General features: G+C 45.4%; 2 protein-coding genes, 3 non-coding genes and 1 pseudogene across 6 annotated transcripts in view; 2 read left to right on the forward strand and 4 right to left on the reverse strand.

Moving 5' to 3' along the window:
* The window catches only part of LOC114199792 (glutathione peroxidase 6-like), a 10,260-nt gene extending 946 nt beyond the window's left edge, over positions 1-9,314 (reverse strand). Inside the window, exons 1-4 of the mRNA XM_028091798.2 lie at positions 9,237-9,314; positions 5,966-6,119; positions 1,210-1,327; positions 636-735 (exon numbers count right to left, since the gene is read on the reverse strand). Of these exons, the coding sequence (XP_027947599.2) occupies positions 636-735; positions 1,210-1,327; positions 5,966-6,119; positions 9,237-9,314 (450 nt within the window). The remainder of the gene's footprint in view (positions 1-635; positions 736-1,209; positions 1,328-5,965; positions 6,120-9,236) is intronic.
* A 21,255-nt stretch (positions 9,315-30,569) lies between these two features.
* Positions 30,570-38,746, forward strand: LOC114199793 (epididymal secretory glutathione peroxidase). 2 transcript variants are annotated; one of them, XM_028091799.2, is made up of 5 exons: positions 30,570-30,656; positions 33,495-33,648; positions 36,629-36,746; positions 37,162-37,261; positions 38,540-38,746. In XM_028091799.2, the coding sequence occupies exons 1-5, from the start codon at positions 30,570-30,572 to the stop codon at positions 38,744-38,746; spliced, it is 666 nt and encodes a 221-aa protein (XP_027947600.2). The 2 variants fall into 2 exon arrangements, with proteins under 2 accessions (XP_027947600.2, XP_027947601.1); XM_028091800.1 differs by lacking the exons at positions 36,629-36,746; positions 38,540-38,746 and having other exon boundaries at positions 37,162-37,223.
* Positions 38,747-42,605: 3,859 nt separating this feature from the next.
* Positions 42,606-44,372, reverse strand: LOC114199782 (phosphoglycerate kinase 1 pseudogene; annotated as a pseudogene).
* Positions 44,373-46,855: 2,483 nt separating this feature from the next.
* Positions 46,856-46,948, forward strand: TRNAI-UAU (transfer RNA isoleucine (anticodon UAU)). Its single transcript is given in 2 exon segments — positions 46,856-46,893; positions 46,913-46,948. It is a non-coding gene; the product is annotated as a tRNA-Ile (tRNA).
* A 10,510-nt stretch (positions 46,949-57,458) lies between these two features.
* TRNAR-UCG (transfer RNA arginine (anticodon UCG)) lies at positions 57,459-57,531 on the reverse strand. The gene has a single exon. It is a non-coding gene; the product is annotated as a tRNA-Arg (tRNA).
* An 8,244-nt stretch (positions 57,532-65,775) lies between these two features.
* On the reverse strand, positions 65,776-65,849 carry TRNAT-UGU (transfer RNA threonine (anticodon UGU)). Its single transcript has one exon. It is a non-coding gene; the product is annotated as a tRNA-Thr (tRNA).
* Positions 65,850-71,183: the final 5,334 nt, after the last annotated feature.

The following is a 71,183-nucleotide window of genomic DNA, read 5'->3' on the forward strand; positions in this document are numbered from 1 at the left end:
TCACCATTTTTGGTACCACACAAATGGTAATTTGTATGATTTAACCAAATATGAATTTAGTATCAGAATAAATGATGGTCTTTTATATTCAATAAATTGAGCTTTGCAAAAAACTCTGCACATTGTGGGGTTTTTTTCAGTTTGCCATGGATGGATGAAAATTTCAACAAGGACCAGACTTGTTTGGCGGGCCAGCCTAAGAGGACTTCGGGTGGTTCTGTGGTCTTCCGTGGTTCTAACACTCAGTGGCTCCCCGGTCCATTACCACATCTCCATTCTGTACTCCACGTCTGTCTCCCCGATTGCATAGGGGTCCCCCAGGGAGGGGCTGGGCCCCTTAGTAGGTCTGGGCTCCCTGTGTGGCACAGCTTCTCGCACCTACGAGAGATTCTATGACTGATGGTCAATGAACCGATCATTGCCGTTCATTTGGGGGCATCGGTCCCCAGCACAGCTGCCACGCTCGGTGGCCTGTACTTGAAGCTCACGGCTCACAATGGATCTTCCCATGATTCCTGAACTTATCTGAGCATTTCTTTCCAAGGAGTCCAATCTCAATCCTAGAAATGAGCCCCATGCTTTCAGGGGACTCTCTACCTACTTGACCAATTCAAGGCAGGTGGGTGGTTACTCACCTTCAGGAAAGTAAAGACCTTCTGTTCTTTTTCTCCATTCACATCCCCTTTCTCAAAGAGCTGAAAATTGGGGACAAAGCCACCACCCGGACGCACATACCTGCAATGAACCAGAGTGTTCCCAAGAGGGTCCAAGTTAGGACAAGGAGTTTGGTAACGGCCACCACAACTCCACAAAAGGAAGTTAGAGATAAAGAGAGATGGTAGACAGGGAAGGTGAGGAAAGAAAGATGTCTGGGGGTCAGGACTTCATGCTTTAGGGAGCCAGTAGGCTGGAAGGCAGTATTTGAAGGTCGGGATTCCCGGTTCATTTCTATCTCCCACAGCCCCTCCTGTGCCCTGCACTGCTTTTCCCGTCCATATTCCCCTAGTGTCACCATCAAGAACTCGAGGCAGAGTGAACGCGTGGGCATCGCCAGCCACGCAAAAGCTTGCACGTGAAGCTTCACAAGGATGTTCCTGAACCCAATGATCCACCACCCGCCCCAGAAACTTCCAGAAGAAGAGGCCTCCAGGCAGAAGGAGGAAGGGAAGTCCTGACAGGGCCTGTGGAGGGTCCCGGGCCGGCACTCACTTGAGCCCAGAAAGGATCTCTGAGTTCTTTCCTGGTTCTTGTTTTCCAAACTGGTTGCAGGGAAAGCCCAGCACAACGACACCAGAAGGCTTCAGCTCGTCCTGCAGTGCATTCAGTTCTGCGGGGAGACAATGAGCAGCGTGGGCAGCCCGGCCTGGAGCAGCGGGGGACCTCGGCACGTGTCCATCTGTCACACGCGCACAGTGAGGACTGTAAGGGGAAGGTTGGAGATTACAGAGACTGGGGAGGCAGAGCACAAAGCTAGAACACAGGTTGCCAGAAACACACCCAGATAGCTGCCATCTTTCTTGTGTGGCGGTTCCCTACGCGGCCCCACTGCACCATCCAGGAGGGGCGCCCCTAGAGAGCACAGATGGGGTAGCCCGTGGGTGGGGCGGGAGGCCTGCTGGATTTTGAAGGGAATTAAAAGTTAAATGCCAGGTCAGCTTCCTTAGTGGGGATCGACCGACTGATCAAACATTTTTAAGAAGAAGGCGAACAAAATGGACCTGCTTCCCCTGCCCCTTTGTGCCCCACGATGACACACCTGACACCCCAGTCACCCCCCCCAGGAGCACTGTTTGGTCCCCTCACCTGGGCACTGTGGAGGGAAGCAGAAATCTGAGCCCGGCTCCGGACCATTCTCTACTCTCTTGTCAACTGCAGTGACCTAACCGATGCCATCTCCCCGGGACACTCACTGGGGCTCCAGGCTACAAACTCCAGACTGCTTTCTACTGATGTCAGGAGGGCTTCCAACTTGTTTGTCTAGACCCGTACCAGAGTTTCCAGCGTCAGCCACTCTCAGTCCCGACTAATTCAGTCCCAGGGCCCGTCGGCCCCAGACTCAGCTCCACCCGCTGCTGTCTCCCCTAAAGCCCTCGGCTTACATGACGGTGCCTTCCTGCCGCCATAGGTTTCTCAGCTACCATCCATACTCGCCTTCCTCGTCCGCCATCAAGAATACGTCCTTCCTAGGGCAGAAACACTCAGCGGACCCTGCTTCTAGTCCTCCCGCAAAGGCCTTCAACTCTGAATTTCCGCGTCTGGAGTAAAATCTGAATGAGACACTTTTTAAAATTCTCATGTTCTAATTTAGTAAGTTACGTCACAGCAACAGAGAGGAAAACTGTGGCTTCAAATAAATGAGGAAGCTCATGTATCGACAGAGAAGAATATCTGAGATATTGTATTATGTGAAAAAGCAAGGTGCAGAATCAGCTGTGTGTGTATTTGCATATATGAGAGAGAGATTTGCTTGCCTGTACATTAAAGATTTATGAAAATATACACCATAAACTGATAACCCTGGTTACCCAAAAAGAAGAAAGGTGGGAGATCTCACTCTTTTTTTTTTTTTCTCTTAAACATGGAGCCCAACACAGGGCTTGAATTCACGACCCTGAGATCAAGACCTGAGCTGAAACAAAGAGTCAGGCACTCAACCAACTGAGCCACCCAGGCGCCCCCTGGACGTTTTCACTCTTAAACTCTTTTGCATCTTTTAAATTTTCAATGTGAATATATTCCCTATTCAACACAAATTTAAATTAAAACTAAATTGAAACAGATTTAAAAGCAGATTCACATTCCACGGAACTGCTGTTTATATATCACAACTTTTTAAACTTACTATATTTTTCTTCAAATTTAACTTTTTTTTTTCTAAATGTTTTATTTATTTATTCATGAGAGTGAGACAGAGAGAGGCAGAGGGAGAAGCAGGCTCCCCACCGAGCAGGGAGCCTGATGTGGGAGTCAATCCCAGGACCCTGGGATCATGACCTGAGCTGAAGGCAGATGCTTAACCATCTGAGCCACCCAGGTGCCCCTCAAATTTAACTTTTTGAAGGGAGGAAAACCCCTACTTGCTAAATGATACTAAACTGTTGTTTAGGCTCTTATAATTGGATCCTGAGATTTTATATAAATTAAATAAAGATTTAGTCTGTAGCTTTTCAGGTTCTCCCTAGGGCTGATTATACATAAAAATAATAAATATAAAGTGACCCCAAAATTCTTTTAAATGTCACATCTTCCTATAATCTGCATTTCTGAAAATATCTTTTTATGCACAATTTCACCATTAAATTTAAAAAGTCTTTAGGTTCTCTTGGTGAATGTGAGCCATTTGTTTTTTGTTGTTCTTTGAAGGAGGGGCTATTTTTTTTTTAAAGATTTTATTTATTTGACAGAGAGAGACACAGCAAGAGAGGGAACACAAGCATGGAGCCCGATGCGGGGCTCGATCCCAGGATCCTGGGATCATGACCTGAGCCGAAGGCAGACGCTTAACAGCTGAGCCACCCAGGGGCCCCAGGAGGGGCTATTTCAATATAACTTTTCCCTAAATCAAGCACCCCCCCTCTGTATTAGTCCTTTTAGGTTGCTATAACAAATACAATAGACCAAGGGGCTTGTGAACAATAAGAACCCATTCCTCACAGTTCTGGAAGTCCAAGATCACGGTGTTAATATGGTGGGGTTCTAGCAAAGGCCCTCTACTAGGTTGCAGACTTCAGGCCTCTCCCATGGTGCAAGGGCTGAGGGGTTCTATGTGGTCTCTTTTTATAAAAGCCCTAATCCCACTCAGGGAGGTTCCACCCTCACGACCTCAACATCTCCTGAAGGCCCCACCTCCTGTTACCATCATATTGGGCATTGGGATTTCAGCATAGGAATTTTGGGGGGACACAAACATTCAGACCATAGCATCTGCTGACTGTTCCTTTTTTTTCTTTTTAGAGAGACAGTGTGAGTGGGGTGGGGAGGGGCAGAGGGAGAGAGAGAATCTTAATCAGGCTTTGCACTGGCTCAATCTCACGACCCTGAGATAAAAACCTGAGCTGAAATCAAGTCGCTTAACCGACTAAGCCACCCAGGAGCCCCTGAAAGTTAATTTTAAAATATCAAAATTTAGTGAGCCATGTATCTTAGAGGTAAGATTGCAATATATTTAAATTTAAGTGGTGTTAAAAAAAAAGAAAATTCTTGGATTTCTTATCACTGAAATCCCATTAAGACAAATTGATGGGGAAAAAAGACAAATTGATGGGACTTTATATTTTTGATCAGTTGACTAGACACCAATGTCAACATGTGGAAAATTTTTCTTAAAAACTGCTCATATGGGGCGCCTGGGTGGCTCAGTTGGTTAAGTGACTGCCTTCGGCTCAGGTCATGATCCTGGAGTCCCAGGATCGAGTCCCGCATCAGGCTCCCTGCTCAGTGGGGAGTCTGCTTCTCCCTCTGACCCTCTTCCCTCTCGTGCTCTCTCATTCTCTCTCTCTCAAATAAATAAATAAAATCTTTAAAAAAAAACTGCTCACATATTATTTTGACACATTTCTTTGTGGCATTTGGTACAATTAACCTTTTGCATTAATCTTGAAAAAAGCATTTTAAAAAAGCAGAAAAATTAAGTCTGTGGCATGTCAGAAACTGCATTTATCTCTATTACAATCCATCTGAAACTTTAAATAACCTTTTCTGGATCAACATGGAAACCAAATTCTTCCCCAGGAGTACACAAAGAAAATCCACTTCAGTCATCTAGAAGAAGGTCGGGCCACACTTGGAGATAGAGCATCTTTCCAAATAGCCATCACGCTAAAGATTACCCATGAGAAAGCTACATTTCCCTCTTCTCTGTCACGGTGGGGGGGGGGGGGGCTGCGGAATCCAAGAGCATTTTCCAAAAGATCCAAGATCTGTCCTCTCTGCTATTGTTCCCAGAAGTCACCAATGAGAAGGATAAAGGCAGCCCCTTGCAAGCTAGACTCTGGCCTGGGGTCATAGCTAGGGCTTTGTGTCCTCCTGTTAAACAATTTCACAGGGGCGCCTGGGTGGCTCAGTCAGTTAAGCGCCTTGCCGTCAGCTCAGGTCATGATCCTGAGCCATGATCCCACCATGGTCCCAGGGTCCTGGGATCTAGGCCCACATCGAGCTCCTTGCTTAGCAGGGAAGCCTGCTTCTCCCTCTCCCTCTGCCTCTCCCCCTGCTTGTGCTCGTGCTTTCTCTCTCTGACAAATAAATAAAATCTTAAAAAAAAAAAAAACAACGAATTTCACAGGACATCAATATCACACAACATCATGGTCACAGTGATCATGATAAGTCAAGACAAAAACAAGACCACTCCATAATCATATTTAACACAGACAAAACATGAACCTTGTCCAAATTGCAAAAATGGCCAAGCATCTCCCTGCCAATGTAAGTGACTTCTGCTTCTTTACCAGCTACAGTTTTAGAGCTGTATTCCTACGACCTTGTAGATATGATTTATTAAGACATATCTGAATCACAGTCACAGAATTCTCCCCATTTCCTGACAGCATCCAATTCAGTGCAAAGCTTCAGTTCCTCGAATCCTTCCCCAAAGCACCTAACACAAGCCCAGATTCTCAGATAAGTTCTTTCTAGCACTTTCTTAATGAGAAGCCCCATGGTTCCCTAGAGTATACGTTCTCCCTCAGGGCATCGAGCAACAAACCCCACTTGTTCAGTGATAGGTAGGTTCCTGGTGGTCTTTGATTAAATCTTTGGGAGAATCTTATTTCTCAAATCTGTAGATAACTCTCTTGTCCTCGGAAGGAGTACAGCAGTGACAGGATTTAGGGGGACAGACGCCCATGATCACCTATCCCCCCCTCACTCCGCTCCTCCCAATAATAAATTAGGAAAACTTCTGGAATTAGAATATGGCCACATCTGACAAAGCTAGTTCCAGAGGAATTGAAACCTGAGCTCTTACCGGGGTACTGAGCTGTCAGGCCACAGTAGGTAGCCACGTTGACAAAGAGGACGTGCTTGCCCGCGTACCGCTTGAACGGAATGTGCTCCTCTTCATTGAGGCTGAGGGCTCCATACTCATAGATGGTGCCCGTCACCCCCTTGTAGCAATCCATCTGGAATGTAACAAAACCACAATGATGTGATAATAAGATAAACAATAACCCCCAACACGCGTGGACTTTTGCAAAGCACTCAGAGATCTTTCATGTAATACCTCAAAATTCGAAGAACCAAAGAGACTTTTTCCAGTAATATTTTTAGTTATGGTGAGGCCACAACTACAATGTGTGTCTTATAAGTTAAAATCCTTTCTGTGTGGGGGACGCCTAGCTGGCTTAGTCAGTAGGGCGTGCGACTCTTGATCTTGGGGTTGTGAGTTCGAGCCCTATGTTGGGTGTAGAGATTACTTAAAAAATAAAATCTTAAAAAAAAAAAAAAAGCCTGTGGGGGGGGGGCGGACAAGCACTTTGTGATGTTCCCAGCTTTGGTCTCTCAATGGATATCGCCCCGCAAACTGGGATGTAGAATCCCAAGAAAACTGTAGACAGGAAGGGCTGGATCTTTCCGACTCCGAGGTCAGTTCTGCTCCAGTTTGAAGGGATCTGATACTCAAAAATGCAGCCTTTTATTCACAAGAGGGCTTTCTACGGCTGTAATTGCCCCCCAAGCAGGCAGTAGTGGCTGACATAGACCTGGACGCCCCCCATAGGTTGCCTTGTTTTTATTTCATAGAGGGGAGATGGTCTTACAAATGCTGGTCTTGGAGCATTTTATGTGCATCATCTTACACGTCCCAGGGAACCAAAAACAGAGCACTCAGAGCAGTTTGAAGACCTGAACAAGTATCACCAAGGCATATTAGAAATGCAAGTTCCTGAGACACTTCTCCAAAGAAGACATCCAGATGGCCAACAGACACATTAAAAGATGCCCCACACCATCAGGGAAATACAAATGAAAACCTCAATGAGATACCACCTCACACCAGGCAGAATGGCTAAAATTAACAAGTCAGGAAATGACAGATGTTGGCGAGGACTTGGAGAAAGGGGAACCCTCCCACACTGGTGGTGGGAGTGCAAGCTGGTGCAGCCGCTCTGGAAAACAGTATGGAGGTTCCTGAAAAACTTGAAAATAGAGCTACCCTATGACCCAGCAATTGCACTACTGGGTATTTATCCCAAATATACAAAAATACAGATTCAAAGGAGTACATGCATCCCAATGTTTATAGCAGCGTTATCAACAATAGTCAAACTATGAGGAGAGCCCAGATGTCCACTGACAGATGAATGGATAAAGAAGATGTGGTATATATATACAATGGAATAGTACTCAGCCATCAGAAAGAATGAAATCTTGCCATTTGCAACGACGTGGATAGAACTAGAGGGTATTACGCTGAGCAAAATAAGTCAGAGAAAGACAATTATCATATGCTTTCACTCATATGTGGAATTTCAGAAACAAAACAGTGGAACATAGGGGAAGGGAAGGAAAAGATAAAATAAGATAAAAACAGAGAAGAAGGCAAACCGTAAGACTCTATAGTTAAGAGAACACCCTGAGGGTCGCTGGAGGGGAGGTGGGTGGGGATGGGCTAGATGGAGGATGGACATTAAGGAGGGCACCTGCTGTGATGAGCTCTGGGTGTTCAATGTAAGTGATGAATCACTAAAGTTTACTCCTAAAACCAATACTTCACTATATGTTAACTAACTTGAATTAAAAAAAAAAAAAGAAAGAAAGAAATGCAAGTTCCTGGTTCTCCTGAGATCCGCTGAATCAGAAACTTTGTGGGTGGGGATTGGAGAAAAGGAACGAAGGCGGTACTTTGCTTCAGCTCAGCTCCCAGCCTCCAGGCGGAGTTCCTGAGGCAGACAAGCTGTAACACTCCTCCAGCTCCTTTAACATCTTACCAGCAGAGCTTTGCTCTGGTTAGTGTAACTTCACTTTTGTAACAGTGAAACCAGCAATCCTCCAAGCACATGGCCCACTGATACACAACTTAAGGGTCTCATGACTAATGTTTTACTAGGCAGCAGTACATAACTTTATCCTAACAGCAGCTAGCCCCTCAAGGTCCTGGAAGCCTTATTTCCAAATTCCTTGGACATTTACGCTATCCCTAACCACCACTAGCTAAAAAGTATGTGATCAGTCACTCCTCACAGCCCCAGTGCAGCTCATCCTGCCCACGGGTCCTGTCCCTGTGCTATAATAAAGCATCTTTTTGCACTGAAAACGTGTCAAGAATGCTTTCTTGACTCTTCGCTCACCGCCCCACAGCAGGTGGGACCCAGCACCCTGTGCTTTAACAAGCCCCCCAAATGATTCTTGTCTGGGGATCCACTGCACTCAACCACGGATATTCTCCACCTTCTATGGGGGAGGGGGGAAGGGAGCTAATAAAAGACATGTCACTGGTTTAAATCCACAAATGAGGCTGAGTTTTTGAATGAATTTGTCTGGTTTTAAAGTTAAAACCTGTTGGTACCTCAAGTCACCCACTGGAATCGCCACCCTGCGTCCTAAGGCATATATATACTAACTTTTCTTACAGGGCGGCTACTGACCTCCAGGGTGGAGACTTTTTCCCCAAGGGCATCAGGCGATCAAGGGCACCACCGAACCTAAGAGCAAATCCTCTTACCCTGGTCCAAGCTTTGTTCTCCCCCACTCCCCCACCCCCACCCCGCTCACCACCCCCCCTCCCCTAAAATTAAAATTGGCCAACAGCTACCCTGGCCTTCTGGGTTTTGTTATCCCCGGGGGAGGGCGGAAGCCCCTCTTCGCTGACCCTGACACTCCCCAGAGTACATTCCAGCATCAGCTGGCTGCTCTTCCCCTGCCCCGGGTCTCAGCTCTCTGAGGAAGCCGGGCAGCCTCCCTCCCTCCCACTCCCCTTGCCCCTACGCGTCCCGTTTCCCGGACCCACAAGGCTGCCCCGAGCTCAGAGCAGGGGCAGCGGCAGCGGCGGAGGGGCGGGCACGACAGCAGCCTCAGCCCCCCGTCCACCTGAGCTTCCACGACCTCCCGGGGACGGAGAAGGTCCGCGTAAGGGAGTCGGCTTCGCGGAGCCCCCGCCTCGGAGACGCAGCGGCCGGGGTCTGCAGAGCTCGGGAGGCGGTCCCGGCCTTGGAGAGGACGCGGGAGGACTCCTCGCGTCCCCCGAGAGCAGGCCAGGCTTCAGGTGCTGCAGTCCGCTGGGTCCCCAACGGGACACTCACCTTCATCTTCTGGGTCGGCTGGGCGAGGCCGGCCAGGAACAGTGGGAAAAGCCACGAAGCCCAGAGCGGCCGGAGCATGGCTCGCGCGCACAGGGCCAGGCGGGTCTGCGGCGCCCCGAGCGCCTCGGCCCCTTTTGAGCCCCTGGTGGGATCGGCGCGAAGACGCGCCCTCCAATCGCAGAGCAGCGTGCACGCGCGCACACTCACGCACGCACGCACGCGCATGCACCTGCCCCCTCCCCACGGTCCCCCTCCCCCCCTCCGCCCTGGCCTTCTCCCCAGCCCTCGCGCCCCTCCACCAGCCCCGCCGCTCCGCCTCCCCTCCCCCAACCCGCGTGCGTTCGGGAGGAGACCTGCACCTGTCGTGGCGCACGTGTCCCGGCGGGTGGCGGTGGAGGCCTCTCTCCTTGGAACCAGAAGTGCTGTGTCCACCCTCCCCAAGGGACCCGCGCCTCCTAGGGGCTCGCTCCGCATCCACGGAATCAGAATCTGCTTTTTAAAAACAAGACCGTCACATGATGTATATGCACAGTAAAGTTTGAGAATCGTGGTCCCGGATGACGTTCACCCTCCGTCCCGTCTCTCAATCTTCCGTCAGAGTCACAGCACAGTTCCCTAACGATGAAGTCCGGCCGCGGGGCCAGGGTGTGTCACGCGCTCTGCCCGGCCACCGTTCCCTGGCCGGGAGCTTGCTGGCGCAGGTCCTGCGGCGGGGCACAGCCGCCGAGGTAAGACACCGGCACAAAGCCCTGAACTGAGTCCGGGACGGCCCCGGGCTGCAGTCTCCTTCGCGGCAGTCGTCTCTGACCCGCTCCCCCCAAGCCCTGCGGTGAGGCCCTCATGGGAGCGAGCGGAAAGCGCCCCCAGCCCGCTGCCAGCAGCCCCCGCGGGTTTCCCGGCCGGCTGGGCTGCGCTGAAGTCCCCTGGGCACTTAACTCCTTCCTGCCGAGCGCGAAGCCCCTCCCAGCCCGGCCCTGCCGGGTTCACGCACTGGGCGCGCTCTGCTCCTGGAACTGAAGGCGGGCTCGGGCTGAATGCTTGGGAACCCGTTGGAAGCCAAGCCTGCTGTTGGCGCAGATTTCTGAGCTCTTCTCAAAGGCCTGTAAACTGGCCTGGTCGCTGGCGCCCGATCCTGCCTTGCGCGTTCCCAGGGCATTTGCAGAAGGCTCCCTCCTCGGGCACAGACCTAGGCATGCTGCCAGGCTCTTTGGCCTCTCGCGGGTCTCAGTTCACAAAAATGGCTGGAGCTGAAACTGTGAGGTGACAGAGAGACCACTGACGTCAAGACCTGTGTGTGCCACTGACTAGCTCTTTGCCTCAGCCAGAGTTCGTGTCTCTGGGCCTTGGTTTTCCCAGCTGTAAAATCAGGCTAATTACTGGAGTCGGCCTGCTAGGGCCTCTTTGAACAGGGATCATCACTCTAAAGGACTCAGACCAGCGCAGGGCACAGGTAAGCAACCATTCCCACACTCAGCTTGACGCTTGAGAAAACTGAAGCCAGAGGAGAGCTCTGGGACGTAATGGTGAAATAAAAGCCAACTCTGGGTTGCTGCTGCCGATCCCTCGCTCTGCTTCGGTTGTGCCGAAGTCCTCACTGAGACCTGTACCTGGGCTCGGCTCATCTTGCAGTCACGGGGAGACGCTCCATGACAGCTCAGCTGCAGGTCCAATGGCTGAAACTCCAACTGCCCAGGTTCCTGCTCGAACATTCCGGACAAACTTCTGGGCACCGTGGGTCTTGGCCTCCAGCAGCGAGAAGTGAAGGCGTGGAGCGCACACCGGGCAGGAGGAACATGTCTCTGGTCCCCTGGAGTGTATCTTGGAGCTACAATTCCCCTTCTGGCCTCCAGAGCCCACTTCCCTGACCTGCGTCCAGGAATCTTGCTTTTGCCGCTTCGCTTGTCTCCTTCCTTCCCCACACTCTGCCTCTGCTGTATGATTTGTTTTAAAGATTTTATTTATTTATTAGAGAAAAAGAGAGAGAGAAAGCATGAGGGGGGCGCAGAGAAAGGGGAAGAAGCCCACTCCCCGCTGAGCAGGGAGCCTGCTGGGGCCTGGGTGCCAGGACCCCGGGATCACAACCTGAGCTGAAGGCAGACGCTTCACCGGCTGAGCCCCTCTGTTGTATAATTTTTCTAAAGATCAACTTTGTTGACATCACTCTTATGTTAAAAATGCTTTGGTTCCTCCCTAATTCTTACACCGTTAATTTGAAATTCTCCCCTGGAGCACTCTGGATGTGACACTGGGCAAATTTCCAGGTGTATACTTCCCTCCATGAATGTTATGTTTCTGGCATATTGAACTGGCTCCATCACCCAAAATCCACCCACCGAGGTGTCAATTCTTGACATTTTAGGTAAAATCTGAGCCAATACTTTGGGATCCTTCCTGAAAGATATCGTGATATATTAACGACCTATTTTTATTCAAAATGATAGAACACAATTTTATCAAACGAGACTTCATTGGTAACCTGAGAGTAACCGAGTCACAGATCAGATCCCGAACAGTTTGACCAGGCTTTGAATTGGACCCAAGATCAGGCCTGCTGCCTTTCACAAGTAGCCTAGGGCAGCAAAGGGTGAGACTCAGATCAGTTTGGCTCAGTCACGGTTTCTGTGACCCAGTCAAGATGGAGCAATTTTTAAAGGACGTAAGCAGGAGTCCTAAGGGAAGCAATGACCTGCGCCAGGTTCTAGGGTGTTGTGGGCTGAACTATGTTCCCCCCAAAAGATATATTGAAGTCCTAACCCTCTGTAACTTGGAATGTGATCTTATTTTAAAATAGGATAACATGGGATTGCTGCCAGTGTGATTAGTTAAGGTGAGGTCATACTCGAGTAGGCTCTTTGTAAGAAGAGCATCGTGTGAGGCTGTCCTGTAAAGACGGGGACAGAGACTGAAGTTAGGCTGCCACGAACTAAGGATGGTCTGGGGCCACCAGACATGGGAAGAGGCAAGGAAGGCTCCTTCCCAACGGGCTGCAGAGGGAGCAGAGCCGAGGAGATGCAGGACCGTGAGACAATACATTGCCATGTTCTCAGCCACTTAGTTTGTGTCCCTTTGTTCGAGCAGCTCTCAGAAACACAAAGCTTCCATTCAGAGATAAGAACTCCATTCTCTCCGACTGCTTTCCACTTTCTTCGGTTCCCTACTGTCTGTCCCCATGCTCACCACAAGGCTCCTTCAGTCTCAGTTTCTTTGGTCACAAAGGAAACAACTCTGCATGGCTTCCATGCATGCCTTCATCCTAGTTCCAGAACAAAACTACCTCTTTGTTTACCTGAACCCCAACTTAGAGATTCGAATCTCTGCTACCTGAAAGATTTTTCGGGTTCCGTCCATCTTCCCAGGTACGTGGGGGCCGCCCTCGCCGGACTCCGGGGATCCCCTTCTCTGCCCTGCAGGTGAGAGACACAGACTGCTGTTCCGGATCCGCCATGTTTGTAACGCCATTCCGGTGTATTGTAAACCGCCTTTTCTCATTTATCATCTCATATCCTCACCACCAGAGGACAGGTGCGCAGGAGAAGCAGCTTTCCTTCAATTTACAAACGTGAGAGTACGATTTAAAAATATAAAGTTACTTGACATCAAATCTAAATTTTTTGTTTTTTAATCTTTGACATCTTTAAATCCATTAACTACACGTATTGAGAATTTGAGGAGAGTGATGATTTTGCTGTATTTTGTTGTTGCTGCTGTTACATTTTTTAAAAAAAAGATTTATTTCTTTTAGAGAGTGCGCAAATGGGAGGAGGGGCAGAGGAAGAGAATCTGAAGCAGACTCTCCACTGAGCACTCAGCGCACAGCCTGACCCGGGGCTCGATCTGATGACCCTGAGATCATGACCTGAGCCAAAATCAAGAGTCAAACGCTCGACCTACCGAGCCACTCAGATGCCCCTGCTGTTACATCTCTGTCCAAGTCTCTGTGTACTATTGCCTTATCCTTGAGGACACCTTGGATCCAGGCTGGCTATGGCCCTAATCCAGAGCCTTCTCGAAGGCAGCCAGTCCTGAAACAACCTCCTCCTGGAGGCTTTGCTACTGCTGCCCACGTTCCCACCTTCATCTGCTCCACCAGATAATTCTAGTGTTTGGTGAGGCAAAAGGGACAGCATGTACAGAGGAATGTGCTCTTTTCCAGGGAGAGCCAATGTCCATTACCCCCACTTCGCGTTCCAGGAAGATGCCCCTGAGTCCACACACAACCGTGGGTGTCTGAGACACCGTTGGCTCCCACAAGACCTAAGCAACTCCTCTGCCATGGAACCAGCTGTCCTAGAGCTTCTGTGACTCGGGCCTTTCTCCTCCCTGTGAAGGAAGGAATATGTCATCTCATCAACACGCAAGTCAAAAATCAACTATTGCCTGGGGCAGGGGTTTGGGACTGTAAGATGACCACCTTCACTGCCTTTGACACTTCATATCTTTTAATATTTCCACATCTTTTAAGAGGTGCAGATCTTTTGGTGATTTATTTGACCAACTTCCTCCTTGAGAAGACTGGGGAAAAAAAGTATTGGCTGAGAAAACCCTAAACTTTTTTTTTTTAAAGATTTTATTTATTTATTTGACACAGAGAGAGACAGCGAGAGAGACAACACAAGCAGGGGGAGTGGGAGAGGGAGAAGCAGGCTTCCCGCCGAGCAGGGAGCCCGATGCGGGGCTCGATCCCAGGACCCTGGGATCATGACCCGAGCCGAAGGCAGACGCTTAACGACTGAGCCACCCAGGCGCCCCACTCTAACTTTTAATGCCTGAATGTTTCAGTTTCTTCAATTCACATATGGCCTTTCGGAGGCCCAGAAAGTGGAGGGATTGATCCTTCTGACCTCCGGTAGCCTTACCTAAAACACAAGCACTGACCTCTGTCCCTGTAGCCGTCAAGTCAGGGGCAACAAACAGAAGCTGGGAAGCGTCCCTTCTTCCTGTGAATTCTCACTGCCAGTGGTTCCCACCGAGCTCTAGCCTGGGGGTCCCTGCAGCTCTCGGCCTATCTCGGGCAACTCTGCCTCTGCCTGGATCTGACCTGCAAAAGCAAAGTCAGTAGAAACAACCGATGCTGGGGGAGTTGGGTGCCGGTTGAGAATGGGGAGAAGTTAGGGGAGCGATGAAGGGGGAGGAGAGAGAAAGGGAAGAAGGAGGGAAGGAAGGAACAAGGCATGAAGGACAAAAAGGGAGGAGAATCAGTCTTACTAACGCCGTGTGTAGTAGTATCAGGAATATTTAGGTAGATTTTCTTACTGAAGCATCACCAAAATAACCATCAGGTTAATATTTTCTCCATTTTATGTTAGGATATAAAGACAGAGTAAAAATAAATAGCCTCTCAAGTTACAGACCTAGTAAAATGTCAAGCTGAGACTCACACTCAAGTATGTTCTGATCCCAAATCCAGACTCTGCGGTAGCCTGAATAACAGCCCCCAAAGATACCAGTTGTTAATCCCCGGAACCCAGACGTTATCTTTTATGGCGCAGATTCTGCAGATGTGATTAAGTTAAGGCTCTTGGGATAAAGGGATTATCCTGGATTATCTGAGTGGGCACTCAATACAATCACACATATTCTTAGGGGAGGAAAGCAGGGGAGATTTTACTTAGAAGGCAGGGGAGATACCACAGCGGAAGCCAGAGGTTGGCGTGGTACCAGAAAGGGGTCAGGAATCCTTCTTTCAGTTTCCCAAAACGTGTTCCTCCTTTCCTTCCGAGCCCTTGCCAGAAGCGTTATTTAATATCCATATTTCTGCAACGGTTAGCTCAAGGCATTCTAGGCTTTTTCTATCATACACCTCAAGATTCTTCAAGTCTCTACACATAACCCATTTTCAAAGCCACTTTGAGATAGGTATATAAATACATAGATATCTACAGCTATATATTTATATCTATACTTACCTCCTGTTAAGTATACAAATAACTACAACAATATAAATGTATTTATGTGTGTCTATAGAGAGAGACAGAGAGAGATTTATTATAAGGAATTGGCTCACCTGATTATGGAGGCTGAGAAGTTCCAAGATCTGCTATCAGCAAGCTGGGAACCCAGGAGAGCTGATGTAGTCCCTGTCTGAGTCTGAAGGCTTGAGAACCCGCGGAGCTGAAGGTATAAGTTCCACTCTGAGGCTGAAGGCAGAGGACTAAGATCCCAACTCAAATACACAATTCTTTCTTACTCAGCCTTTTTTTCTATTTAGACCTTCAATAGATGAGATGACGTCCACGCACATTATGGAGAACAACCTGCTTTACTCATTCTACCAATTTAAATGTTCCTTGTATCTGGAAACACTCTCACAGACTCAGAAATAATGTTTAACCACGTATATGGGCACCCCAGGACCCAATCAAGTTGACATAAAATTAACCATCATGGTAAATGCATTATGGAGATTGATTATGTAAACAACATCTTTCTCTTCATATATTTAGATAGGTAATATGTATCTCTGTTTGATCACACTAGTAATACAACATGTAATTATATAATTCAAGAGTGTGGATATTGTGTTATAAAATTCTAAGGTCTTTACATTGCCTAGAAAGAGAGGGGAAAAAGGCAAAGTATTCATGACTAGAATCTGATATATCCCAGGTGCATTTCGTAATCTCAAAGAACCATCAAAGTGTGTAGAACCACCAACCTTATGGGAGTGGAGGAGGGGAGTAAACATACCAAGCAGTTCAAAAGAAAACTAGAAAGAGAGAATATGGGCTATAGAACAGAAGAGAAAAATTTCACACCTAACGCAGAAGAATATATAATGCTTGAAAGTAAAAGGATGGGAAAGAGTTACTAGGCATAAATAAACCATAATAAGATTAGCTGTGTTGTTTTGAGACAAGGTGGACTTTAAGACAAAATGGATAACCAAGGATTTAGAGAAAGTTTTTGTAATGATTAAGCATACAACTCGCCAGGAAGATAATAGTAACTCTAAATTTGTAAGCACCTAATAACATAACTAATAATATATAAATTAAAAATTGACAGAAATCTACAGAGAAAATAAATCTGCACATCACAGTGGAAGACTTTAACATATGTTTTTTAGTAATAGAACAAGCAGGAATGAGTAATGACAGGTGAGACTTAATGAGATTTAATCAGTGTGTTTATCAGATTAGACCTAGCAGGCATATATAGAACATCCAACAACTGCAGGGTACAAAATATTTTAAAGCAAACATGGAATATTTACAAAAATCGACCATATGCTGGGCTACAAACCAACTATCTATACATTTCAAAAGACTGAAGTGACACAGACCATATTCTCTGACCACATGCAGTTAAGCCATTATTCAACTAACAAATAACTAGACTATTCCTATATACATGGAAACTAAAGACTATACCATAAAAAAATGTATGTTTATAAGATGACAGCAGAATGGAAATTATAAAATAAAATATTTTTTCCTGGAAAAAAAAAGTTTTATGCTTTGAAAATACATTTCACATTCGTTGGGCCTCTGCCTCAGGGTAGAGGCCTCCAACGCTAATAGCGTTCCAATGTGTCCTTGATTTCCTTCAGATAATGTGCTGTTTTTCTTCCTCTCCTACATTCTTATGTCCTCTATGGCCTGCTTCCGGACTCTAGGAAGTATTTTGAGCTGAATGATAAATAAACTATGACGGCAAACATTCTGGGCTGCACACATGGAATGCATGGAGGAAATTAAAGAAAATGGAAGGAAGGGACTGTTAAGGGTAGAAGCGAGAACTAATGAAATAGAAAAGAGACTGTTTTAATCAAAAACTTTTAAAAAAAGATTACTGTTACTGATAACTCTGTGGCAAAAGTGATCAAGGAAAACAGAGAGAAAGCACAAATAGCTAATATTAGAAGTAGAAAAAGAAAGGGCCTGGCTGGCTCAGTTGGTAGAGCATGCAACTCTTGATCTTGAGGTTGTGAATTCAAGCCCCATGTTGGGGGTGGAGTTTCCTAGATAATAATAAAAAAAGAAATGGACAAGGAGACATCACGTCCGGGGGTAAGAACACATATCATGAACAATTTGCTGATGAATTTATGAGTTAAATGAAATGGGCAAATTAGTAAAAGGATATAACTGTATCTCTTCTATATTATTTTTTCTGTAATAAATACAAAACATGAACAATAATTCAATGCTTAAAGATATTTGATTTATTTAAAAAAAAAAACTTACACAAAGAATTTTCCAGGTATAGATGACTCTACTGGTAAATTCTACCAAATATTTAAGGAAGAACTAATCATGAGCTTACAAAAAATCTTCCAGAGGATAACAAAAGAAAGAGTCCTGAATCATGTTATGAGAATAGTGTAGCCATACTGTCAAAATGTGACAAGGACAAAAAAAAAATGTGACAAGGACATTATGAGAAAGAAAAACCATAGGCTCGATCTTTTTCATGAATGTAGTTGCAAAAATCCTATACAAAAATCTTAGCAAACCAACTAAGCAATATAAAGTTGGATTTCTCCCCCCAGGAAAGCAAAAATGGTTTAACATTCAAAGTCAAGCAATTAATATGCCATTTTAACAAAATAATGTCACATGGTCATCTCAATATGTACTTCAAAAAGCATGTGATAAAATTCAGCATTGGTTCATATTTTAAACTCATAGCAAGCTGAGAATAGAAGAGACCTTTTCTACCTGATAGAGGATCTAACACAGATCCGCAACAAATATCATACTTAATGGTGAAATATTTCATCATTACCCCCTGAAATAATAGTAAAGGAAAGGATGTCTCTGTTACTACCTCAATTCAATATTGTATTGGCAGAATTAGACAGTGAATTTAAGGCAAAAGAGGGAAATTTAATGTACAAAGATTAGAAATAAATGAAATTGTCATTAGTATACCCTGTGAACATATAATTTAAAAAGAAACTAGCAATAAATTATTATAATTTTATGACTTTAGCAAAGTTGTTAGATAAAAAATTAATATGAAATTCACTATATTTCTATATACTTTTCATAAACCACTGAAATTAAGCTTAATTGTTAAAAATAACATAATCAAATACTCAGCAGTAAAGTTAGCAAGTGATGTCCTAGATTGCTTTGATGAGAAAGGTAAGTCTTAACTGGTACATGTTTGGGGAGTCCTAAATTAATTTTTAGTATACACATTAATGAATGAGTCAATGATGTAAGAATGTCATTTCTACCCAAACCATTCTGTAGATTCAATGCGATCCCAAGCAAAGTCCCAAATTGCCTAAATTCCTAAATTTCTGTGGAATTTGAAAAAAGAGTAAGAAATTTAAATGTGGCTAAAATAAAAAACACAGGTGTTAGTGAGGATGTGGAGAATGCAAAACCCTCCTACACTGTTGGTGGGAACACAAACTGGTGCAACCACTCTGGAAAACAGTGTGGAGGTTCCTCAAACAGTTAAAAATGGGACTACTCTATGATCCAGTAATTGCACTACTGGGTATTTACCCCCAAAATACAAAAACACTAAATCAAAGGGATACATGCACGTTGATGTTTATGGCAGCATTATTTATAGTAGACAAATTATGGAAGCAGCCCAAGTGTCCATTGACTGATGAATGGATGCAGAAGATGTGTTGTTTTTCTCTCTACACACACACACACACACACACACACACACACACACACACACACACACACAGGATTATTATGCAGCCATTAAAAAGAATGAAATCTTGCCATTTGTAATGATGTGGATGGAACTAGAGGGTATTATGCTAAGTGAAATAAGTCAGTCAGAGAAAGACAAATACCATATGATCTCATTCATATGTGGAATTTAAGAAACAAAACAAACAAAGGAGAAAAAAAGAGACACATCAAGAAACAGACTCTTAAGTCCAGAGAACAAACTGAGGGTCACCAGAGGGGGTGGGGTGGGGGAAATAGGTCGTGGGGATTAGAAGGGCACTTCATGATGAGCACTGAGTAGTGTATAGAATTGCTGAATCTCTATGTTGTACACCTGAAATGAATATAACACTGTATGTTAACTATACTGGAATAAAAACTTAAAAACTTAAATATAAAAAAACCTGGAAAAAAAGAAATTTAAATACAAGTGCAAATGGTCAAAAATAGTCGAGACTTTTGGGGGGTAGGAGAACTTGCTTATAAAATATAATTGCACATTAAAAGCTACATTAAACATTGCTAATTTTAAGGACGAATAGAGCAATGGAAAGAAATAGAAACAGACATGTACACATCAGAACACTTGATTTATGATAGAGCATGCTGCAAAGTAATAGAAAAAGAAAGGATGGTTTTTTAAATAAATAGTGATGATTCAATTGGATATCATTCAGGAAAAAAATTAAAATATTACCTCTACCTTATGTCATATACAAAATCTCTGTCCATTCAAGTCTTTGGCCTCACTTCCAAAACAAGAAATATAGGAGAAGAGACCCAGAAAAATAGCACTGACTGAGGAAACAAAAATATGGGCTATGCCTCGGGACAGCTGGACTTGTATCTTCAAAGATGCCCTAAAAAAAGCACTTTAGTGGGATGGTTCTATCTTTAAAGTAAAAGATGTGAAAAATACATTAGCAATCAGTACCAAAACGTGAACCTTGAATGAATCCCAGTTTGAATGAAAATTATAGTCAGTTTAGGAACTGTTGGATGATTTTGATTATGGAGTGAATGTTAGAAAATTTTAGGGTTTTTTACTGATATTTGAGGAAGAATCAGATATCTTTTAGGTAGGAAATATTGTTTTTAGGATATATGTTACTGATGTATATCGGGGCGATGTATCTGTGTGTCTGCAACATACTTTCAAATAATCCAACAAAACAAATAAGCAAACACACATAAATGCACATAAGTTAACAACATTAATACTGCTGAAAACATGAGGTGGATAATCCAGTGATTACTTTTTTTTTCTTTTTTAAGCAGGCTCCATGCCAAGCGCGGGGCCTGAGTTCATGATCTGAGATTGAGAGCCACATGCTCCGCCAACTGAGCAAGCCAGGTGCCCCCTCACTTTTATTTTTCCAGTGATCATGTTTCTGTTTTGTCAACATAAGTGTATGTTTTTTAATTTTCATAATAAAAGCTTGTGAATAAATGAAATCTAGGAGTATTGGAGATATAAATGTGAAAGGCAAAACAATGAAGCTTGTAGAAGACAACAAGGAATACCTTCGTGACCTGGGGATTAAGAAAAATGTGTTGGATAACACACAAGAAACATTGATTATAAAGGGAAAATTTTTTAAATGACTAAAGAAACTTATGAAATTCTGCTCATCCAATTCATCAGAGTGCAGGTACCTTCAATAGTATGCTTATAATATTTTGTTCAACATATGTAGCTATTACGCAGAGGGGTTTGTCAGGATCACAAGTACATAGATGTGTCAAAGAAGGAGATAACACATTTAAAATACGTGTATACTATTTATTTAGTAGGAGAAAAAATTAAGCTGATTTTTTTCTTTTCCTTTTTTTCAGGGAAGAGTGAGCATTCCCATTAGGTTGGAACTCATTTAGCCAAGACAGGGGTTACGGGAGGGGTTATGTCAGGAAAGGCAGGCTACAGCCTTGGCCTGAAGTGTTTGCACGTTTCTGCTGAGAAGTAGGGACTTGATCGCATTGGCACAAAGAAAGAGCATGAAGCTGAATGAACGTGGAGAGCCGAGTAACAGGATCAACCCGAAAAGCCCGCTTGTGCTTTTCTGCTGACCGACCACGTATTTCCACGAGTTTGCTGGGAAGGTGATTCCTCTTCTTGGATCTTCAGCAAAGACACGCTGGGGTACTTTAGAAGTGTGGTCTCCTTGTTTTAGCATGCTGAGCTTTGGTTGGTCTAGGTCCCAAGGAAGCCATGGCATACACGCATAGATGCGTGTACAGAGGCCTTATTATAAACATGTTGCTTGTACAAGGTCATCGATCACACAACTGTTCTGTCCACCTCGCTTCAATGCCACAGACATATAAAAGCACGGAGTGTTATTCAAGTGCACTAATCCTGAGTTCAGGAGACAGACGAGGGTGCTGCTTCTTCAGTGGGTACCTATGGGGCCTCGGACCCGCACAGTGACGGCCTTACTCAAGGGCTGTGGTTTTTCAGACTGGAGCCCAAACCGATAGCCAGTGATGAGAGAGAAACTGAGCTTCCAGGGATATCTGTCTTTGTTTCAAAGCCTCTGAATAAATGGGGAACTGGCAGAATACTACTTGGCCAGAACATCTACTCCTATCAGTTTCTGGATGAAACCCACATCCTCAGAGGAAAAGATTTTCTGTTCCTGGTGTTTTAAACAAACCAACATAGCTATAGACAGCAATGAGTATTGAGGAATCAGGGACCCCTTGATATTATAACCATAGTGTATAGTGTCATTTTCTAGAGAGAGTGAGAAGGAGCCCATAGTTTTCAATAGATCTGTAAAACTGCTTATGTACCTACAACCAAATTTACGAACTACTACTCTAAAATATCTAGAGATCTACTTATTCATTCAACAAATGTTTATTAAGACCCTAATAAATACAGGTAGGTGCCTTTTAGACCAATCAAAGTAACCTGTACCCATGGATTAGGTGTACCATAAATCAGCACACATGTATTTCATTAAATAAGCAGGAAAGTGACAGACTTCGATAGGCCCTGCCAAGAAAACTGCAGATGGTGTCACACAGCGGAACCCGGAGTGAACCTCATTAGAGGTCTCCCCGTCGAGGGGAGAAGTGGGGTGAGGCCTGAACCAGGGGCAGATGCGATTCGGAGGAAGAAGCGGGTGGGGAAGGGGGGAAGGGGCCCAGGCTGTCAGCAGCCTGCGTGGAGACCCGGGTGAGAGCGAGCCTTGCGCGCTGGAGAAGCAGGGACAAGCCAGTGTGCGGGGGCACGAGCCGTCAAGCGAGTCGGGAAAGCAAGCGGGGCTCAGATTCCTAGGCCTCGTCCCCCTCCTGATTCTGTAAGTGCTCTGAGCAGCTTTGGGAACTCTAAGTGGGGAAACACCGCCATGGATTTAACAGCCTATTTTTTTAAAAGTTCCCTCGGCCGGCTGCATAGGAAAGGTACCCTCGGGGCCAAAAATCGAGGCAGACAGATCGTTTCTTCCTCCCTTCAGTAGTTCATCCGGCCATTCTGCCACCGGGTCGCTCGGTTCTGGTCCCAGATGCACCGAGGAATTGCAGACCCCAGACCAGGATGGGGAGACAGTCTACAGAGTAGATAAGTCTAGTACACGGTGAAGAGAGAAAGCCCACCAACGCCGGGACGAGAGCAGCAACGGCCCCAAGGAGCGGAGCTGCAACCTTGTAAGCCTGCTTTCCGTGCAGGTAAATTTGGTTCCGATCGGCGTTTTTGATTGACAGCTGGTGGGTGTAGCCCATTCGGCTTCTGCGCATGCGCCTACCCACGAGGCGTTCTGTTCTCGTCGTATTTGTTTCTGTATTGTATATTCATGAGTTTCTAACAAGCTTTTGCTGGGACCTTAGGGCAAGCTGCACCTTTTGTGCGCCTGCTCTGCTCTTGGAAGTCCCCCTGTGGCCTCAGTGGCCGGGCCCTTCCTGTCCGGTTAGCCGGCGTGGCTCCCAGGCTGTGGCAAGCATCTGCTCTGTGCCTCCCTGCTCTCGTCCGCGGGCCTCACAGTGCAGCAAGCATACATCGGACGCCAGCTGATTTCGAATATGGTCTGATTTATTAACGTATATGTTAATTTATATATATTTATATATTTAATTTATATATATTTAAAACTTTTAAAAGGTTTTTTTAAAAGATTGTTTATCTATTTACTTATTTATTTATTTGACAGAGAGACACAGCGAGAGCAGGAACACAAGCAGGGGGAGCGGGAGAGGGAGAAGCCTGCCTCCCGCGGAGCAGGGAGCCCGATGCGGGGCTCGATCCCAGGACCCTGGGTCCATGACCCGAGCCGAAGGCAGCCACCACACAGGCACCCCTTAAAGTTTTATTTATTTAAGTCATCTCTACACCCAACGTGGGGTGTAGCTCACCACCCCGAGGTCAAGAGTCACATGCTCTTTCACTGAGCCAGCCAGGTGTCCCTATTAACTTACATTTTAATTTGTTCTGTCCACAGGTAGAAACATTATTTCAGATCTGATCTGAACAATTAAAATCACATTTTTGGGAATGCTGTGCAGTAATCAACGTAGTCCAAGATAGCATTATTTTCTCTAATATCACTGAAACACTATTAGTTCACTGATTTTTATTTTTTATTTTTATTGATTCACTTTTGACTTAATGTCAAGTAAAAGTCAGTCTAAGTTTATATGAATTTTGCCATCGTGATATTGGTGCCTATTTTAGTCTATCCACCCAGGCAATGGAACTTTTCAATCTTAATCTGTTATCTATCATAATAGCTATTTTTACCCGCTATCAATGATCTGTGCATTTGACCAGCATACGTCTTGTACCTTCCACGAAATAAAATCTAAGTTTGCAGGGCAGAGAGAGGCGAAGTGCGGAACATTCTGCCCAGACCTAGAGTTTAACTGACAACGTTAAGAGGCTTGTGGTCGGGTGTCTGGGTGGCTCAGTTGGTTAAGCGACTGCCTTTGGCTCAGGTCATGATCCTGGAGTCCTGGGATCAAGTCCCACATCGGGCTCCTTGCTTAGTGGGGAGTCTGCTTCTCCCTCTGACTCTCCCCCCTCTCATGCTCTCTCATTCTCTCTTTATCTCAAATAAATGAATAAAATCGTTATTAAAAAAAAGAGGCTTGTGGTTGACTTTTGGTAACCCCTTGCTGGAATACAGCATCATCCAGCACCTACATGTGTATTAATAGTCTGTTTAAAACATGTCCCGGGGCGCCTGGCAGGCTCCGTGGGAAGAGCATGCCGCTCTTGGTCTGGGGGTCGTGAGTCTGAGCCCCACGATGGGTGAAGAGGTTACTTAGAAACAAACAAATAAACAAGCTTTAACTGAATTCCCCGCCTCAGAAAATCAGCTCATCTGAGGGTCTATCAGGACATCTGCTTCTTGTGATGCGGGCAGGATTATATGGGAACACACACACACCATCTCTTGGAGGCCAGCATTTGTTCCCATTGGTTGTGCAGGTTCGGCAGGTTTAATATTTGAAAGCCCCCTTTGATTACAGAACCAGTGCAGGTTAAGTTATGGTTTTAATTTTCATCTTGAGAAATATCTGTCTGGCTTGTGTCCACAAATTCACATACCAGTGGATGGCTTTTGTTAATCCCTGGCTTTAATTTTAAATTCTCTTTGTCTTGCATTTTTTTCTTCTTTTAAGTTTAAATATATATTTTCCTTAATGGAGAAAAAAGAAGCAAAGTCAATGTGAAGTAACATTGCTTTCTTGTTGTCAACGATTAACCTATACTTTCTTCGAGTTCTGTATTTATCTCTTCCTTGTTCCCCTTCTGCTATAATTTAGCTTACAAACACACCCACACGCTCTCACAAGAAGTTGGTGGCAGGGCCAGTCACAAATGTCTGGGAGGCCCCGGGTGCAGGCACCAGCAGGGGACAGGGACTGCCAAATTTGTCTTCCCTCCACAGTAAGCTCAGCAGACGGCACAACAGATTTTCCATGAACTTTTCCTGATGAAAGATTAATCATTCCTCAGAAGGATCGAGGTTGAGCAAAACCAGCCCTTGCTGCCTGTGGATCCAGGAATGATTCTGGAAGGCCTTCTTATCAACCCAGTCCCTGATGCCGAATTCACTGATTCTCATTCTTTCTCCTATTTTTTCCCCCATTTCTACACTTTCTACTCTTCAGTGTCTACAATTGCTCTCTCTTTTCCTCCCTCCCCATCGTGTACGGGGCAAGAAGTTTGGATTTAGGATTTAAACAGACCTGGCTTTGAGTTCTTTCTAGCTATGCAATTTTGAGCAAGTTATGTAATTTTTATGTATTCATTTCTTTTTTGGAAAAGAACATAATAATACTGACTTTTAAAATAAAGATTAAGAATTTGTCCCCGGAAATGTCTGGCAGGGAGTAAGGGCTTAGTGAATGCTCACTGAAGTCCCACTGTCTCTCTGTCTTCTTCCTTCCTTCCCCTTCCCTCCCTGCTTATCTTATTTACCCCCTGACCTGCTCTATTCCTTTTCTATCCATTAGTTTTAAAGAAGTCCCCTACCCCAGGCGTCTCCAGCGTGTTACTTTAAATTAAAACTTTTATTACTGAAAATCTCAAACATGTACAAAAGGTAGAGAGGAGCGTATGATTCACCTCACGCACATATTACTCACATCAGCCGTGACAGGCACAACTGCTGGCTAATTTCATTCGTCTAGATCCACATGTGCTTTTCCCCACCGCGACCCCCACCCCCCGACATAAGACACATTTACACAGAGTCATTTTGAAGCAAATCCCGAGCATCGTACCACTTCATCTGTGAGTATGTCCTGCCTCTGTTGGTCTCAGCCCGAAAGAGAGCCCACCTTGTCCCTGGGTGTCCCTGGGACGACTGCAGGGAGGTTCGAGGTCAACTCCTGCTGTTTCCCACGGCCCTTGATGCCCTCCCTCAGGTGCCACAGGCCAGCGGATTGTAGGATGGCGGCGGAGAAGCCAAGTGGTCTCGGTCTCGAATCTGTTGTTCTGCATCTCGTCTGATTGCAACGTGGATAGAGAGTCTGTGTCTGTCTGGCCCTGGCCTTGAACTTGGACAGGGCAATCTTTCCACTTTCCTGAGCATCTGGTTCTCACATACACAGTTGTGGCCTGGAAAACCTTTATGACCTATATGACACAGTCGAGCTCGAAATTCGTAAGATTTCTTGATTCTTACTTTTGTTTCCCAATTGTGTAGGGATAAAAAAAAAACTGATCCAATCAGCTTCACAGGTGATCAGAATCTCTCAAAAGCTGGGAACATAAACTGAGAATGTTAGCCTTAGAAGGGACTTTGGCGATTTTCTGGTTTATAAGTGGGTAAGCTGAGGCCTAGGGAGGTGTTTCCCAATGCCTCACAGCGCTCTTCCAGTCATTGGTGAAGGCCGCAGCGTGTGCTTGTGGATACGGTATTTATTCCTTCCCTGGGAGCAGCAAGGGCCGGAGGCACAGACTGGAGGCTTTGCAGGTGGGAGGGCTCGGGCTTTGAATGGTGTGGCTTCCTCAACTTCCGGTGGTTGTGCACAGACAGGGGGCTCCCTCCCACGCCCTCCCCCCGCCCATGAGGGCAGGAGGAGCAGACAAGAACACTGCCTAGGGGAGCACACAGCCTTCCTCTTAGTGCCTCCCCAGCCCAGCCCCGGAGAGGCAGATCTCTTCCAGCCTTCCTCCCCCTTGGAGGCCAGGGAGGAGGCTGGCGCCAGTGACACAGGCTTTGGAAAGTCCAGTCCTAGTGCCAGGCCAGCCACCCCGGTGGCGGCTCAGGGCCATGGCCAGCCTCGACCAGAGGAGAGCCCCAGACCTCAGCGTGTTTGGGGAAGGAAGTCAGAAGGTTAAGGAAACATGAGGATGAAAATTAAATGCAAAAGGACAGTGGCCTCTCAAGGACTTTCCTTCATTTCCAAACATGTTTTATGGGGAATGGAGCCGAGAGTGGAGAGACAGATGGATTGGAAATCAAAACACAAGTTTATGGTCTAGGTCTGCACTCTTCTGAGACTTTGCCCAAGTCAAGTCCCCGTTCTGAACCTCACTTTTCCATTGCAAATTCAAGCAAGGAATGTGTGTCCTCCGTATGCGAAGAGTTCACTGGGAGGGCTAAGTGGGGTCACTGATGTGAAGGGTATTTGTGAACCACAAATATTATATAAACATACACAATATTATTTTAAAGTTGCAGATTTAGGAATGGGTCTTAGGTCTCACACTTGCACCCAGAGTAAGGAAAATCCTGGAGTTCTGCGTGGGGATCCCAGATGCCCAAAGAGATGATCTAATTCAGGGAAAATATTCAAGTAAAACTGTCCCCAAGTAAATGGGGACAAAAATCTCTAGGTCAGGTTTGGGTTGCCGACACTGGGTTTGAATCTGGGAGAAGGAGGGGGACAGCATCTCGGCAAAAGTGGAACTTGTTTCCTTTATGATCAAAGGAACCAAACTTCTGTCACTTTTAGCTAAAACACAAGAAGCTTGGTATTGATTTCCAGGGAGGATCAAGTCATTAACAGGCCAGGCCAAGGAGTCTGGGGGCTTTATGTGAGTCTTTAAGCTGCCGCTCACTAGCCACGTGACCTTGGGCAAGAAAGTTCTCCTCCTAAGAGTCCTAGCTCAAGGAAAAGCTGGAGTCTGAGTGGCAAAGAGCAGGAGTGGTTGAGACACAGGTTTTCTTGCCACCCTGTCTACTGAAGATTATGGGCTCTTTGCAATTGTAGGATTTTTAAAGTCGGAAAGTGACAAGAGTTTATGGCCAATTTAGATCCGGACAGGTTTTCCGCCTTAAAGTTATGGCTCAGGTCACAAACACTTTCACTTAAAATCTTGTTTGATAAAATTGCCTTCCCCTGCCTCTCGGTGGGCATAAATATAGAGATAATTTGGAGCAGGGGAGGTAGAATCCCAAAGTACTCAGAATTACCGACCTCCAAGATCAAGAATGTAAGTCCAAGGAGATGTGTTTTAGGGAGCCGGATTTTTGCTTGTGTGCCGAGAATCGCAGGAGGGCGTCCTGGGAGCGGGGTTGAGGGCGCTGCCAGGAGAGGTTTGGGTACCTGCCTGTGCGGGTGTGATGCTCTCCTAACCTGGGTAGCCTGACTCCCTGAGTGGAGCGGTGTCAGCAGGCGTCTCGAGGCTCGAGCGGCTGCAGGAAGGGAAGAGCCTGGAAGAGAGAAGACGAGCAGATTATTTCCACATTCCGGAAAGGAAACGACAGGGTTTGATCAGCGGCTCTAGTGGAAGTGGAAGATCAGGCAGCAGCTGTGGACCGAGACAGGAAGTGCCCCCCCCCCCCGCCGGCCTCCCGTGGAGATGTCCGGAGACTTCTCTTCTCCGGGACAGAGACCACAGCAGTGGGACGCAGAGGCTCGGGGAGAGTTTAGGCCACTTGACCTGCCCCGTGAGGCAGAGTTGCTCTTCTACTCTGGGCGTTCTTGTGTCCTGAGCAAAGATAAAATGGCAGAGAGAGCAAGGAATTTAAAACAGAAAGGCGGGGGCAGGGTGCCCTGTCACAGGACTTTGGGGAAATGGGTTCTTCTACTTGGACGCCGGTTTTGTCATCCGTTGAGTAAACGTGGGATGTTTACCTTGGGGCCACGGCCAGGGCTGGTCCAGTTCACATCCTTCTCCCAATTTTACAAATAAAAACCAGAGGCGCAGACTCTGGTCACACAGCTTGGGAAGGAACAATGAAAAACATGACTCTTGAGGCTCGACGCTTCAATCTCCGTCATTCTATGAACCGAGAGAGCGGGGACCGGTGGGGGGCAGACACACCACACAGGAACCCCGGCTCAGCCGCCTCCGGGGCGGGGGGAGCTTGGCGGCTGGGTCAGAGGTCATGGTTTAGGCTCCCTCCGCCCCCCACCAGACTGGAGGCCTCTGAGGAGAGATGGGGAATCTGGGAGAACAAAAGCTCGTTTTCCAAGAGAGCTCAGAAATGCGCACGTCGGAGCGTGGAGCCCGATGGCGCCGAGTTTCCAGAAGGCGGAGGCAGCGCTGTGCGGCCCTGGGGAGGGCGGCCCGGCGGGCGGGCGGGGGCTCACCGCTGCGGACGGCTGTGTGCTCTCAGCACCGGGGAGGTGGCCGAGCCGGGACTCCAAGTGCGAGGAAGAGCCAGCCCCCACGAACATTGCCGCGTGTCATCAGGGGCCGCCAGCCTTCCAGGCTGCAGGGCTGTTTCCCGACAGGGGGCGTGGATGGGGGACAGAAACCCATTTAAATAAAATTAATACAGTAAGGGGCGCCTGGTGCTCAGTGGGTTAAGGGTCCGACTCTCGATCTCGGCTCAGGTCTCGAGCTCACGGTCGTGAGTTCGAGCTGGGTGTGGAACCTACTTATAAAAAAAAAAAATATATATATATATATATATATATAACAAGACAGGCATTGCACAGCCTAATGATGCTAAAGTGCCATGAGTTTAAGAGTTTGATTAACTCAACCCTTTGAATGTGCGTCCAAATGGGGGGGAGGGGAAGTCAGTGGGGGAGGGGAAGTCAGTGATGTTTTAAGCTTCAAGGGGCTAATAATCTGATGAGGAACGCACACAGTTTTCAAGAAAACAAACAATAGGAATATTAAACATATTTTACCCATGGGGGGAGAATGGGGTTTGGGAGCCAAAGCCTGGGAATAACACACAGAACAAGAGAGGGGCCTTGCAAGGACAAATGATCATGAATTCGGGAGTGCGACGAGCTCAGATCCCAGCCCTTGAGGTCCAAAAGTAGACAGTATTGTACACAAGAGGGAGGAAGATCTTGACAAGCCTCCCTGGGGGGTGGGGGATAAATATATTATGCAAGTGGGAAATCCAGCAATTCCTAGGCTCCAGGCCTGGGTTCCCTATCTAGTCCCCACGTTAGTGGGGACTATTGGGCTGCTGGGAACTGCACTCCAACATGCGGCATTTTTCTTAGAGGAATTCGTGTCTCCTTATTCTTCTCAGGCCCTGGGGCTTCCGGGAGATTAAGAGCATTTTTAATGGTGGATTATCCTCCAGAAAACTGGCAGCCACTAGTCCCTCCCCTGTCTGGGGCACAAGAACCTCCTAGACCAGACCCATGACACCTAGGTGACTTCGGCCAATCTGATAAACACGGAATGCATCATTTCTTTGATTACTGGTGAGGAGAACATTGTATCCCAGCTCAGACGCGGTTTGGCTTATTTTCTGCTGCCCATTGTCTGTAGGGCTGGTTGCTTTCCTTACTAATTTGTCAGCAGTTGAAGGCAGTTGCATAACGAACATAGAAATGGGCTTCTTTCGCACATGTTGAGAATATTTTTCCCTCCTCGGGGCCAGTTTCCTTCCAGCTCTCTTGGAGAGGTCCTAGGTGGTCCACACATCATGAGATTAAGAATGGTATTTGGAATCTCTGTCGTCCCGTCTGCAGCGACCCCACTGCAATGCTGGGGAGGCATTGTCTGCACCTGGACCCTACTATTCACTCAGTTAAAACACACAGTAATCTTCAAGGACCATGGATGCTTGCCCTCACCTTTTCATAATTCTGCCAGAATTTATATGAGTCTCAGGTCCGCATCGCACCAGTGAGCACTGAGTGCCCACGGGGGTGTGTGTGGGTGAGGATGTGGTTTAAATTCTACGTCCCCACTCATGCCCCAGGAATCCTTGCCACCTTGCGATTGGCCTGCGCAGGCTTGGCTGTGTATCACAAGGCTGCCAGGGTGTGCGAGATCTCAGCCTCAAAGACTGGATCTACAGACATAGTAATGACTGCACAGTTAAGGGCCTCTTACCTTGTTCCTCTTGTGCTAGTCAGCTTTGCACAGACAAATGCCAAGCCTGAGAAGATGAAGGTGAGTGACCTCCAGAGAGGGCGGGGTAGGGCTCCAAGGTCAAGTTACTGTTTTGTCCTGCTCCAGTCATTCTTGTAAGACTCTGACCTCTGCTTTCTTTCTTTTTGGGGTTTTCCATTAACCTTTCTTTTCTTCTTGACTCTTCTTCAATCCTAGAAATGGGTGTTCCTTGAGCTGCATACAGGTAGGGAAGAGTCTGCTTACTGTGGTCCTTGCTCTCCTGCATCTCTAGTTAGGGTGGCGTGGATACTCTTCCAGCCACACCGGTACTTAATTACATCAGAGCTAGGCCTGAGGCACAGGAAGGTGGTGGGCTTCACAGTGAGGGGCAGGGTTTGGAGGAGGGGGTGGGCTAAGTCAACTCCGATGCAGCTCAGTGGGACACCTATAGGAGGAGGAGGAAACCGATGTGGAAGTTATGGATGAAGTCAGAGAGCTAATCAGAGAAACATAAACACAGGCAAAATAATTGGAGGTCTAGGGGCGCCTGGGTGGCTCAGTCGGCGAAGCATCTGCCTTCAGCTAAGGTTACGATCTCAGGGTCCTGGGACCGAGCCCAGCGGGGAATCTGCTTCTCTCTGCCCCTCCCCCCTTCCATGCCCCTGTTCTCACTCTCTCTCAAATAAATAAATACATAAATACATAAATAAATAATTGGAGGTCTAACGCAACTGGATTTAGAATCAGGAGTCTTGGGTTCTGGCCTCAGTCTAGTGCCAGTTCATGGCTCAGTTGCCTTATTGATGAACTGTGTATATAGCAAAGGGAGGGGCAGCTCTGGGAAGGGCAGCAATGATCTGGATGACTTGGAGGCAAAATGGAATCATGAAGCAAGAGGCAAGCAACCTTTCATCCATGTAGAGTGGCGATCACTTCTGTCTTGAACAAGTCCCTTCGCCTTTGGTAACCTCTGATTTCTCTTTATAAATTTGTGAGCAACAGTATCTACCTTGTGGGCAGATGAGCAATAATTATGACACATGGAAAGTGTTCAGTAAAAGGCAGCTCTGGTAAGATCTTCCTACCACTCTGAAATTGACGGGAGAACCTCCTGGGTGACTCTCTACTTTTGAGAATTGGTGTGGCTTTTCTGTTACTCAAGGCTGCCTAACTGGGTATGAAGACCCTGGAACCTGGGCTATAGTATTTGCTTAATAAAAAGCTGAGTCTGGAGGTATTGGAGACATATCATACGGACTTAAGTAAATATGTTTGGAGCAGCAATGAGTATCCCGAGTAAGCTGGCCTGAGAAGGGCTCTCCAGGTCCAGAGTCTCTCTAAACCCCCCACACCCTGGTTACCCAACATGATTTTCAGTAAATTTCATTGCAGTAGCAAAGGAAAAAAATAAGAGACAAATTCTTAAACATGTTTAGGTTAGAACCCGGCATCATGGAAACAGATGGATGCTTTCATATGGTATTCTCTTTATGCATGTCTCAGTTTTGCTGGTATGTGTTTGTGTATGCACTCAGGGGGAGGTGCAAAAGCCTGCACAGAGAAGGCACCTTTCTGCCCAGGAGCAGGGAGCGAGTTCCAGAGCCTGGTGAGCTAGTGGTAGAGGCAGTTGGCCTAGAAGGTTGGAGAAAGTCTTGTTTTGTCTGTGTTGCATCTGGACAGGTGGTGTTGGCTAAAATCCTTTCTAGTCCATTGGCTTTCTGGGGAGCCTGGTTTAATCTGGACCTTCCTTATCAGATCATGTCTTTCTCCCCGTTCTCTGATCAGTTCCTCTGCCTTCCTTCTCGCGCTTCCTGTTCATACTCCCTGTGCTCCATGAGCAACCGGCAGCAGCTTACCCAGTGTCGGAAAAGGGGTCCTTCACGGACCCTACGTGGATAGAGTGGGGGAAGAATAAGGTGAGATCTGCCTTGCAGAGGAACTTAACCTAAGAACAGGCAGTGAGAATGTCTGGACAGCTTATTTCTGTTACATGGAATTTGTTTGTACTACAGGGAATTCTGCTCAAATATGTTCAGGAGACTCTTGGGGAGGAACAGGCTTGATGGAGCCAGTGATGAAGGCGAGGATTAGGTTCCCAGAGCAGAATGGGGCGGGCTGGGGGGCTGATATTGTGGCAGCTGGGTGCTGCCAGACAGATTTTGGTGCCATTGGCAGATGGAATAGCGCTCCCCACGTCCGCCACTGGGAGCTACAGACAGTGTCACAGCCGTGGCTTGTCAGACCATCACTCGAGCAAGCGAGTGACAGGAGAGAGAGGGCTGTTCCAGGCTGATACTAGGTTCTAGAATGTTGAACCAGGAAGGCCCTGTGAGGACCTGATCGGAATCTAGATGAATGTCTTCACTTTAGTGGTGGGGAAACTGAGGGTCAAGGATGAGAACTGCCCAGGTTCACAAGAGAACTTGACAGCAGAGCTGGCTTCTGATTCCCAGGTCAGAGCCCTTTCCGCTACGTACGTAAGCGATCCAGAATCTTCCCTTCCGCGGGAGACTCCAGGCAGGATGCCTTCGGTCCAGAGCCAACGCGAGCCTCATTCTCACAGAGGCACAGTGAGCATTCCTCTTTGGCCCCCCTGCCTTCTAGGGCTTCCCATGCCAGCCCATGAACATCTGCTCCGCTCCTCTCATCCCAGCGCATTTCCTCGTACCTTACCGCCCCCAGGATAACAGGACAGGGAGGCTTGACTGTTGCTTTGCTCAAAACCCAGCGGCTTCCGAGTCACGAGACTTAAGTCTCAGTCCATACCCACCGTGGACAACTGCTCTGTTTCCTGGTTTGCTTTCAGTCGATACAGGTACTACTCTTTGAGTGCTTTGAAAGCTTACACAGGGGTTAGGAACTGTTGTCGTTAATAGCATCATTTTTTAAATCTTCCAGATGGATTGCTACAAAGATGTGAAAGGCACCATCTATGAGTATGGAGCCCTCAGCCTCAATGAAGAGGAGCACATTCCGTTCAAGCGGTACGCGGGCAAGCACGTCCTCTTTGTCAATGTGGCTACCTACTGTGGCCTGACAGCTCAGTACCCCGGTAAGAGCTTACAGCCACATCTCCTTGGGACTGAAGTTTCCAGCTCATTATATTCTAAATCATAATTAGAATTATATTCGCATTACGTACCAAAATCAATGCTCATGATCAAGTGACTTCACTCCCTGATGTCAGGCGCCAGCAAGCAAAAGCCCACAGGCCTAACCTGGCCAGCCTGCTTTTGTAAACTAAGTTTTATGGGAACACAGCCATGCCCCTGCACTTACATACTGATTTCATGCCTCCAGGCAGGGGTGAGTACTTGATGATAATCGTGACAGAGACCATCTGGCTGGCAAAGTCTAAAGTATTTTCTATCTGGACCTTTATAGAAAAAGTTTGCTGACCACTTCCCTAGGTCCTGCCTCTGCTTTGCTCCTGGGAGTTCCAGGAGAATCAATAAATCTCCGAGGACTAGGAGCCTCTCCACAGATTCCAGAAGTCTCCTTGGTAAATACCGGAGACAGGATCGATGTTTCTGAGACTTGTCCAGGGTTTTACAGGTAACCTACAAAGAAAGAGACAGGGGGACGGGGTTTTATACCTGAAGCCGTGTTTGGCTGGAGAGCTGGTAGAGCAGGTGCTGAGAAAGGCGAAGCTTCCTGCTCCAACTCAGTGCCTCCAGGACTTAGACTCCTCCTCTCTGTGTGTCACTCGGGGTGGGGGGGTCTTTCTCATACCTCAGACCATGGAGTTTGGAAGACGATGAGTAATGAGTAGGACAAAGGGGGCCAGGGTAGCTCCATTGGTTAAATGTCCAACTCGTGCCTTGATCTCAGGGTCATGAGTTCAAGCTCTGTGGTGGGCTCCATGCTGGGAGTGGAGCCTCCTTAAAAAAAAAAAAATAATGAATAGGATGAATTTCATCAGAAACAGAAGGACTTATATTTAAACTAACAAGAACTTCATTTTGATTATGCTTTGAATAGGTAATATATTCACAAGTCTCACAAATTATAGGAATCAAAAAGCCTAGAGTGAGAAGTCTTTCCACCTCCTTGCCCCTCCCTCTAAACGACTGGTATTATCCTGTGTACAAAATATATAGATAGAAGTTTTTTTTTCTGCTTCCCCCCCACAGTTGCAGCATAATATAAATACTACTTGCCACTTTGCTTTTTGTTTTAATTAATAAAGTACCTTAGAGTTCAGACCATCTCCTCATTCAAGACCGAATAACATTATGTTGGACCGTAATTCATTTTGCCAGTTTACAGTGACTTTAAAAATCAATTTATTCAGTTCCCACTCTGTACATAACAGACAAGGACACTAAGGAATGTTTGCTTAAGGACTGGAAGACAGGAGGAAGCGGTCGTGTACAGTGACTGAAGACAGGTGGGAAGGATGTGGGGAGAGGTACCGAAGAACCATATGGAATCGGGAAGGCAATCTCTAGTTTGTGAAAGGAAAGGAAGGGAAGGGAAGGGAAGGGAAGGAAGGAGAGGGAAGGAAAGGAAAGGAAAGGAAGGAAAGAAAAGGAAAGGAAGAAAGGGAAGGGAAGGAAAGGAAGGGAAGGGAAGGAAGGAAGGAGAGGGAAGGAAAGGAAAGGAAAGGAAGGAAAGGGAAGGGAAGGGAAGGGAAGGAAGGAGAGGGAAGGAAAGGAAAGGAAGGAAAGGAAGGAAAGGAAAGGAAAGGAAGAAAGGGAAGGGAAGGAAAGGAAGGGAAGGGAAGGGAAGGGAAGGGAAGGAAGGAGAGGGAAGGAGAGGGAAGGAAAGGAAGGAAAGGAAGAAAGGGAAGGGAAGGGAAGGAAGGGAAGGGAAGGGAAGGGAAGGAAAGGGAAGGGAAGGAAAGAAAAGGAAGGGAAGGGAAGGAAAGAAAAGGAAGAGGGAGAAGAAAACAGGACTCAGAGGAAGTGCCAGTTGACCAGTTGGCCGTGCAGTGGGACTGACTAGTGACTAGCCACCTAGCCCAGAAAGTGTTAACAGAGAAGTTGATTATAAAAATCTGAGCAATCAGATTGGAAAACAGTGAAAGAAGAAAGGTGCAATCTTGTGTTTTGGCATGTCAGTGAGGACCAGTAGGTAGAATGTATCTTCAACATCCTGAGGATTGTTGAACACCAGGAAGCTCGACCTGGAATTTTTCTGGTTCTCTTTGCACCTATCGGGTTTATCTCTGCTCCACCCAGGGCACCCAGTCTGTACAGAGGAGAGAAGCCCATTCTCTTCACCTGTGTCTTTTCCTTTAAAAAAGAAAGATTCAGAGCGGCTGGGTGGCTCAGTTGGTTAAGCGACTGCCTTTGGTTTGGGTCATGGTTCCCGGAGTCCTGGGATTGAGTCCCGCATTGGGCTCCCTGCTCAGTGGGGAGTCTGCTTCTTCCTCTGACCATACCCCCTCTTGTGATCTCTCTCTCAAATAAATAAATAAAATCTTAAGAAAAATTAAAAAGAAAGATTCAGCCTAGCAATTAACCAACCAGGGAAGGCAAGCTTCTGTATGTATGTGGTTAACAAAAGACATGACATAAAATTTCCAATTTTAACCATTTCTAAGTGTACTGTTTGGTTGTGTTAAGTGTATTCACATTCTTATGAGACAAATCTCTAGAACACTTTCATCTTGTCAACCTGAAACTGAACCCATTAATAACACCTCCATACACTTTCCATAAGCAGCTGCAACTTTTACAATCAACAGGAACCTGGTGAGGTTTTGAATAATAAAGATGACTGGGGTCTCATAAGAAGGGAATCAGAGAATTATCTGGGATGGGATGTGGTCATCCCTATTTTTAAGGAAGGGCCCTCAGCTGATTTGGATGTACCACAGATTTGGGAAATATTACCCTATAATAAAGGGCTTTTGAATGCGTGTCTGGAGCTCCAGCATCTAACTTCAGCCCTGCCCCTAAGAGTCTTTCCAATCTAGAGATTTTTCCTTCCCTAGTCCTCTCTTTCCCTGAAAAGGAGTACAGATTGTTCTCTCCCAAGGCAGAGTCTCTAGTCGGGCCTCCTTGTTGTCCCTTCTCTACCCACAGAACTGAATGCACTTCAGGAGGAGCTGAAACCCTTGGGCCTGGTCGTGTTGGGCTTTCCCTGCAACCAGTTCGGAAAGCAGGAACCAGGAGAGAATTCAGAGATTCTTCTGGGGCTGAAGTAAGTGCCTGCTTGGAACCCCAGAGGAGGCCCCTGTCTACCTTTCTTCGGTCTCCAGTGTGGGTGTGGGTTGGGGGCACCTGCAAACTGACATCAGCTTTGTCTGACCCTCATGTGAGTCTGGCAGAGTCCAGAGACTCTCCTTCTCCCTGGGAATGAGATCTGGGTGGACCACAGGGGTGCAGGAACACAGACGCAGCTGGGACGGAAGCAGCGCAGCGAGCACAGCAGAACGAGAAACATTACGTGAATCAGGGAGCCCAAAATCAAGAAATGGCCTTATTTTCCCTTCCCAGCCCTGTTTTCCACATCTTTCCTTCTTCCTGCCCCTCCTGTGACCCCTAATCCTGGTGGCCCACCACAACTTTCTCTTCTACATTCTGGAGCTTCCTGGGAATGCTGTGGCTCATTGCAGGTACGTCCGTCCAGGGAGAGGATATGTACCCAATTTCCAGCTCTTTGAGAAAGGGGATGTGAATGGCGAGAAGGAACAGAAGGTCTTCACCTTCTTGAAGGTGAGTGAATTACTGACCCAAACCTCTTCTTTCCTGGCATTCCTGGCAGAGAGCTGGTGTGGTGGAAATGGACCCAAGGCTCATGCCTGGAAGTGACATTGGATTCTTGGCAAGAGGTCTCCATGTTAGCATAGAGATCCAGGTTTAATTTGTTAGTATTTATGAGATTCTGACTTTCATGATGGAGAGGGCTATGTAGAGTGGCTGTGTTTCCGAGGACCACCCTCTTTTGCTCATTGACATTCATTCATTCAAAGTACATTTGCTGAGTATGAGGCAGTTTGCTAAATAAGATGGATATAAAGAAGGATAAGACACAGTCCCTAGTCCTTGATGGGTTCCTACTGGAGAGGGGGAAGTAGAAATCAATAGGTTAATACCATGTAGTAACTGCCTTTTATGAACCACTGACTTTTAGATACAGAGAACTGAAGGCTGATAGGGTCTCTAACCACCAGCTGTTAGTTGTTCCTAAATGCTGAATGGCAAACCAGCACTGGCTCAGATAGAGATTTTTTTTTAAAGATTTTATTTATTTATTTGAAAGAGAGAGAGAATGAGAGAGAGAACACGAGGCGGGGGAGGGTCAGAGGGAGAAGCAGACTCCCCGCAGAGCAGGGAGCCCGATGCGGGACTCGATCCCGGGACTCCAGGATCATGACCTGAGCCGAAGGCAGTCGCTTAACCAACTGAGCCACCCAGGCGCCCCTCAGATAGAGATTTTTATATACCCTCAGCAAATTGAAGAGAAAAGGACAGTGTAAGGAGGGTCTCATAAACTCAACTGACTCATAGGGTTATTCTAAGATTAGGACCTATATGTAATTTATTCTTACAATAATCTTTTTTTTTAATTAAATGATAAAGTGATGTTGTTTCTCAAAAGTTTTATTATTTGACAAAACAAAATGTTGGACCTCCATGTTTGTCCCAAAAATATTTTTGGAATGCTACTGGCCCAGGAGCCCTAAGACCTGGGAAACTGCATTCTAATCTAAACCATTCGTTTTGCCAAAAAGGAAACTGACAGCCACAGAGGTGACGTATCTTACTCACAGTGGCGTGGCTTTGTGATCACAGGGGTCACAGGGGAACAGGAGGAGGGAAGAGACTTTTGCTGTTATGTCTACAACCATCTGGATAGTTGGCATGGTGGCGATCCAGAGGATTTGTTAAGAATCACAGGAAATCAGGATATCTAGGCATGGGAGGGAGCAGATTCCCTGTGGGTGAAAATAACAGAAATGATGCTGTCTGTCTGTTCCATCTCTGCTCCAGCTCTCCTGCCCTCACCCCTCTGAGGTTCTGGGCTTATTCAGACATATATCCTGGGATCCTGTAAAGGTCAATGACATCCGCTGGAACTTTGAGAAGTTCTTGGTGGGGCCTGATGGAGTCCCTGTCATGCGCTGGTTCCACCGGACTCCCATCAGCACGGTCAAGTCAGACATCCTGGAGTACCTGAAACAGTCCAAAAGTAAATAGGAAGGCCGGTTTGGGGGAGGAGCCACCCTGCTTCTTATCCGAAGACCTTTAAAAAAATTCCGTATTTCACTACACTCTTCCTAAATGGCCTCCGCTTGACTAAATCACTCAATGCCACCAGAGTTCCCACTCTCTACCAAGTAGAATTATATTCAGAAGGCTACTGCTATTTCTCCGTGCAAGAGTATATATGTGGGAGAAGAACAAAAGAACGGAAACCCTAAATCCTTAGACCTCTGTTCTAAATTTAATCACTCCTAACCATCAAAGGAAAATCAGCCTTCCGTGAGGATGGCTCAGTCTGCCATGACATCCTGAACAAGAATGTTCCTAGACGGAATGTTCCCCCTTCTCTCTCCACCCTGAAGGTGTAGAAATAAGAGTGGGAAAAGGTAGCTGTACAGCCTAGGTTCCAGCTCATAACACTTGCCCTCCCCTAGGACAAACACGTATTGTCAGTTTCCAAGTCTTTTCAGATCAGTGTTCATCCATGACACCCACCCTCCCACACCAGCCTCCACGCAGGCTGACTGGTCATTCCGGTTTAGGAACCCCAAGGTGGCGTGGGAGCAGGAGACTGCCTTGCATGGAAAGAGGGGCATCTCCATGATAGTGGGACCCAGAGCCTCCCTCTAATTTAGATCCTACAGAAACTTCCCTACTGTCTGACCTCCAGTGCACTCAGGTTAAGACACCTGGGCAAGGCATCCTTTGAAGGATGGGCTTTCCCCTCTCCACCCTAGATTCCTCAGCTTCAGAACCAGCTCTGCACTGTCTCCAATAAAATGTTTTCTGCAGCGTCTGGCATCACTGTGGTGGTTTTTATACCCTATCCTGTGCTCAAACTTGTCTCATCCCTCTCTTCTTTCTCACTGTGACTGTCACAGATGGTGTGTTTCCCAGATTACCTGAACCCCTTGGATAGAAGGAATTATCCACCCAGATCTTTGGGAGGTTGTCACCTGGTGGTTCTCAACTGTTACCCCTTGTTGGGAATGATCTCAGGTCGAGGTCATGTCCCTTTTCCAGGGGCAGCCTGTATCCAATTACTGGTCAATGGAGGTTATAAAAGGTAAAACCTGACTTCTCAACTTGGGACAGCTCTGAAGGGCCCATCCCAGCTGCAGAGACCCTTGAGGGTCAGATGCCTTTCTGTTGACCCTGAGGTAGTGCTCCAGTAAGCTTTGCATGCAAATTTCCACCTTTGAGTCTTTACAGGTAACCCAACCTGCAGTGGCTGGCACCAGAAGGGATCTGAGAAAGAAAGTGCTAGGATTAGAGTTTTAGAGTTTTGAAGCTGAGCTATCCACCATCCGGTTGGCAGTGAAGGGATGGTTGGAGCACAAACAGCCACGGGTACAGAGTAGCAGTGCAATTTTTATTTTTTAATGTTTTTAAAGAGGGAGAGAGAGGGGGTTGCAGAGGAAGAGGGAGGGAAAGAGAGAATCTTGAGCAGACTCTGTGCCCAGTGCAGAGCCCGACACGTAGCTCGATCTCACAACCCTGAGATCATGACCTGAGTCGAAACCTAGAGTGCAACGCTTAACTGACTTAGCTACCCAGGTGCCCCGTAGCAATTTTTAAAGCTTTCACCAAGCCTGAATGAGGTGGTTACACTGGTGAAAGGATACTTATTGGTGGGTGTGATGTATCAGGTGCTCGAGAAATGTGGGAGAGGTGGTACTTTTAAGGCGATATTATTTTAGGGCAATTTTAAGATGGTTACTAGAAGAAATTGATGCTTTGGAGAGAGATGATTAAAGGCTGAGGGTGACTGACCAAATAAAGGCTAACTGTGGAAGCCAGAGTGCCTCCATAAAAGGAGATAAAGAACCTCTCATGTCCTGCAACCCGAGAGCACAAAAACCTAAGGTTCAGGTCCAAGATTTAATCGTAGGAATAGTAGAGCGCTCCAAAGAAGGTTAAATTGTCAAACTCAATTATCTTCTATGCTCAGGTCATGTCCTTGACTGGAAAAGAATAGAACCTTGAGACACTGGGTGGAGACATCTGGTTGGATGACTTAGAACATCTAAATCCCCAGATTTTCCAAGACCCCGAGTTCTCCTTATTAAGGGTAAGCACGTCCTTTTTGCTTGAGGACAACGCAGAAGCTTCTGTTCTGCTAAAAATCATGGGCTCTGCCACCTACCCAACATCTGTCCCATAAAGAACTAGATTCTAAGGGTTCTGGATCAAGGGGCATGGAACACAAAGTTAGCTACAGGAGAGTTCGTTGATATGGGAGCATTTTCCCAATGTGCAGAAATTTTATACATTGGCAAGAACCCAACACACTGTTTGGATTCTCCTGCTTGGAAAAAGAAATGGCTCTCAATAAATGTAGCAGAAATGCCAGGACTGTTGTGCCTGATGACAGAAAGGAGGGATCAAAAGCTGAGAGAAGTGTCCACACTGGAATGGATTCACCACGTGATGCTGGAAACCCACTGATGACGATGTTGCAGGAGTTTGAAAAAATAAAAAGAAATGTGCAGGATCACTGAGAAGTTGTGTGGTGAGTGTCCTGGAAAGGCCTGGGCTGTTGATAGATTCTGCTATAGAAGTAGTTAGTGTTGCTGTTAGCAATGCAGACTATAGGATCCTGAAATGATTCAGGCCAGAGATGGCAGCACTCATCCATCAGACTCTGGGGGGGGGGGCGGGGAGGGGTAGTCAACTCTCTAGAGTATTGGAGATGATTCATAGAACACAGCTTCCCCAGAAGCAAAGTAGATGAACAGCCAGCACAGGTTATCATCGTCTGTACAATCAGCAGAAACCAAGAATAGACAACCAGGGGACTGAGGGCAGCAACCCCAGTTACAAATAAAATCACAACACCTTGCTCAGCTTCTGATCTCGAACCAGTTTTCAGACCCAGAATCCCTGACTAAAGGAGAAGCCAAGTCCTGAGAAAGTAAGACCTGCAACACCTCCACAAATATATAGAAAGTAATTTCCCCACTCCTTTTCTAAAGGGACTTCTGACCATTCACTCAGGAACCATAAAATCAAGAAAGAAATACCCTCACATTTCAAGGACTGTTGTACATAAGATCCAGGTGGACATTGATACTGGAGGGCCCAATATGTGTCCACGGCCCCTGGTGAGAGCGGAAGCTATGGGGGCCAAGCAGCGGTAGTCTTGGCCCAGGTCTGGTTCACAGTGCATCCACTAAGGCCAGGGATCCGTCTGGTAGAAATTTCTCGTGTCCCCAAGTGTGCGGTTAGAAGGCTATATGTGGTAGTCGGCAAACTGCTACGTTACCATCTCCGCATGTGACGGAAGAGATTTCCCAGTAGAGAAGGCCTGACACTGACTCCCTGATCCACAGCCGGGGCAGTAAATGAAGCCGTCCTCCCAGGGAGAGTGACAGACGGACCAAACAGACCCGAAGGATGCACGATTGTCTCTCCATGTAATGCACCAGTTTGTTCCTGCAAAGAGTAAAAGAAAGATCCTGGAAAATGATAGTGGACTACCTACCACAAACGAAACCAAGGAATAGCCCTAACTGAAACTACCGCATCTTGGGGCACCTGGGTGGCTCAGTTGGTTAAGCGGCTGCCCTCACTTCAGCTCAGGTCATGATCCCAGGGTCCTGGGATCAAGCCCCGCATCGGGCTCCCTGCTCAGTGGAGAGCCTGCTTCTCCCTCTCCCTCTGTCTGCTGCTCTCCCTATTTGTGCTCTCTCTCTCTGTCAAATAAATAATCATAAAAAAAAAGAAACTGTTGCATCTGATGGGGTATCTTTGTCAGAAAAGATTAATTTACATCCTTGGATTCTTTAAAGAAATAAGTGGAAAATAAGATTAAGTGTAACCTTTTCTGGAGCTATTATTTCTTTTCTTTTTTTTTCAATGGATACTTTTATTTAATAGATCACCAACTTTGCCTCCCTACCTATAATTGGAATTTCATCTTATTTCCATGCTGAGTAGTGAAACGATGACAAAGCTAATCAGAATAAGCTACATCAAAAAGAGAAGCTTAACACAGCTCATTTTCTTTTTAACAGGCAAAATATAAATATATGCACTCTAGAATGCACAATGGTTTAGTCACTAAGAAATTCAAATGGGATCTCGAAGAATGTAGGCAAATCCAGGGTGCAGTAAAGAGGAGCAGAGATGCTGTGCAACTGTTTAATGGTTCCTGGTGCTGCATCTCTTGGCCACTAGCTGAATCTTGACATGGGGGAAGATTTTAGCTAATGCCAAGTAGAGATGCGGCAAGTGCTAAGTTGACTTAGGGGCTGTGCACAGGAACCAAAAGGCAGGAAAGTACTAAACACTGCTGAGAGCATCCACCCCAGGAAGGACTTTACCTTCCAGGAGCTCTAAACTGGCACCACCCCCAGTGCTCACATGGCTGACTTTATCCTCTGTGTTCCATTTGGCACAGCAAGTGGCAGTGTCTCCACCACCTATGATGGTGATGCAGCCCCTGGCAGTGGCTTTCACCACCTCATCCATGAGGGCTTTGGTTCCTTGGGCGAAAGCTTCCCATTCAAATACGCCCACAGGTCCATTCCACACGATCTGCTTAGCCCGAGCAACTGCCTCAGCATACTTCTTGCTGCTCTCAGGACCACAGTCCAAGCCCATCCAGCCAGCAGGGATGCCAGAGGCCACAGTGGCTTGGCCAGTCTTGGCATTCTCATCAAACTTTTCAGCAGTGACAAAGTCAACAGGCAAGGTAATTTTCACACCATTCTTCTCAGCTTTGGACATTAGGTCTTTGACAATCTTGGCTCCCTCTTCATCAAATAGAGAAGTGCCAATCTCCATGTTGTTGAGCACCTTCAGGAAGGTAAAAGCCATTCTACCACCAATAATCATCTCATTGACTTTGTCCAGCATATTATTGATCAGCTGGATCTTGTCTGCAACTTTAGCTCCGCCCAGGATGGCCAGGAAGGGTCGCTCTGGGCATTCCAAGGCCTTGGCAAAGTAGTTCAGCTCCTCCTTCATCAAGAAACCTCCAGCCTTCTGTGGCAGACTGACTCGCACCATGGAGCTGTGGGCTCGGTGAGCAGTGCCAAAAGCATCATTGACATAGACATCTCCTAGTTTGGAAAGTGAAGCTCGGAAGGCTTCTATTTTGGCTGGCTCAGCTTTAACCTTATTCCCAGAAGCATCTTTTCCCTTCCCTTCTTCCTCCACATGAAAGCGAAGGTTCTCCAGCAGGATGACAGACCCAGCAGCTGGGTTAGCACAAGCTTTCTCCACCTCTTGGCCCACACAGTCTTTTAAGAACAAAACATCCTTGCCCAGCAGAGACTTAAGTTCTATAGCAACTGGCTCCAAAGAGTACTTTTCAGGCATGGGGACACCATCAGGCCGGCCCAGGTGGCTCATAAGAACAACTGACTTAGCTCCATTGTCCAAGCAGAATTTGATGCTTGGGATGGCAGCCTTGATTCTCTGGTTGTTTGTTATCTGGTTGTTCTTCATAGGAACATTGAAGTCCACTCTCATGATGACCCGCTTCCCCTTCACGTCCAGCTTGTCCAGAGTCAGCTTGTTAGAAAGCGACATCTTGGCAATACAAGGGCCACGAGGCAGAGCTGAAACAGCAGAGAAGAACGCAGCCGACCTGCATTCCAGTCGCGTGCGGAATGCCGACTGGAGCTATTATTTCAAAAAAAATCACCTGAACACCATCATAAAGTCTTACCCTTGACTCATCATACTTTCTATACATCCTGACACTACCACCTTATCCCCAAACCGGACTCAGAGAACATCCACGTTTGCTCAGAAAGTGTTAAGGACACTGACCCTCCAGGAATGTTGTCCTGTCAGAGGCTGACTTCTCAGCTAGGAAGGCCACATTCCCACTCAGAAGATAATGTTTATGGTTTTAGGGTCAGAGAGAGAGAGGACTTTATGAGTTGGTCAGAGCTCTCCCCAGGACCAAGAACTGAACTCACTCTTTATTGGAGTGAGCTCCATATCCCAGGCTGGGATATTCGTAGGAAGAGAAGACACAGAATCAGAAAGACAGCTTTTGCTCTAGAGCACTGGTCCTCAACCTCTAAAAATGCACCTCAGCACCAAATGTCTTCTTTTTCAGAAGACGGGTCAAAGACATCCAATTAAATTGTGATAGATCAGTGGATGGATTGAACACTGTCTCTTACAAATAATATAAGAATGTGGGATAACGAGTCATTATATGTTCAGTCCTTAGAACAGGTCCAACCCGATAGCAAAAGCTATCTAAGTGCTTCCTTTAGCTTGACCATCATGGGAAATAGTTTATTCTTACTTCCTCATCACCAGAAGAATCACTGATGATGTTACTGTTGAACCTCCAAGTGTTGGCTCTATGACCGACCAACATGAACATCAGAGACCAGTAGCTTGCTTGGACAATATATTATGGAAGGACTCACATCCAGCTTCCTGTCTACAATGGGAGGCTTAGGGCGCATAATCCTGGACAGATCGAATGTACCAAACATTCCAAAACTCAATAGATTTCTTCTTCTATTTATTGGATTTGTCTGTGTCCTATTGAGTTTTGTCATGGCTAGAGTATTCACAAGAATGGAACAGCAGGGCTATCTGATGAGTTAAAATGCCTTTCGAGAAGAAATCAGTGGACATTGAATTTGCTCCTCTTAATGAAGTTTTAAAGGCTGCACCAGTCCTCTGATGTGAAATATGGAAAAGAATGAAAAGCAGAAGAAAAGTGAACACTTCCTCTAACGAAAACATAGGAAGGTATTAAAGCTTGAACTAGAATGTCTTCTTGGTATCAAAGAGACAAGCTTTTCACGGTATTTTTCCCGCTGTGGCCTATACTGATACACCAACGATGTAAGTGGTACTTACTTCTTAGTTTTTCATTTCTTAAGAAAATATACCCCAGGGATGCCTGGGTGTCGCAGTCAGTTAAGCTACCACTCCGTCTGGCTCAGGTCGTAATCTGGGGGAACTGGGATTGAGTCCCTTGCAGGGCTCTGTGCTCAGTGAGGAGTCTGCTTCTCTCCCTCTGCCTGTGACCCCACCATCCCCTGCTCTCGCTCTAAAATAAAGAAATAATATTTTTTTTTAAAAAAGGGAAGACGTGAAGAAAGTTTGGGGCACACCAATGAAAAATTAAAACCTTAAAAAATATATACTCCATTTCTACAACTATAATATTGAATAAAGTGATTATTTTCTACAGCCCCCTTAACAATTTTTGGACATGACATTTCTGACTTTCAAAAATTAATGTAAAAGTCAGGAAGTCAGATCCCATAAGCTGAGAACTCTGGACAGATGATCAGCGGTACCTATGGTAATTGCCTTTACACAGAGTGTGTGACAATACATTATTTCAGATATGTATGCAAGACTGTTTCCTGCACAATAAGATGTATTAAAGGAGCAGAAATTAAAATTTTTTCTAATTAAAAAATAATACATAAATGCATATATAAGTATATGTGTGTGAGTTACAGACATGCCCACTCCAAAAATCCTCCAATGAAAACCTTCACGAACAAAGTCTGAAATGAGCTGCAACACAAGTCAACAGTGGATTTGAGTATGAGACTTTAGAAAATGTTCGAGTAATTATCACGTTGTTTCCTGCATTTCCTTAGCCCGTGTTGCAGCTATCTATTTGAAAAATAGTGCTATTTCCGAAGGAAATACTAGCTCTCTGAAGGCTTCAGGGTAGTAAAGTATTTTACCGTTCTTAGGTTAGAACCCAGCAGCGAAGGAAGGGTCGGCGGGCGGGTGGCACCTGCGCGGGAGGAAGGCCCGCGGGGATCCCCAGCCAGAAACGCCCTGAGTCCAGCAGACGGAATTCACTCCCCCGGGTTGGGGACTCCCCAGACTGGAGTCGTTTGGACCAATGTGCCCTTCCTTCCTTCAAGTACGAGTCTGAATGTGGACAGGCGGTGGGGATCTGAGCAGAACTGCGTCCCTTGGCCTCCAGCATCTCTGGCCGCGGGGGAAACGGCTCCAGATCCACAAACACCGGGGATCGCTGCTCTCAGTCCCGCTCGTGGAAGATTTTGTTCGTGTTATCTAATTCCTCCAGCAGAAACAGTCTTCAGCGGTGCAAGTATATTCACGTACACCTCCGCAGCCCGCACCCGCACGGCTCCAGTGGCGCAATCGGTTAGCGCGCGGTACTTATAAGACAGTAGCTGGTGGGCGATGCCGAGGTTGTGAGTTCGAGCCTCACCTGGAGCACTTTTTACCGCTCCTCCGACCCGTAATGAGGGAGAGAGGGGGGACCCCTCAAGGAAACTTACGACCTACTCGGAGCTTGCTTGTCTTCCGTCCCAAAACTCCCTGCTCAGGGTCCTGCGTAACAAATAGCCCAGCGTTTTGGGCGCCTGCCTTCTCCGCACACCGGTTGCCAAGACGACCGTTCACGGCCGTCAATTCAGGGAGGAAAGGCCCATCAGAGACTGAGGCCCAGAGTTCAGGCATGTATACAAATTCTAAAAATTACTGAAAAATTACTCCTATGCCTGATTTGTTAACTCCATGAAATGTGGACAGTCTTGGTTTTTCCTAAGTATTTCAGTGGAAACTCTCCTGTCTTTAACCTGCCTTCCCTACCTCAGTCTCTCCACTCCTCTAGGCTGCGTCTGGGATCCTCCTCACTCAGGTCTGCGATGCCTGTCGTTACGACGAAGACACAGGTGGTCAGTCGCAGAAAACGAACTGACCCTTTACCATCTCCGGCTTGAGCGGGAACCTTGGGTCTAGAGAGTCACTGTTACCGGAGGCATCCTGGAGACAGACAGAGCTCTGCAGCTTCCCAGGGGTTGGGAAATCGTCCGCGCGCAGGTGCTCAGCACCGTCAGGTCTTTTCCAGATGCTGCGCCCCGCCCCCCCAACGTGTGCCCACCATGAACAGTAGGTTCAAAACGAGGTTCACAGACCAACTTAGGGGAATGCTTGGTAAGGAAGTGATAATGAACACTTTACTCACCGAGATTTACAGTGGACATATGAATAGAGGTTATTCACGGAGTTGTTTTCAGTTACAAAGGAGATAATCAATGACCAATTAATTAATGGCCCCAAATTCCTCGCACCTCTCTGCATGTCCCCTTGCAATGTGATTTTGCAGTATCTTCCATCAAGAGCTGGGGTCTATTTCTCCCCGTCTTGGATGTGAGCTGATCTTGTGATTGACCAAGCAATGCTGAGGAAATGATTTTGCAGGAGCTCCAAGATAAGGCCTGGAGAGGCCTTACAACTGCCCCTCTTGCCCTCTTGGGACCCTGAGACCCACCATATGAAGAAATCCCATCTAACTCCTGGAGCATGGAGGAGTGCACACACAGAGAAAGAGATGCTGCCATCCCAGCCTCGCCAGCTGACACCCCAGACGTGTGGGTGAGAACATTTTGGACCATCCAGTCCCCGTCAGACTGCCAGATGACTGCAATCACGTGAATGACCACAGGCAAAACCAGCAAAAGAATTGCCCAGCTGAGTGAAGCCCAAATTGTTAACCTGCAGAATTTAAATGAAAGAAACAATTATTGTTTTTAATCCACTAAATTTAGGTGAGGTTTGTTACAAAGTTATAGATGACTGCTGAAAGCATTTAGCACAGAATAAGAGCCTAAGACAAGTTAGCAGATTATTACTCTGGGGGATCTTCTCATTGTCCTAAACATTGGGTCCTCTCTGTACTTGCCACAGCATAGAGACTCCAAATCAAGGGGACCTTGGGCTATTTAAATTTATTCCAGGAGTAAGCTGTCTCCTTGGGTCCTTGCACCAAGCCCAGAGTTGAAAGGCCCAGAATTTCCAAATCTCTAGAGTGAGTAAAGGTATGAATAGGCAGTGTCCACATTCCTTGCCTGCTTTTGCAAACAGACTAGGCTGTAGGATCCATATTTCTCCCCAGCTGCATCTTCCCAGTGCTGGCTGTCCTTTTGTTAAATGTCCTGGTTTGCCTTGTCACCCATGACAAGGAGACAACGGGCTGATATCCACATCGAGAAACATTTGCATATTGAAGTAATTCAGAGACACCAAGCACTCACATCTGGTAGCTTGTTGCCTAATATTTTTTCAAGGAAATCCTATAACGAAAATTCATATGGGTAGTGTACCTGTCATGATGGCTGGAAGTTACATGTACAGTTCTTTTTTCAGATAGGTCTCCAGGATCTTCCCACTGGGCTAACCACCAAGATACCACACGTAGGCCAAACTTTTTTGCTTATACAAAAAAGCAATTATATAAAACAAACATGCAAAATGTATTGTTGAAACTATAACAGAGGAATGTAATATATTTGCCAATAACACAGAGAAAACAAAAAGTAAAAAGGTAGATATAAATACAACCATATAAAAAATAACATAAATTGTGAATGAATTAAACAACCAATCAAATGGCAGAGACTGTCATACTGGATTAAAAGAAAAAAGATCCAAATGTATGTGGTCTACAGGAGATACACTTTAGATTTAAAGATACGAAAGATTGAAAATAAAAGAATGATAAAAAGATATATCATGCACACAGCAACCACAAGAATGCCGGAGTGTCTGTGTCTAACATTACACAAAATAGACTAAAACAAACAAACAAAAAAGGTTCTAGAGATAAAGAGCAATGTTTCGTAATGATGAAAGGATCAATCCATCAGAAATATATAACAATTATAAATACATATGCACCCAAAGAAAGAGCACCAAAATACATGAAGCAAAAACTTAAAGAATAAAGAGATGAACAGACAATTCAACAATAATGGTTGGAGATTTTTCAAAATCTTACTATCAATAATAGATGGAACTAGACAAAAGATCAACACAAAAATGAAAGATTTGAGCGATATTATAAACCAGACCCAACAGACATCCATCAACAAATATACATTCATCTCAAATGCACATGGTACATTCTCAAGGATAAACCATATACTCAGCCATAAAACAAATCTTGATAAATCTAAAAGGATCAAAATAATACAAAATATACTCACCAATCACAATGTATAAAATTAGAAATTAATAACAGAAAGAACTTGATAGAACTTACAGTTATGTGAAAATTAAGCAATACACTCTTAAATAACAAATGGGTCAATGAAAAAAACTAAAAGAGAATAGAAAATACTTTAAGGTAAATGAAAACAAAGGCTTAACATACCAAATCTTATGTGATGCAGCTAACACGGGGCTTAGAAGAACATGTATAGCTATAAATTCCTATGTTAAAAAAGAAAACCAGTCTCCAATTAGTAACGTAACCTTCTACCTTAAGGCATGGGAAAAGAAGAGCACACTAAATCTAAGGAAGCAGAAGTAAGGGAATAAATATTAGAGTGGAAATTAATGAAATAGAGACTAGAAAAACAATAGCAAAAATCAATGAAACCAAACGCTGGTTTTTTGAAAAGATCAACAAGATTGACAAACCTTCAGTTGATTGACTAAGGAAAAAAGAGGATGGACTGAAACTCCTAGAATTAGAAGTGAAAGAAGGGGAGTTACTACAGACCCTACAGAAATAAAAAGGGTTACCAAGGGATACTGTGAATAATCGTACACCAAACACACTAGATTACTTAGATGAAGTGGACACGTTTCTGGAAAGACACAGACTAATGAAACTAATTCAAAAAGATTAGACAATATAAATAAATCTATGATAAGCTAACAGACTGAATTAGTAACCAAAAGGATATCCACAGAGACAAAACCATTCCCAGGCATCTTCACTGCTGAATTCTACCAAACATTCAAAGAAGAATCAATATTAATTCTTTATAAACTCTTATTTTTTTAAGATTTTATTTATTTTTTAAAAGATTTTATTTATTTATTTGCTAGAGAGAGAGCACAAGGAGGGGGAGTGACAGGCAGAGGGAGCCTGATGTAGGGCTTGATCCCAGAACCCTGAGATCATGACCTGAGCCAAAGGCAGATGCTTAACCAACTGAGCCCCCCAGGCACTCCTACAACTCTTCTAAAAAATAAAAGAGAAGGAAAGACTTCCTAACTGATGTTATGAGGCCATTATTACCATAATGCCAAAACCAGACAAAGACATCACAAGAGAACTATAGACCAATGTCTCTTATGAACATGGACACAAATCCTCAACAAAATACTAACAAAATCCAGCAAGGTTTTTGCCAAGTTTTTACCATGACCAAGTGGGATTTGTCCCAGGAATGCAAGGTTAGTTTAACACACAAAAATCAATTATTGTAATATACCACATCAATAGAATAAAAAACAAAAACCAGGTAAATCATCTCAATAGATGCAGAAAAACACTTGACAAAAATCCAACACCCTTTCCTGATGAAAACTCTCAACAAACCAAGAATAGAAATACACCTCCTCAACCTGACAAAGGACATCTGTGAAAAAACTCCACAGCCAACACTATAAATGCCATTTTTCTTTCATTATGGTGTCTGTGGATGAGCTAACTTAAGAAATTTTAATGCTGTCAAATTTGTCAATCTTTTTCCTTACTGCTGTCATGTTGTGCATGTTTATGAACTTCTTCCCTACCCCAAGTTTACAAATATATTCTTTTTTTATAATTTCCTAAAATTTCTATATATTTGTCTTTTACATGTAAGTCTTTAACTCAGATTTTTTTCTATATGATGAAGTGCAGGTCAATACATTTCTGTTCATTTTTTTCTAGAACTATTTACCTAAAAATTCACTCCACCCCCCATCTCTAGTGTATCCTCTGTTCTCTATCAGGTGTCCACGTGAGCATAAGCTCTCTGTTATGTTTGATTTCTCTATTTACCTATCCTGGCCAATGCCATGCTTCTTTTAATTACTGTTGAAACTTTGAATGAGTCTTTTTTTTAAGATTTGTTTATTTAAGAGAGAGTAAGCGCATGAGTGAGCATGGGGTGAGGGGCAAAGGGACAGGGAGAGAGAGAATCTTAAGCAGACTCCATGCTCAGCGCAGAGCCCAAGGCAGGACTTGCTTGATCTCTCAACCCTGAGATCATGACCTGAGCCAAAATCAAGAGTCAGATGCTTAATGGCTGAGCCACCCAGGTGCCCCTCTTTTCCACTTTAAATATTATTTTTCTGGGGCACCTGCCTGTCTCAGTTGGTAGAGCATGTGACTCTTGATCTTGGGGTTGTGAGTTTGAGCTCCATGTTGGACATAAAGATTATTTTAAAAATTTTTAAAAAAATGTGTGATGATAAAATGAGTTAATATTTTTAAAAAATAAGTATTATTTTTCCTTGTTGGAAAAGACTGAAGCAAATGGGCATTAAATGGCATTGTTTTCTTCTGTCAGAGGTAATACTGCACCGTTTTCCTGCTACGGTGGCTTTATCTCTTCCTCGTTCCTTTCTGCTACAAACTTATAAAAGCATGTGGGGCGCCTGGGTGGTTCAGTCGGTTAAGTGGCTGCCTTGGGCTCTGGTGGTGATCTCAGGGGCCTGGGATCAGGTCCCACGTGGGCCTCCCTGCTTCTCCCTCTCCCTCTCCCCTTCCTCGTGCTCTGTCTCTCTCTCTCTCAAATAGATAAATAAAATCTTAAAAGAAAAAAGCATGTGTACACCAAATACCATACTTAGTGTGTGGGACAGTCATAGGAGAATTGTAGCTGCAAAGGTAGGAGTTCTGTTTATTGACATCCTTGAAATTAAGCTTCTCAAGGCAGAGACTATTGAAATTGTTCATTTTTATCCCAAGTAACAAGAAGGGTGTATGGAATTTAAAATACATCAATATTTCTTTAATTAATAAGTGATTTCTTCCTAGAAGAGGCTGAGGTCTACGTGAGATCAGCCCTCACTCCACAGCCATTTGTATCATGAATTCATGTTATGATGGGTTCTGAACATCTCATTATCCCCTGGAACTTTGCTCCCGAATTCCCTGCGTCTCCTTTCGTCCCACCCTTTCTCCTGAACTTCGCCTCTATGCTCTGCCCTCATCCATTACTCTCTTCATGTCTTCCGTAAGTCTTTATTATTGAATAGTGAAAATAAATTGGGTTTTGGACCACTTGGGATTATTAGGAAAACAAACCGAGGCATAGTATTAATTTTCTCTCTGTGTTGACTTCCTTATTGACATAATGGGCACACTGATAGCCACCTGCTCCTCAGTGAGGACTCAGTGTGATGTGTTTGAAGAGGGCTGGCACGTGGCAGGCAGTTTGTGAATGTTAGTATTCTTTTCTTTGCTTCCTGCATGTTTTCTTACCTTCTCCCCACCCCCCCCCCGTTTCCTCTCCTTATTCCCCTCGTCCTCTGCCCTTTCCCCTTCCTGTCTCCCGGTCCTAGACTCCCACAACACCTCCTCCCCATTGACTCTCTCTTGACCAGGACATGAACCAGAAGGATGCCTGGCCCTGAGGGACTGAGAACTATAGGATCTGACAAGTCACTATTGGCCTTGGAGTCTTTCGGTCATAGCCTACGGGCCCCCATGAGTAGGTAAGGACCTACGTGAGTAGGCAAAGCTCTTCTAGCCTCTAGTTTTTACTCTTACCCTGGTTGCAGTATGGATGTGTCATGCTTTCAGGTGGGAGTTCTGAACTAAGCCCGCCATGTTTTCTTTTGAATTTAGATTGTTTGCTCTTCTCATGCTGGAGGCGTGCTCCAAAGCTACTCAAAAGCTTATCAGAACCTTGAAACTCAGAGATCCAGGAAAGCCGAGTCTTTAGGCTACTTCGATCTGATCTGTGAGACGGGGCCCATAAAGAAAGAGTTTCCTTACCATTCAAGAGTCAATTACTACAAGGTGAGCAAAAGTTAGTAGTCATAGATGGTTAGGAATTAGTAACAAATGTGAGGGGCAGGATGATATTATAGAGAGAGCCCTAAAGTAGGAATATGGAGATTAGATTCCTTCCATTGCTATTAATCACATGATTTGGTATATCACTTTCCCCCCCTGGGCTACAGATACCTAATGTAAATGATAAATACAATTTATTGGCGCAGGCCAAATGTCATGTCTCATGCTCAGTGCTTTATAGATGTGTATTAATCCTATTTTTTATTTTCTGTATTTCTGATGCTTTGATATCTTGGGGCCTTGCCAACCCTAGAGAAAGACTGTCCCCATCCCCGAGAGCTAATCAATCCCCAGAGGTAGGAAACAACCCCATGCAAACCAACCAGTCCAGAGTTCATGCTCCAGTTTCCTTATCAAGCTCTTGTGCTCTGGGCCACTGTTCTCCTGCCCTAGTCGCCACAGAGCCAGGTACCAGATCGCTAGGGACAGCCCTGAACCATTCAAACTGCCCAGTCCTAAGCCTGTTTACCTGCCTCACTCATTCCTCCCACAAAAGCCACAACGAAGGCTCTTGCCCTGTTCCTCTCTCACTCCCTCTGCCTCCTGCCTGACCCTGGTACTTCCCCAGATGCCACAGCTTCTGTTTCTGGGGATCTGTGAGTACAAAAACGTCTTCTTTCATGGCAGCCAAATTCTGTGTGTTTCGCCATATCCGATTAAAACAAACGAAGGGTATATTTCAAAACAATATGTTAACGTTTCATCTCATGAGGCAGGTCTCCAGTAGTGTGGGACTGAATGCTGTAATGTCTATGGTGACAGCCGAAGACTTGCATGACTGCCCTAAAGGGCTGCGGGGCTTTTGAGGCACAATTCAGTGTCCTGTGCTATTATTCTCAGTTTAGAAGCCCCGAGAGGAACTCAGAAGTCTAGAGAAAGAAATGGTTTCTATCCTCAAGAAAAGCTTTCAAAATCTCATAATCCACCAGCCCTGGCTCAGGATGGAAACCAACTCTGCCTGGAGTTCAGTTCCAGAAAGGACCTTCAGGTCCTTCAGGGGCAGAGATGGAGGGGACGGGGTCAGACAGGCAGGTAGAGCAGGGGAATTGCAGCAAAGTAGAGCTGCTTTTGGTTTGGATTGTATGACATGCTCTCAGAGCTCCTCAATGAAGACTGTCGACGACTGACTAAAATAAAAAATGAAAACTGTGAAATAAATAAAGTTTGTCTATCAGATTCCTGGGCTTCTGTGGAGTAAAAAAGGAAAGGGCTCATTGGGTATCCACGTAGTGGAGGTGTATTCTCCAATCCTCTCCTTTTCTCACTGTATGTAACATATCCTTCACGGTTCATCTCTTCATTTATACGGGCCATTATAATATATTACCATCTATTAGATCTTACAAGCTGTTATGTTGTAATAAATCTATATAATCTAATAACTTACCTTTGTATGTAATCATATCATCTGAGAATAAGGACTGTCTTCTTTCTTCCTTTCTAGTCATGTGGCCTTGTGTTCCTTTTTTTGAGCATGATTGAAAAAGACAATGAATGAGGCACACAGAAATCCATCATCTTGAATAGAAGTGATATGAGCTAGGATCCCTGATTTGTTACCAATCTTAAACAGAATGTTTTTCATTATTCTGCATATATTTAAGATTTATGTTGACTATAATTTTTCAAAGATGCCAGGTTAAAGAAATTACCTTCTATTGCTAGGTTGCTTGGAGTTTTGATTGTGACTGAATACTGAGTTTTCACAAATACTTTTTCTGTCTCTATGGAGGTGATCACATGGCTTATTTCCTTCTTAATGTGCAAATTGGAATGATTTATTTTCTAATGGTAAACCAGCCTTGCAATCTTGGTATAAACTCAAGACCAAAATGACTTATAATTAATTTTAAACGTGACTGTGTTCAGTTCCTTAACTTTCCAGATAATTTGTGTCTGTGTTCAGAAGTGAGATTGACTGTGATCTTCCTTTCTCATAATGTCCCTATCGGGTTTGGTGTGAAGGTAATACCAGCCTCAGTTTGGCAGTTTCTTTTTAAAAAATTAAATATAAAATCTTTAAAATAAATAAATAAATAAAAATAAAAAATTAAATATAGACCTACCATATGGTCCAACCATTCCACTGATAGGTATTTACCCAAGAGAAATGAAAGAATATATCCACACAAAGGATGATACACAAATGTTCATGGCAGCTTTATTTATAATTGGAGATAGTATAAATATTCATCAACAGGCAAATGGGTAAACAAATTGTGGTGTATCCATACAACAGAATACTATCTAGCAATAAAAAGAAATGAATTACTGATACAAGCATCGTGGGTGAAAGAATAAAGAGAGCCCATATTGTATGATTCCATTTACATAAAATTCTAATAACTACAAGCATAAACCGTCTCATAAAACTACAAACATGATGACAGGAGGCAGTGGTTGTGGGGGGGGATCATGTCTGTGTTCATTGTAGGGATAGCTTCATGAGTTTATACTTGTGTCAAGCTCATACATATGCTTAAGTATATGTAGTTTATGCTAAGGAAACTGTGCCTCAATAAATCCATTTAAAAGGTATATTAACTGGGGGAAAAATCTCGTGATGGCATCCTGCAAACCTAATTGTGTGTCTTTTCTTTCTCCCTCTCTTATCTTCCTACGCTGTGGAAGTGTTACCGACCTGGGCCCCGGGCTCGCCAGGCAACGGAAATGGACAGGAGGCCTCGTGGGTCCCAGACAAGGCTTTACAGGGACTTTTGCTCCGCACAACAGAGGCCGCCGGAAGGAAGGAATTCTCAGGCTGGCTCCCCGAGGGGAGGTCAGGGAGCGTTTTTTACAGAAACTTCGGTGGGGAAAGGGTTTAGTACAAGCAGGTAGAGGCGGGGATGTATCCGCACCTGCGCGCGTAAAGACCATGCTCCTTCATGCGTGGCATGTCTACTTAACATGTTAAATGTGCACCCGCAGGTGTGACTTCTAATGTCACAATGAGGGGAGCGTCCGTGAAAGTTCAGCGCCGGGGTCGGTCCTGGTGCAGACTGGTTTGGTCCGGTGCTCGCCGGACTCAGGGGTCAGCACCCTCCGTCCGCACTCCTGCAGGGGACGCTCTGCGGACGCACAGAGGTTAGTTTTGTTCTAATGGAGACAGCTACAGAGGCTGGATTTTGTGCTCAGGGTCGAGAGGACCCGAGTCCAGTCCCTCCCTGCTCTGTCTCAGAAGAGTTATGTCTGATCAGACCGATTTCTGTGAATGTTTGAAAGAAGTCTCCGGTAAACGACGGGACACGGGATTTTCTCAGTAGGAAGACTTTTGAGAACTAATTCAAACTATTTCATAGTTTAAGACTATTCACAATTGATCTTCCTTCCTGCATCTCACTTGATATGTCATATTGTTCTAACATGTGTCCATTTCATCTTAATATTCCGCTGTATTTGGCCAGACTCTACACTTCCGCAGAAGCTGCTCGCCCCTGGTCCCGGCTCGCTGGGCTCGCCTGCCCTGGAGGCTTGGGGTCTCGGCGCGAGGGCCCCAGGCACGCGGGCAGGCGGCGCCTGCTGAGCCGAGGTGCACAGGGCGGCAGGTGGTCCCGCGGCCGCGGGGGCCGGGGGCGTCAGCCCGAGTCCGCAGATCACCACCTCTGCTCTGGCTCCCCTAAGGCAGCAGCGGTCTCCTTTCGAAAGGGGCGGCATTTAAACTGACTTCAAAGAGACAAGTCGCCCAAAACACAGGTTTTCTGTGCGTCTGCGGCGCCGGGAGGGGGGAGGAGGGTCATTGGCGGCCGAAGCGACCGAGCAGGATCCGCGCCGCAGAGGCCGAGAGCGCAGAGCTCCTCAGCCTCCCGCCCCACTCCGCTGCCCCGCACACCTGCGCACCTGCCGCGTCGCGCTGTCGCATTTCCTTCCAGACACTGGGATCTGGGATCTGAGTGTCGCCGGACAGCGTGAAAAAGGGAGTTACAACCACGAAGGGATTCGAACCCTCAATCTTCTGATCCGAAGTCAGACGCCTTATCCATTAGGCCACGTGGTCCAACGGCTGTACGCTTGCGAAAAATACCACAAGTGTTGCGACTCTGGGCTCTCTGGATAATTCATGTGTCACCCTCTGCACCCCAACAAAGTAAGTTACCGTCTCCGTTAATCCCACTTCGAAGAGAGTGTGGTTGCCACCCACAAAAGCCAAATAAGTTCCCGCGGTAACAGGCTAAGGCAAAGAGCAGTTCTGATTTCCTCCACACTCCTGCCTTTCTCTTCTTTTTTTTATTTAAAAAAAAAAATTACGTCAGTCACCACACATTACATCATTAGTTTTTGATGTACTGTTCCATGATCCATTGTTTGCGTAGGACACCCAGTGCTCCATGCAGTGCGTGCCCACGCCTGCCTTTAACCTGACACCACGTCTCCTTTGAGAACAAAAGTGCCTACTTGCACTGCCCTGCCGGCTGCATCCAGCTGTAAAGACGGTCCCTCCAGGATCAGGGCCAGACTCTCAGGTCACCTTTAGAAGGACCTCAAGGTCAGAACAGAGACCCCTGGGAGTAAAGGAAAATCTCCGAGGGGGACAGTAAGCCCCTCCTGCGACCTCTCAGCTTGGCCCGACGCTGCTGCGACAGCGTCAGGTAGGGAGGGATCCAGGGCACCTCCGAGGCCTGGCCCTCCGGGACACCGCGCAGAAGGGAGCCGCCAGTGCCTTCCAGGGACCTTTGTATGAAGCCCCAGAAGGTCCCAGACATCCCATGCCCACCCGAGAAACGGCCGTCCTCGAGCAGCCACACATACGAATAGCCCTAAATCATTCAATAAATTGAATAAATCGTCAATCTTTTCCTTACAGAGAAAACTCCAAACCTAGATATTGTCATCTAGAGCATCCACAGAATATTCCAAGGGCAATAATTTCAACTGGACACAAACACCTCCAAATATAGTAACTGAGGGAAGCCTTTCCATCTCATTTTACAAGCATGAATTTGTCCTAATGTCAAAGCCAGACAAAGACAACATGAGAAAGGAAAATCACAGACAAGGAAATTTCTTTAACCTGATTTTTAAAATACAAAAACAATATGCAGAAAACAACACTTAAAGGTAAAAAATTCAAAACATTTTGTTTGAGACTGGGGACACCTGGAGTAGAACAGGAATTGCCATAATTGCCATTTCTGTTCCCTAACAGACAAAAGGAAAATTAAAAAAAAAAAGGTGTAATGACTAGAAAGAAAGAAACAGAGCTGTCTTTAAAAAAAACAGATTGTATGTTTGTGTACAAGATCAACTAAATAAATAAAAATAAACTATTATAATTAGTAAAAGAGTTTTAACACATTTTCCTGATGGTGGTTACAACTTACAAAAGCAATTACATGCAATAAAGAAAACTCTAGAAACTGCACAAAATGAGATATAACATGATAATATTTCAATAACAAGAAAATATCTCAAAACAAGATAGCATGGTTTCATTTATAGAAATTACAAACTAAGCATAGTACATAATCTATTTTTTATGGATACGTAGTAGTACATAAAAGAAAGAGAATGATTATCACAAGTATTATTATACTGGTTATCTCAGAGTGAAAGAGAGCTATAAAATGGAAATTTTCTTTCTTAATTAGTGGCTTTTTCTTTTTTTAATTGAAGTGTAACAAACATGTAAGAAAGTGTTCAAACATACATATATACAGATGACTGACTATTTACAAAGAGAGCATACCTATGAACCTCCACCCAGATCTTTTGTTCCACTTTATTGCCACTCTTTCCATCAAATGAGACCCAGAACTAAGTTTGTCACTTGGGCTATGTCAGGAAATAGAATATCACTAGCATACCAGAAGTCCTCCTCACGCAACTTATAATCACTTTCTTCATAAGAGTAAACCACTCTCTTGACTTCTGACATCATTTATTAGTTTTACACATTTTAGTAACATATAAATAGAATTATATAATATGTACTGTTATGCCTGGCTTCTCTTGTGTAGCAAGAGGTGAGATTCATCCATGTTGCATTTAATAATGTTCTTTCTTGTTGAATTGTATGAATGCGTCATAATTTATTTATCCATCCTGCTCATGATGGACATTTGGGTTGTTTCCAGCTTGGGGATATCATGAATTCAACTATTAAGAACACCCTTGTGGGGTGCTGGGTGGCTCAGTCAGTTAAGCATCGATTCTTGATTTTGGCTCAGGTCATGATTCAGTGTCATGAGATCAAACCCTGTGTCACCAGCTTAAGATTCTCTCTCTCCCTCTCCTTCTGCTCCTCCCCTGCTCTCTCTCCCCTCTCTCTAAAAAAGAAAGAAAGAAAGAAAAATCCACCACTCTTGTAAATTTTTTTTGTATATGTGGACTTGTGCACAAATTTTTTTGGTATTGTAATTAGGAGGTTGACTATTGATGTTTGCTGATAGCTTTCAAGACTCATTCCTCTTTACTCACATCCAAACCAGCTCATGAGAAAGAGCACAAGCTCCCTCTCTTGGCCCCAGTGGGAAGGTCAAACTGCACCTCCCTGGTTCCCACTCAAGAACCTTCACCCCAGCCCCACCCTTCAACCACAATAACAGCCGAAGCTACTCACCCCTCCTTGCTCTCTCAAACCATTTTTGGACCTGTTTGGGAGATTTGTCTGCTCTCCCCAGAAAGCCTCATTATATAATAAACTTTTTCATATCCTCCTGGTGCATGTGTAGTATTATCAGTCCTGTGATTTAAACCAAATGGGGTGGGGCACTTATTTTCAGCCGAATGATTACAGGACAGATGTGTACTTAGGACTGGACTTGCTGAGTCATGGCAAGGGTGTTTAACTCTCCTAAAAATACTGTTGCAAGCAGCATACGTGATTTCCATACATCTGTAATTACATAGAAAAGAAATGGACAAGCTGAAAACAGCAAAGGATGAAATATGACAAACTAGATACGAAGGTAGATGAGAAACAACTTCCCAACAAACTCAGCTGTTAAACACAAGACTTTATTTCAACACTGTGGAAACTCCAGTGCCACGGAGGCCAGTGGAATTTCTACTCACTTGCTCAAGGACTGATTTTCTTACAATAGGATGATTGTTCCTCTGTTAAGTCCAGTCCTTTCAACTGTGGTGTCTTCGCACAGACAACACAGGTGACCAAGCTCACAGCAACAATCTGAAGCAGAAGCCTCGCCTACAATCAGTTGAGAAAGCTCCTTATGTGGTCGTTGAATTTGGAAGGATGGGAAAGTGATCTTTCATAGGTAGGAATTGAGTGGACAGTCCAAATGCATATTACATAGAGAGGGGGCAAAAAAACCAAACAACAACAACAACAACAACAAAAACATATGGGCTTTCAACTCTGCATTCGTACAAAATACATTCTCGCGTCTTTTAAAAGGTAAAACTACTTCCATACGTTTCTCCAACATGGTAGAATGTCAAATGACCCAAGTCTCTGGATTACACTCCAGTGTCTTTAAGGACGTCAGTTTCCATCCTACTGCTGCCAATGTTCTTGTGCATTTTGTGTAATTAAAGCAATTACTTTCCCAGATAAAAATCGGTCTCAAAAAGACAGAAAGGAATTCGATTTGAAGTAATTGGCTTGGTGGTGCTGGATTCCTAAGTAGTTAAGTAGATGAGCATTTTTAAAAAAGATTTTATTTAGGGGAGGGGGGTGGAGGGATGGGTTAGCCTGGTGATGGGTATTAAAGAGGGCACGTTCTGTGTGGAGCACTGGGTGTTATGCACAAACAATGAATCATGGAACACTACATCCAAAACTAATGATGTGATGTATGGTGATTAACAGAACAATAAAAAATTTTTAAAAATTAAAAAGATTTTATTTATTTATTTGTCAGAGTGAGGAAGAGAGAGAGATGAGCCCACGAACAAGGGGAGCTGCAGAGGGAGAGGGAGAAGCAGTTTCCCTGCTGAACAAGGAGCCCTTTGGGGTACTTGGGCCTCGATCCCAGGACCCTGAGATCATGGCCTGAAGGCAGACACTTAACCGACTGAGCCACCCAGGTGCCCCTCAAAATACATATCTGATAAAGAACCAATATCCAAAATATACAAAAAGCTCTTAAAATTCAAAAACAAAAGAACAACTCGATTTAAAAATAGGTCAAAGACCTTAAAAGACATCTCACTAAAGGGATATACAGATGGCAAACAAGCATATGAAAAGATGCTCCACATTGTACGTTACTGGGCAAATACAAATTAAAGCAACAATGAGATACTAAGTACTGCATCCCAATTAGCATGGCTGAAATCCCGAACACTGACAGCAGCAAATAGCTGGCAAGGATGTGGAGCAACAAAAGCGCTCCTTCATTCTTGGTGGGAATGCAGAATGTGCAGCCGCTTTAGAAGACAAAACTAAACATACTCTTACCGTATGATCTAGCAATCACACTCATTGTTCTTTACCCAAATGAACTGAAAACTTACATCCATCCAAAAAGCTGGATGGTGTTGATGGTAGCTTTACTCATCATTTTCCAAACTTGGAAGCAATCAACATGTCCTTCAGTAGGTGACTGGTAAAAAAAAATCTGTGCTACTTCCAGACAATGGAATATTATTCAGAGATAAAAAGAAATGAGCTATCAAGCCATGAAAAGATATTGAGGAACCTGAAATGCATATGACTAAGTGAAAGAAGCCTGTCTTAAAGTCTGCATACTGCCCGATTTCAACCATATGACAATCTGGAAAAGACAAAACCATGGAGACAGTCAAGAGTTCAGTGGTTGCCAGGCTTTCTCGGTAGAGAGGAGGGATGGATAGGTGGATCACCGCTGCACAGCGCGCTTGTCGAGACGAAATGATCACTCAGAGTCCAGTAACTTGAAGCAATGAGAGGCCCTGTACCACCAGGCACCAGCAAGAACAGGCGGGGAGCTGAAGCCGGTGTCTGGGCGGACTCTCAGTTCTATTATCGTGGAACGTAAAGTATGCGGAAGCAAGGAGGGACAAACCGCTCAGGAAAGCCATGACGTGAGGGCAGCAGGGAACTGTGTGTGTGGCTATTAGCGCAGATCCTAGGGAGGCGTTAACTAGGGCACTGCAGGGGATGGGAGAACGGGCCTCAGCAGGCCCATCTTGTCCGCTGTCACTGTCACGGGCTGATGGCCGGAATCACTGGCTTTTCCCACTCACACAGAGTTGTTGCCATTCATGCGTGTTCCCATTGCTATGGTCTCTCTTACCCACTGAGGTCCTCCTCTCCCACAAAGCACCAAGAATTTTTAGGGCAGTGGAAAAGTACTCTGTATGATACCATAATGATGGGTACATGTCACATTTGTCCAAACCCATAGAATGTACAAAAAAAGCAAATTGCAATGTAAAGGATGAACTTTGGGTAATAACGTGTGGATGTAGGTTCATTAATTCAAACAAAAGTATCACTCAGGTGTGGGATGTTGATCACTGGGGAGCCTATGCATGGCTAGGGGAAGGAATCTTATGGGAAATCTCTGTATCTTCCCCTCAATTTTCCTGTGAACCTAAAACTGCCCCCCAAAAAAGTCTTAATTTACAAAAGAGTACTTTTTCACATTTTTTTCCTGATGTGCTCTTGTCTATATGCAAATCATTTGTTCTTCATAATATTCAAATTGATGGTAAAATCAAAGTAGTAAAAACTCAGTCTTATGCTTGATAAGATTAATAATATTTTAAAGGGTAACATTTAAAGCCTACATAATGTTATCTATTGTTATTTAATATTATTTTGTGTATATATAATAAAATACGTATCACACATTGTTTTATAAAAGAAGCTTGTGTATAAGAAAGGGAAGAGGGCTCGTGACCGAAAGGCAAGTGGCCATCAAGCTTTGCTTTCTGCTCTTCCATGTGGGCCGGGGTTCAGTCTCACCTGATCTGAGTGTGTCCTCTCAAAAGAGACAGTCACTTCCATGTTCCTGTACTGCGGCGCATTTTATAACATGTCGTGAGCAAATAGGATAATACGGAGTTCCTCACATTCGGAGAAACTGAAAATCCTGGTTTGCAACATTATTTTCTGTTATTTTTTTTTAATATACAAGCATGGATACTCTCATTAGTGACAGATAAAGCAATCGTAATGTTTGTTCTTAGGCGCTTGTGCTCCTGTCTGACATCTTTTTCTCAGGCTGTTTTCTCCCCCCACAACTTCAGAGACCAGTAAGCTGCCCCTGACCTCATCCCACCTTGGGTGCTACCTAGACGGACAGGTGGTGACACCCAAGTATCGCTCCTTCTCTTCTAGTCCACACTGGGCGCTCAAAATCAATGGAGGATGCTGGAACACGGGAACACTCCTCATCTTCCTTATTAACCCAGCAGTATGACATAGGCTGCCCTGTTCCTCGAGCTCTGAGCCCGGGGAGGATTGTCAATTCATAGAGAAAAGGGAAAGTGCCATTGATAGGCATAATTTTCAGGTGACCATATCCTATTTCAGCTTCAGCAGAAGTGCACCTGTATTCACGCACATCCCATCTTCAGATCATTCGAAGTTGTACCTGTACACAAGCTCACACGGTAACTGACAGAAAATTTATTTCTAATAAGACTTTAGGTTTAAAATACTTTTGTCATTTGGCATCAGGCATCAGGCAGGCCAGGTGGCATCAGGATGGAATGCAAGACATTCGAAATTCATGTTGTCCACAATATGCCTTTCCTTCAAGCTGACCATCATTTGAGACCTGTGGACCGGCTGTGGGTAATCCCAGCTGCTGAGGTCCCCACTAGAGGACCGTATTCTCCTACCGTCCAAGGCTGTCTGTCACTGCACTAAGTTAAGGGCAACCACTGACTCTTTCATCAGCAGGTTTCTAATCTTCTCATACTTGAGGGTAGATGCACCGCTGTAGGCCAAAAACTGGGTCTTCCGGTAAAAAAAAAAACAAATCGTCATCATCATTATCATCATCATCATCATCAAAGGGAAAAAGGCCTTGGAGTTAAAATGGGAAAGACTGTACCAGGAATTCCTGTTTATATTGCAGGGGGAAACTCACAGTATTATATGTTGTTCGAATTTTGTTTAAGAAATAGGAAATGAAAATACAGCCCGATCTCATTTTGCAGAAATAGCCAGTACCCTGTAATCGTTGGTATTCTTTTGTTCATATTTTTTGCTTTACTAAATACATGTGCATCCACAAACAATAGTTTCGTGTTTTTCAATTTACAGAAATAAATCATACCAGAGTGAGTATTCTGAGTTGCTGTTGTTCATTCGACGTTACGTTGGGAAATTAAATACTATATTCTGTTGTTACCATAATATTGTCATTGCGACTTTAAACGAGTTGTTATTTCAAAGGAAACTTCCATGGCCTGGGGGAAGCGAGGGCCAGCCGCGCGCCCCGCCTCGGGCGGTGGGGGACCCCGGGAGGGGGAGGGTCGCGGCGGAGGGAGCGGGCCCGGCGCCCCCCGGGCCGGTTCCCGCCCCTCGCTGACCTTCCGTACTTCCCGCCTCCCCCGCCCCGCGCCCCAGGTCTCGGGCGGTCCTCCCCCCAGCGTGTCCAGCTCGTCAGCCAACGACCAAGGAGGGACGACAGCGGGGGAGGGGGAGCGCTAGGGGGAAGGAGGGGAGTAGGGGCGCGGCAGCGGAGAGGAGGAGGGGAGAGGCTGCCCTCGGCCGCGGGGGGAAGCGTGCGGCGAGACCTCGAGACGTCGTCCCTTCCTTCGTCCGAGGTCATTTATTCGTTCCACAGACACGGCCGGGAGCTTGGCTCGTGCCCGGCGCGACACGGCCGCGGTCGGGCGCGTGTGCGGCCCCCGAGCACCGGGCGGGGGCAGACGAGGGCGCCCCGCGTCCCCTGCGTCTCCGGCCCCCGCGGAGGCGCCAGGATTACCTCCAGCAACACCAGTCGTTGGTTCACAAGGCAGAGACATATTTCACAAAAACCTCAAAAGTGCTAATAGCTCTTTCTTGTTTGAGGCGGACTCTACCCCTGGCTGCGGGGGCGGCGGCGGGGGGGAGCTCTGGGCTCTCCGGCTCCGCCCCGCCCGCGGCAGGGGACGCGCGCGAGCGCCACTCGCGCTGCACCTGCCGGAGCGCCTCCGGGGGCCCCTGTCCCGTGCGGGAGGAGGAGACAGCCGAATTTCCCCGGAAGACGATAAGAATCGCCGAGGTTTCAGCTTAGGGTCGGGTCTTTTCTGGGGGCGGAGGAGCTGGGCGCGGGGCGCTGTCGTTACCGTCATCGGGGCCACTTCTCCATCCCTTCCCGGGCCACCGAGACGTTCGCTAAAAGGGGCGCCTCGGCGCAGGCCCCGCTGGGAGTCGAACCCAGGATCTCCTGTTTACAAGACAGGCGCTTTGACCAGCTAAGCCACGGAGCCCAACAAAACGCCTGCTTCAAAAAGGACCTTTTAATTCATCGTTTTTTCCATTTCGTTTTGAGCAACAAGACCTTCTTTGAAGCGCAGTTTGAATGAGTGCATGTCGGTGGCTGACAGCAATTCAGGGGCTAAAACAGACACCGTAGCTGAGCCCAGACTTCGTGTGAAAGTAATACCATAAACGGCTCACATTTCTATAGCACTTTAGAATTTACCGAAAGCTTTTAAACTGATTTCCTCCTTGAACTTCAATGGCAACCCCAAGATGCTGATCATATAAAGTATGGTCCCTGTTTTGCATTCAACTCCAATCAGATTAAGGGACCTGTTCAGGTTTGCTCAGACAGCCAAGCAGTGGAGTCAACATGTGCACTCACTGTCTGATGTTAGTCCAATCCCATTATTAGCACAGCGTTTTCAAAGTGCTGTGAGAACTAACCACCCCAGGAGTCATAGCGACTTGCAGAAGCAAAGATACATTTCTTGCTGAAGCTATCTGTCCATCATGGTCTGGCCCAGGGTGGAGGAGCCATCTGTACCTGAAGCACGGATGGTCCCTTGACAGGAGAAAAAAGAGACAGCAAGTCAGGACTGTCACATGTCAATTCTGCGCACATTTCATCATCCCGGGTGAAGTGCATGAGGCAAATCTGAGGTCTGTGGAACAGGGGGAGTAATGATCTTACCCCAGGACGTAATCTTACTCCTGGGAGTAATAATCTTACCCCAGGAAGAGGCAGCAAATACTTGCGAATAATCATCATCTACCACAAGGACCATCCAGTATTGTCTCTCATTTGCAAAACCCAGGCATTTTTTTTTTTCTTTTAAAAATTTTCCTCATTTGCTCATCTTCTCCCTGTGGTGAACACGTTTGGTTTTGTGGCTTTTAAGCTTTATTCTCTTTTACTGGACAACAGCAATCTTTTTATAAAAGAGAAGCCCTCAAGTTTTTGGCGGGGCTTAGACCAACGTCCAAGCTGTGTCCTGTTCCCCCGGTGAAGACTTGTGTAGGGTATTTATGTGGCCCCGTTGTGACTGTTGAGTTGAAGGGGGAATCATTGGAGGCTTTTGGGAAAGACTTTTCCTTACTGATGAGAGTTTTGAGAAAGGCTCTTTCCTACTTAGCTGCTGTTCTATGAATGGCACTGGGAAGGTCAGCTGTGACCTCTGATGACACACCTCAGGACAAAGGCCGACAGAGGAAGGGTAAGAACATGAAAAACCTGGGTTCCTGACAACATTTCTGGGCTACTTTTTTTTTTCTTTAGAGAGAAAAAGACAATGGCAGGGGAGGGGCAGAGAGAGAATCTCAAGCAGACTCCCCAAGGATCACAGAGCCTGAGGCAGGGCTCAATCCCATGACCCTGAGATCATGCACTGAGCCGAAATCGAGTCGGTTGTGTAACTGACTGCCACTCAGACACCCCTCTGGGCTGTTGAAATCATCTTGAGACCACTTTATCTTGCAATGTAAAAAAATGTGTTTATGATTTAAAAGACTTTTAGTTGAATATTCTCGAGTTTTTTGTTTATGTTTTTTGCCTTTGCTATGTCTTCCCTAAAGATAAGGTTTCCTTTCCTAATCCACTGACACTGGGTTTAGCAACAGGGCTTTCTGACCAGCAGAATGTGGCTGGGAGGCGAGTGTGCGGCTGTGAGCTGAGGCGAAGTTCTCCTGCCCACGGGCATGAGCCCACCTGCCCACCTGCATGAGGCCAGGAGAGGAGCATACCATGTGGCTGCTGGTCTGGAATGAGAAAACATATGGAGACACAGAGATAACACAACATCTTCAAAGACAAGGAAAACAAAGGCAAAAATGAACTATTGGAACTTAATCAAGATAAAAAGCTTTTGTACAGCGAAGGAAACAGTTGACAAAACCAAAAGACAACCGACAAAATGGGAGATTTTTGCAAATGACGTATCAGATAAAGGGCTAGTATTCAAAATCTATAAAGAACTTACTAAACTCAACACCAAAAGAACAAATGATCCAATCAAGAAATGGACAGAAAACATGAACAGACATTTCTCCAAAGAAGACAAACAAATGGCCGGCAGACACATGAAAAAGTGCTCAACATCGCTCGGCATCAGGGAAATCCAAATCAAAACCTCAATGAGATACCACCTCACACCCGTCAGAATGGCTAGAATTAACAAGTCAGGGAACGACAGATGTTGGCGGGGATGTGGAGAAAGGGGAACCCTCCTACACTGTTGGTGGGAATGCAAGCTGGTGCAACCCCTCTGGAAAACAGTATGGAGGTTCCTCAAGCAGTTGAAATTAGAGCTACCATACGATCCAGCAATTGCACTACTGGGTATTTACCCCAAAGATACAAATGTAGGGACCCGAAGGGGTACATGCACCCCAATGTTTATAGCAGCAATGTCCACAATAGCCAAACTGTGGAAAGAGCCAAGATGTCCATCGATTGATGAATGGATAAAGATGTAGTGTATATATACAATGGACAATTACACAGCCGTCAAAAAATGCAATGAGGTGGATGGAACTAGAGGGTATTATGCTAAGTGAAATAAGTCAATCAGAGAAAGACAATTATTATGTGATCTCACTCATGTGGAATTTAAGAAACAAAACAGATGAACATAGGGAAAGAGGAAAAAATAAAGCAAGGCAAAATCAGAGAAGGAGACAAACCTAAGACTCTTAATCATAGGAAACAAACTGAGGGTCGCTGGAGGGGAGGGCGTGGGGGATGGGGTAACTGGGTGATGGACATTGAGGAGGGCACGTGATGTGATGAGCACTGAGTGTTATGTAAGACTGATGAATCACTGACTTCTACCTCTGAAACCAATACCTTATATGTTAATTAATTGAATTTAAATAAAAAATTGATGACTCAGTGCTTTTGATAATATAAAGTCACTATTCTTTGTTGTGAAGAAAGATTGGGATATATTAACGGGCCAATTACTACATAGGTACAATAAGCACTTACCACGGGCGCCTGGGTGGCTCAGTCGGTTAAGCATCTGCCTTCGGCTTGGGTCATGATCCCAGGGTCCTGGGACCGAGCCCCGCATCGGGCTCCTTGCACAGTGGGGAGCCTGCTTCTCCCTCTCCCTCTGCCTGCTACTCTGCCTACTTGTGCTGTCAAATAAATAAATAAATAATCTTAAAAAAAAAAAAAAGCACTTACCAGATGGGTTAATGTCAGATTAGGTTAGATATATGCATACTCTGCATCCTGTCATCATGAATTTGAATTTCTGGCTAGTTTCTTTGCTCAGATGAGCAAGAAGCTCTCCTACCAAATTCAAAGATGTTCATAGTAATTGCCATTAGGACTTTCAATGAAATATCTTGTCACTAGGAAATTGCATTTGTTGGATATAAGTTAAAATTGAGTTTGTTCCTTATAGTTTAAATTATTCTTAAAAAAAATTCTTATCACTCTGCTCTGCTCAACTTGTTTAGTGTTTTAAGTTCCTTCTTGGTGTTTTAACCCCAATAATTACACATTACTAACATTATTTTACAGTAAATGTTTATCTGGAGTTCCCAGGTGTTTATTATTTTCTTTGCTTATCATTCTTTGTTGAGCTTAGTTTTTCCTTCGTGGTTTCATTTTATTCTTTCTTAATTGTGTCCTTAATAGTTTGTTTTAGTGAAAGTTTGTTGGTATCATGTCTCATGAGATTTGTGAAAAGATTTTTATTCTTCTGTCATTCTTGAACACCACAATGAGCAGTGGGTTTCATCTATATTAGGCTTCGTTATTTTTTCTCCGCTCCTTGAAAATGTTTTTCAAGTTTTTCTGGCTTCTGTTATGGCTGTTGAAAAACCTACCATAAGTCAATTCTATTTGTTATTTTTAAATCTCTTTTAATCTATTTTTTCCCACTATGATGGATCTATGTATAAATTTAGTTTTATTTATCTTGCTTTGGGCTGGTTCTGTGGCTTGGTGTTGGGGGCTCGGGCCTTTCTCAATTCTAGAATATTCTCAGGCTTCATCTCTTCAAAGACTGCCCACTCTTCCTATTCTCTTCTCATAAACAGGCATTGAAACTTCCCGGTCTTTCCTTCATAACGTCAGTTCTTTCATAATTTTTCATTTTTAAAATCTTTTCATCCTGTCTTCAGCATCACTTTTGTCAGATTTATATTCTATTAACCAATTATTTTATACCTCAACCTTTGAAAAGCTATCAAAGAATATTTATAACATGTGTGCAAGGCATTAAAACAAAAACCACCGTGAAAGTTGAACACTAGCGTCCTCACCACCGAGCACGTTAAGAAACAAGCTCTGACCGGAGCGGCCTCCCGAAGTTACAACCTTCATCCCTCCCTCACCCGACACGGGGGCCTCTCTCCAGGGTTCTGCTTCCATATTCTGTGTTGTTCTCCTTCTTTATATTTGTACCACAGCCTCTCTCTCACTTGTGCTGTTTAGGTTTCCAGGCTTTCAAACCTTTTTATGAAGCTTTTTTGGATATGGATGGAGCAATACTTGAGTATTGTTGGGCAACTCTGCTTTCTCCTTCAACATTGCGCCCTTGAATTACACCCATGTTGACATAACTACAGGTCACTTGTTTTTAAAGTAAACTTTATTGAGGTATGCAGTACATGCAACAAAATGCACCCATCTTAATTACATAATTTGATGAGGTCTGACAGATATATATATATTTCATCAAACCCCCCAATTCTCACTGATGACTCAATGTTACTACTGTATCTAGTTGTTGAATAACAGTACATTTTACTCTGTGAATGGACATTTGGGCTGTCCCGTCTTCAACTTCACTGGTAATGCCAAATCGTTTCCCAAAGCAGTTACACCAACATGTACATAAAACCCACAGTATTGATCCACATTCTTACCAACACCTGATACTTTAGTCTGGTAAGTGCAAAACAGTATTTCATTGTAGGGGCACCTGGATGGCTCAGTCAGTTGACTGTCCCATTCTTGATTTCGGGGTCCTGGGGTCGAGCCCCCATCAGGCCCCCCACTCAGTGGGGATTCTGCTTGGGAATTCTCTCTCTCTCCCTATGCCCCTCCCCCTTGCTCGTGCATGTGCTCTAAAATAAAAAATCTTAGGGGCGCCTGGGTGGCTCAGAGGGTTGGGCCTCTGCCTTCAGCCCGGGGTCATGGTCCCAGGGTCCTGGGATTGAGTCCTGCATCGGGCTCCCTGCTCAGCGGGAAGCCTGCTTCTCCCTCTCCCTCTGCACCTCCCCCTGCTCATGCTCTCTCTCTGTATCTGTCTCAAATGAATTAAAAAAAAAAAATCTTTAAAATAAAAAGCTTAAAAAAACTATTTCAGGGCGCCTGAGTGGCTCAG

The sequence above is a fragment of the Eumetopias jubatus genome, unplaced genomic scaffold (genome assembly GCF_037043125.1).
Source record: "Eumetopias jubatus isolate StellerSeaLion01/CBP00866 unplaced genomic scaffold, mEumJub1_p1.0 scaffold_6, whole genome shotgun sequence".
NCBI classification, from domain to species: Eukaryota; Metazoa; Chordata; class Mammalia; order Carnivora; family Otariidae; genus Eumetopias; species Eumetopias jubatus.

What these genes read in the sequence shown, in the direction of transcription:
- LOC114199793 (XM_028091799.2), top strand. Translation starts at nt 30,570, where the DNA reads ATGACTGCACAGTTAAGGGCCTCTTACCTTGTTCCTCTTGTGCTAGTC. An exon ending in CCTGACAGCTCAGTACCCCG is followed by an intron (nt 33,649 to 36,628) that starts GTAAGAGCTTAC and finishes CTCTACCCACAG; the next exon opens with AACTGAATGCACTTCAGGAG. An exon ending in AGGTCTTCACCTTCTTGAAG is followed by an intron (nt 37,262 to 38,539) that starts GTGAGTGAATTA and finishes TCTCTGCTCCAG; the next exon opens with CTCTCCTGCCCTCACCCCTC.